At 38.0% G+C, this 64,308-nt stretch overlaps 1 protein-coding gene and 1 pseudogene across 1 annotated transcript; both read right to left on the bottom strand.

Annotated features, from left to right (window-relative positions):
* Positions 1–13,446: 13,446 nt before the first annotated feature.
* On the bottom strand, positions 13,447–14,764 carry LOC121268111 (probable LRR receptor-like serine/threonine-protein kinase At1g07650). Its single transcript, XM_041172239.1, has 2 exons — positions 14,206–14,764; positions 13,447–14,025 (listed from the first exon to the last, which is right to left on the bottom strand). The coding sequence occupies exons 1-2, from the start codon at positions 14,248–14,250 to the stop codon at positions 13,639–13,641; spliced, it is 432 nt and encodes a 143-aa protein (XP_041028173.1). The 5' UTR covers positions 14,251–14,764; the 3' UTR covers positions 13,447–13,638.
* A 186-nt stretch (positions 14,765–14,950) lies between these two features.
* On the bottom strand, positions 14,951–46,651 carry LOC121267098 (annotated as a pseudogene).
* Between the last annotated feature and the right edge of the window lie 17,657 nt (positions 46,652–64,308).

The following is a 64,308-nucleotide window of genomic DNA, read 5'->3' on the forward strand; positions in this document are numbered from 1 at the left end:
TATTTAGGAATTAAAATAGGTACTTCAGGTGTAAATATAAGGTATCTGTTCATTGGAGATTTATTTAAATTACATAGATTTTCTATAGGTGATGATTGATATGAGTTTGACACTGTTGTGAGGAAATTCAGAGAAACTAAGAAGTATAGGTAAGTGGTATTCCTATTCTAGATTTTGTATAAAAAATAAAATGAACTTAGGTCAATTTTGAAAATGTGCATGTTGCGTTATGAAAAGAAATGTTAAATGATCTCAGTTATTTACTCTGTATTGCTCATGAGATTCTGTATAAGAATAAAATATTTTCTGGCATGACTGGTGTAGACATGAGCTTATTTTTTGCATTCTATTAATGAACTCGGAAAAATATTAGCGAAGATGAAAATTGATAATTTTTGCATGTGACGTGAAGATATTCTGAATCTGTTTTGGGAAAATGTGAAATGATCTGAATTTGTTCAGTACTCTGTTTTGGAATGATTTGGCATATGAAAAACCTTTGGCTTGACATTCTGACTTTGATTTTGATTCTGTTTTGACTCTGATTTTGATTCTATTCTAACTCTGATTCTAATTCTGTTCTGACTTTGATTTTGATTCTGTTTTGCTCTGATTTGTGGCCCTGTCACGGGATACAATAGTGACCTCTGGCCCACCACTGGATATAATAGTGGTTTTCTGTTATGAGTGCTATTGCTTTGATATTCATGGTGATTTATGTTCTGCTTGGCTTTTTGCAAAATGCACAACCCTTCCATGGGGGTTAAACATGAAATTCTGTTCTGATATGATGTTTCAATTATGCTATGCCAAGAAAATTTTGAATAAAAATGTTTTCTGAAAGTTTCGCTCTTATATTTTTGGTAACATGTTTCGATTTTGCATTCTGAAAACAAGTTTTCTGATTCTGCATTCTGAGAGAAAATATTTTGTTTAGCATTTCAAAGTCTGATAAATGCTCATGTTTACATACTAGTATATGTTGTCTGCTTACTGAGTTGTTGATAACTTACCCCTTATCTCCAAATATTTTTCAGATGATTTTGGATATTTCAGCTGAGGATCAAGACTATGAAGTATTGGGTGAGATGACTTAAGAATAGTGGATTAAGAATAGAAAGCTTTCGATGAGTATTGGCGATTTTGAAGAATTGATTATATTGACAAATTAGTCTGAATCAAAATTTCTTTATAATATTGAGAATTTGGAACTTTTGGAAGTATATTAGCAGTGTTGGAATTGATTATCAGATAACATGAGTTAACTCTCCGGACCCTCGGGGACGGGGCGTTACAATTCTAGTATTTGTAGACAACTAAGTATATTGATATTGCATTTTTGTCATTTTCTATTTCAAATTTTTGGTTCACTATTAGGAAATATGAAGCAAGTGCTCACAATAAGTTGTAACATTACGTCTTGAGTATGGATCAGAAGGAATTATTTCTACAAGAAGCGATAATCCTACTAATGGAAACTTTCACAATAAAGAAACCTACGTACGATATTTTTACTGGAGAAATGATCTTAAAGCATTGGGTAGAGTCATTACCCATTTCGACAATGGACATCATTGATGCCACTTAATTTATTAGAAAACAAGAGATCAGATTATTCTGCCGTGGGGTTGATGTCTTCAGTTATTAGATTGGCTTTGGATTGTTGTGTGGAATTACCTGAACAAAGAGTTAATATGAAAGATGTGTCAGCCATACTCAACAAGATCAAGTTAAAGTCATTACGTGTAACGCCCCGACCCCGAGGGTCTGGAGAGTTAACTCATGTTACCTGATAATCAACTCCAACATTGTTAATATACTTTCAAAAGCTCCAAATCAAATGTAAACACTTCAAATTTAATTAACCACACATACTCGTATATAAAATCCTCAATATGGTAACCCCAAAATTTACCAACTTCTCTACATTTCACTTTAACTCACATTTCAACAATATAATTATAAAAAAATCAACAATACTCATCGTAAACTTTCTATTCTTAATCCACTATTCTTAAGTCATCTCAAACAATTCTTCATAGTCCTGATCCTCAGCTGAAATATCCAAAAAAATCATTTGAAAATATTGGAGATAAGAGGGGCTTGAGTTTTCAACAACTCAGTAAGCAGATAACATATACTAATATGCAAACATGAGCGTTTACAGAGTTCAGAATACAAAACAAAGCACTTTTTCTTTCCAGAATGCAGAGTCAGAACATGTTATCAAAAATATCAGAGTGAAAGTTCAAAAATATTCTTATTCAAGATTTCCTTGACACGGCATAACTGAAACATCATATCAGAACAGAATTCCATGTTTCACCCTCGTGGTAGGGTTGTGCAAACCCCCGAGGCCAATCGAGCAGAAACAGAATGCGAATCTTACCCTTATCATTCTCGAAGCCCCCAGTGTGCATATAGGAAAGACCACGTAGAAAATCACTTTGTTTCCAAAGTGGGTGCACCAAAAACAGAAAAGTTGGTACCAACCCAAATAGAGGCCACAGTTTTACACCCGTGGTAAGGTCAGAACAAAAACAAAATGTCATGCCAGAGGTTTGAGAAATCACATCTTATTATATCAGAGTACAGAACATTTTCAGAATAAAACAGAATCATTTCACAAAATATAATTTATGCACAAAATTTTATATTCGCTCTCTTTTGTACAGTTCAGAAACAAAATGTCAAAATAAGCTCATGTCTACACCAGTCACGACAAAAAATACTTTATTCTTAAAAAGAATTTCATGAGTCATGCAGAACAAATAACTAAGGTCATTTCAAATTTCTTTTCATAACAAAACATGTATATTTTTTCAAAAATCAACCTTAGCCCATTTTATTTATTTTTATGCAAAGTCTAACATAAGAACCAGGCTTACCTAGACTCCTTAGTCTTTAAAAAAAAATTCATCAACCAAGCCGAACAAATATTAATCGTCACCTATATAAATCACATAATTCCCGTAAATTTTCAATTAACCATGTGTTTCGATATTTAAATCTAAAATGCTAAAAGAATCTATTTTAAAACCTCAAAATCTAAAATTCTCATAATTCCTAAAATACCATCATTTTCTAAAACTATTAATATCCATTTAATCGAATTTTGTATCGAGCAAGAGATTTAATCGAACAAGTATTAAGACAATTACGGAACTAAATTAAAAAATAATATTTAAAAATATCTAAAGTACCAACGATGCATCATAAATTAATAAAATACTTTGACTACTTTAAAAATCTTATAAAATACGTCATGAAAAACTCCTATCTTAAAAATAGGTTTACTTCCTTTAGTTAACAATATTATTTACACAAAAATAATATTTTATGAGTCTTAAGACAAAACCCATTTAAACATAAATCCAAAAAGACCACTCATCTGAAAACATACACCGGTAATAGTACTCAAATATTTGGTTAACAATTTACATATATATATACACTTATCAAAAACAAAACAATTTACATATATATATATATATATATATATATATATATATATACACTCCTTAAGAGAAAAACTAGCAGTGAACGGAAACAAAACACAGAAATAACCGAAGTAGCGACGGCAGGGACTTACACCAGGAGAAGTTAGGGGCCGCGTGCGACGGCTGGGCTGGAAGTACCGTGGTGGCATGGCTGTCGAGCTGGGGAGGGCGTAAGGTGGCGGAGCTGCCTACACTGGGCGGCAAAAGCGAGAGAGTCAGAGAGAGATGAGAGCGAGGGAGAGCGAGAGAGGCAGAGCGAGAGATGGAGTGCGGTGGCGACTGGGTTGCGTGCGGTGGCTTCCGTCGTGTAGTAAGGCTGAAAGGTGAGGGGCACAGGGAGAGTGAGAGGCCTGTGGAGAGGAGCTTAGTGGAGGACTTGAGCAAGAATTTGCTCTGTTTTTGGATGGATAAAACAGAGTATGGGGCTTGGGCTTTGGTGTTGCTCATTTACGATGGAGAGAGGGGTTACGGTGCAACTTGGTGGTCTGATTCAGGCTTTGTTTCGGGCTGTGGCTGGGGGCCGGATGGCTTTTCCACGGTGGTCCCGTGGCTGACACTAGGATGAGGGGAACAAAGCACGCAATGCTTGAAAGGTGGTGGTCGGTGTCCGTGAAGCAGTGCTGGTTTTGGTTGGCCACAGAGCAGCAACGTGGAAAAGGAGGCTTGAATGGAGGTTTGCAGCAACACTATGGCTTGGTTGACAAAGTTTACCTATGTATATATATGGTGAAGGGAAAAACCCTAGGGAGGAAAGACGTGCATGTGACTAGTGGAAAGAACTAAACGCCATTTTCACTTTTTTTTTTTTAAACAACTACGCACTGTCTCTCCGTTTACAACAAACGAGCGTGGGCCCTGGGGTGATCGGGTAGAGCCCATTTTAAATATTTGGGTCCACATTTTGGATAATATGAAAATCATAAAAGAAATGGATTTTGGACATCGACTCATCCTTAAAGAAAATGTACTTTTCCTATAAATTTTACGATTGAAGATCCACTTGTTCCATTAATAGATTTTAAACCAAATTATCAAATCTATTGAAAATTTTATATTCCACCAAAAATATCTTAGGTCCGAACTCTCTTCCACAAAATTTTACTCTCAATCCCAAATGGGATTTCCGTAACTATAAACCCAAGAATTTTGTAAAGTGGGCTTGGCTGGCCCAGGTGTTACATTACGAGACATAGAAGTATGCTAACGTGATTAGTGAGTGTCAAGTTTGTTTACATGCATCTCTTTCATGCTTGTCCACTTCTTAATGATAAAACAACAAAAAAGGAGACATGATGTATTAAGTCATAGCTTTGTTATTATACCAACCCTCTTCTGTTCTAAATATTCTTCACCATATTTCAATTATTTCAATAACTACATAGATAGATATATAATATATTAGCCACCTCATTGTGGCGCCCACGACCCCCATGTAAGGAGACACGGGAGTCGAGACGCCGGGATGATGACAACAAGGTCACACATCCCAACGTTAGTGCCCAGTGTGTGTACATGCAACAGTGTACAGAAACAACGCAGCAGATAATTAATTCAACTAAGTACCAGAATTGTTAATACAATTTAAAGAATCAGTGAAAAGGTTTAAAAATTATACAGTCATCCAAAAATAAATATTTTACAAGTCTCAAACCAAAACGAGTGATCCCAGATCACTCCTAGGGCGGAGCCGACTCCTCAGGCTCACCCTCATCCTCCTCTGCATCAAAATCTGCGTTACCACAAAATGGTACCGCAGGTAAGTATAACCCAAATAACCACGAGATAAAAATACATTAATGCTACCAACATGCATGCATATGATGAGATATGCATTAAATCCAAAAATATTATTTTCCCTGAAAATATATATTTTCCACACATGCCAAAATCTCATTTGGCCTAAAAAGAATACTCCGTCATTTTTTCAGAAAATGACCCAAATCAATAAAATCTCATTTTTCCAGAAAATGAATCACATAAAAACCTTTTAATCACACACGCTATTTTCCTAGAAAACAGCTCATTATTCCATTAACCAATGCACCATGATCTCCCCTAGCGATCATCCGCACGTCTTAGCTTCGTAGCGATGCTCAGTTCCGCGCCCAGCGCGTTTGTGGCCAAGCATCCACTATGCAACAAGCGATGCCCAGTTCCGCGCCCAGCGCGTACGAGGGCAAGCATCATCTAGCCCCACCAGCAGAGGGGCCACGGAGTCGGCACGAGACCATCTCGTCCGATCCCCTTGTCGCCCAGCGACAACCCAGGGGACGTCACTCAGTATATTCTGCTTCCGAGTGACCAGAGGAGCTCCACCGAGATAATACCCCATCTTGGCTTGGGGTCGTGATACACATGCACCCAAAATCCTTTAACACATGAAAACCCAGTTTTCATAAAACACATGAACATGAATGCATGTACATGAAAACCCAGTTTCCTTTACAAACACGATCATGCGTGCAATATGCCATGTACATGAACAACACCACAACAACCATCAATTTACAATACCAACCAAACACACAACTCCGTCCATAATCCATCCGACCCCCGAACTCCTCGGACTCAGTCCGGCATGTCCAACCAGATCACAATAATATGAGTTAGTGCAAAAATACATTTAAATCACGATAGTTATTTGGAAAAATACTTACAGTGCTATATAATAATTTCCGAAGGATCATGGAACTGCAAAAGGTGGCGACACAGCAACGTAACAGTGTAAAATACACTGGGGCCGTGGGTCTCAAATACCCACTTTTGAATGGGGACAAACTAAGACCCGAAATTGATAGGGTAGGGCCTAGAGAGGTCGGTGAAGCAAATGGTGGTGGTGGTTTGCCGTGGGTGGCGGCGCAAAGGGTGGTTTTAGGCCAAAAATACCCAAATCAAAAATGGAGTTGGATGTGCTTCATCGGTGACGGATCGGAGCCGGGGTTGGGTCCATTGGGTTGCCAAGTGGTCGGGGATGAAGTGTTGAAGAGATGGTGGCCGGAGGTGGCGCGACGGCGGCGCGCGAAGGAAGAGAAGGCCGCGGCTGGGTGTGGTGCGTGGAGGCTAACGGCGGCGATGGAGGAGCTGGAAATGGAGGGGGGTGGTCGCCGGCCGGTGGGGAAGCTGATGAGAGGGGCGGTGTCACGCACGGCGGCGCGACGGCGGTGGGTTGGGTGGAAGGAGAAGCGCACGGGAGAGAGGGAGGGGGGTGAGTCGCGCGCGGGGGGTGGTGGGAAAGCTGGGGGAAGGAAAAGAAAAAAAAGAAAGGAAAGAAAAGAAAAAGGGAGGAAGAAAAATGAAGGGAAAGAAATGAGGTCCAATCCCCACATCTTGGGTCACAAAAAAATGATCCAATGAAAATGATTTTAAAACAGCATCCCAATTAAAATAATTTAAACGCAATGATACAATGAAAATAAAATAATTAAATCTCACAATCAATTAATTTAAAAAGAAGAACAATTTAAATGTACAACAATAAATAAATATTAAGAAAACATAACAATTTAATTTTTACAATTTAAAGATCATAAAATAAACCATTTAAAATATCTGATAATTTTAAAACAAGAGAATAAATTTTTGAACAAATAAAAATAATCCTTCAGTGAAAATACATTAAAATATGGGGTGTTACATTCTCCCCCCTTAAAAAAAATTTCGTCCTCGAAATTGGCAAGGTCAAACATAAGGCTAAGACATGAATAAGATTCAACTAGGAGCAAACTTAAGAACATACCGCCAGAATCAATCGAACAGATACGGGTACTGCTCTCTCATGTCAGTTTCTCTCTCCCAAGAGAAATCTTGAGCCATCGGATCGCCCTACGACACCTTCACCAAAGGTATTGTCTTAGACCTTATCCTTTGCTCTTTCCAATCCACAATCTGAGTCGGGCAACTTCATAAGAAAGATTAGGCCGAAGTTCAATGCGTTCAGAGTTGACAAAACGCGGCTCTAGCTGTCCAAAACTCTTATTCAAAGATGACACATGGAATACATCATGGACATCCCCAAAATAATCCGGCAGGGCAACTCTATAAGCAACTAGCCCGACTTTCTCTATAATCTGTAAAGGGCCAACATACCTCGGACTAAGCTTTCCCTTCTTGCCAAAGCGCTTAACCCCCATCATCGGAGAGACTTTAGGGTAAACCCAATCGCCTATCTCAAATGATAAGTCTCTTCTCCTTGTATCTGCATAACTCTTTTGGCAACTTTGGGCTTCCGCCGTTTTAGTCCTTATAAACTGAACTTGGTCATTCATTTCTTGAATTATCTCAGGCCCAATCAATTTACTTTCGCCAACTTCATCCCAATGCAACGGTGATCTACATTTCCTCCCATACAAAGCTTCATACAGGGCCATCTGAATGGAGGAATGAAAACTGTTATTGTAAGCAAACTCAATTAGCGGCAGGTGATTCTCCCAACTCCCATGAAATCCCATGACACAGGCACGCAACATATCCTCAAGAGTCTGGATAGTACGCTCTGATTGACCGTCTGTCTGTGGGTGATATGCAGTACTAAACTTCAACTTAGTGCCTAAAGCTGCCTGCAAACTCTTCCAAAAATGGGACGTGAACCGTGGGTCCCGATCTGACACGATAATCTTGGGCACTCCGTGCAAACGCACTATCTCCTTAACATACAACCGAGTCAACTTACCCAAAGAGTCAGTGTTATTGATAGGCAAGAAATGGGCACTTTTGGTCAACCGATCAACTATCACCCAAACTAAGTTCTTTCCACTAGGAGTCCTCGGCAAACCCACAACAAAATCTATAGAAATATCATCCCACTTCCACTCAGGAATAGGGAGAGGTTGAAGCCTACCAGCAGGTCTTTGATGCTCAGCCTTAACTTTACGGCACGTGGCACATTTCTCAAAAAAATATGGCGATATCCAACATACTCGTATTAGTCCTCCAGGCACATCGCGACCAGTATTCCTAGATGACTATACTAACCAAAATCTTATTTTCCACAAGAACCTTCATACAATGTCCACAAAATTCCAATGATCAATAGCTCCATACAATAATCCATGCTAACCTCAATCAGCTCCTATGCTTCAACTTCTAAACCTCCATTGAATTTTACATTTGGTAACCTAATGGCCACTTCCAAGGTTAACCATCAATAACAAATTGCACAACCAAAAGATTATTCTCCAACTACAAGCATCATCTAAAATTTCAAGTCACCACTAATTCCTCAAGATCAACACAAAATCCGAACTCCTAACTACAGCCACAAATATCAGGGTTCTGCTGCACACTCTGATAATTCGCCACATGCATAAAATTTATGTCCTCATAAAAACTAGCACCATCGAATACAAGGTAGCTCCATACCTACTAACCAGAAAACTCTAACCACCTTTTGGTAGAAAATACTCTTTTCCCCAAAACCAGGAGTTATCACTCATATTCCTCAATTAACTCCTGCTGCCTTGATCAAAATCAATATTCCACAAAATACATCCATGATCATAGACAGAAAACCAACCTCAGCATCCCAAATTGAAAAATAAGCAACCTCAACCCAAAATATATCCGTCTCATCTACGATAAGGAACATATCTTAAAAAGATTCGATTCCAACCCGACCGACCAAAAAGAGCACCTATAAACTTCTATCCAATAATCTAAACCCAAAAGCTCATCACCGACATTCAGAATAACATCTTTTCTAGTGGTGACTAAACTCATTACGAACCATCATTGACTTCACCAAAACATTAACAAAACCTCCTTGGTAACTCGCCCAGCTACTTCTACTCCTATAAGCTAGTATTAGCACGACTAGCTCATTCAATAACACATCACTATTAAACCTCAAGGCAAGCCCTACTGCTCAAATTATCAATCCACCAAAAGCCAATGCAAATCACCCAAGGATTCTAATACTTGATTAACTCACGTACTTGATCATATTTTTCATCGCTAAAGCCTAAACTTCAACTTCCAAGATCTTATCATACACCAAACATGACGACCCATCAATCTCTCTTCAAGTTAAATAACAATGTCCTTAATTCAACCAACTGAATGCTCAATCTCCAAAGAAAGTATAACCTCAAAATTTAAATTCCTAGGTAACCTCAAGTCACAATTAATTCCTATAGATAATCACAATAATTATTGTCAACCGTCATTCCATTGAGTAATCTGTTACAACTATACACTCCAATTGACTCACCAAAAACTCCAAACCAAAATCTCTTGAATTTAATACTATTGTATTTATTCATCTTCAACACCTACCCAAGACACTTTTTCCAAGCCAAAAATGAGACAAGAACCCCTGTACTCTCCGAAATGCATACACACTCACCACTACTACGCATTGATCTCATGCGCACTTAGCCAGAACCAATAATCCTTCAAACATGCAAGTAATCTGTCACTACAATTTCCATCATCTGGGCTTATATCCTCGAAATCAACAAGAATCATTTCCTACGTCCGCACCATCTATTATTCCTTAAAATTGATATGGATTAAATCATCAACCTGTCACTAACCTCGAGCTAAAAACAATCATTATCTGAACGAGATCAACATCTCCAATCCTCGAAAAATACACAAACTAGATCATTACCTCCCATCTCCAAAGAAGTCCTCTCCTAAAAAAAATTCTCATATCAGTAACTCAACTCAGATCAATCCTAATTTAATGGTTACCAACTAATCAATTAATAGAATATACCAAGCTAGCGTACCAAGTCTACAAAACTAAGAACTCAAATCCTATTATAATTCAACCCTTCAACTCTGCAATTCTAAAATCTTAAACCAGATAAAAATCATTTCCCAAAATCTAAAGATCCATGACCTTAAATCTAAAACATTCACCTTATAAAACTTGTAAATTCTAAAACCCCAAATGTTATCAAACTGCTTATCAAAGTCGGCAAAATCGAAAACTTCTAATCTAACTAATCCTTCGAATGCTTGTTGAACCTATCACCTTAAATCCAATAAACTTATTTCTTAAAAACTATAAGGTCTCAAACCTTAGGTGACCTTCTCAAAAATCTAACCTTGAAATTCGTTGAACTTACAACCTCCTATGCTATAGCCTCATGACATATCCCCACGAAATATAAAACCTCAATTATCCTAAGCAATTTAAAACTATTCCTCACCTTAGCAGCAACTTGAGTTCCTACTCCAAAGAGTTCACCCAGATCATGCCATTCCCTTCAAGCCTCGATATTAAAACAAACCAGTTGCCAAGAGTTCAGGCCTACTACACTAAATGTTCAAGCCTAACAATGACATTCACAGTTGTACCATCTTCTTGCCATAGCACAACTCTTAACCCGCTTTTCAACTCCGAACAAAACAAAATATAATTAAATTCTATAATTAAATAATATACAACAAAATGAATAAAACCAACAATAAAATATCATAAGATAAAATCAATAAAACAAATGAAGTAGTGCACAATAAAATAATTAAAAAAAAGTAAATAAATAAAATAACCAGCCATAAAATAAAACAAATGATATAAAATAAACAAACAAGTAGTATACAATAAAATAAATAAAACCAACAAAATATAAAAACATAAATAAATTAAAACCATTAAAATAACATACTTCAAACCAAATAATTTCAAATCACAACTTTAAAACTTTCTAGTACTCCACCTATGGGAATGTGGTTTTACCCAGAGCCGAACTGCTCTGATACCACCTGTGGCGCCCACGACCCCCATGTAAGGAGACACGGGAGTCGAGAAGCCGGGATGATGACAACAAGGTCACACATCCTAACGTTAGTGCCAAGTGTGTGTACATGCAACAGTGTACAGAAACAACGCAGCGGATAATTAATTCAACTAAGTACCAGAATTGTTAATACAATTTAAAAATCAGTGAAAAGGTTTGAAAATTATACAGTCATCCAAAAATAAATATTTTACAAGTCTCAAACCAAAACGAGTGATCCCAGATCACTCCTCGGGCGGAGCTGACTCCTCAGGCTCACCCTCATCCTCCTCTGCATCAAAATTTGCGTTACCACAAAATGGTACCGTATGTAAGTATAACCCAAATAACCACGAGATAAAAATACATTAATGCTACCAACATGCATGCATATGATGAGATATGCATTAAATCCAAAAATACTATTTTCCCCGAAAATAGATATTTTCCACACACGGCAAAATCCCATTTGGCCCAAAAAGAATACACCGTCATTTTTTCAAAAAAGGACCCAAATCAATAAAATCTCATTTTCTCAGAAAATGAATCACATAAAAACCTTTTAATCACACACGCAATTTTCCCAGAAAACAGCTCATTATTCCATTAACCAATGCACTATGATCTCCCCTAGGGATCATCCGCACGTCCTGGCTTCGTAGCGATGCTCAGTTCCACGACCAGCGTGTACGTGGTCAAGCATCCTCTAGCCCCCACCAGCAGAGGGACCACGGAGTTGGCATGAGACCATATCGTCCGATCCCGTTGTCGCCCAGCGACAACCCAGGGGACGTCACTCAGTATATTCATCTCCCGAGTGACCAGAGGAGCTCCACCGAGATAATACCCCATCTCGGCTTGGGGTCGTGATACACACGCACCCAAAATCCTTTAACACATGAAAACTAGGTTTTCATGAAACACATGAACATGAATGCATGTACACGAAAACCCAGTTTCCTTTACAAACATGATCATGCGTGCAATATGCCATGTACATGAACAACACCACAACAACCATCAATTTACAATACCAACCAAACACACAACTCCGTCCATAATCCATCCGACCCCCGAACTCCTCGGACTCAGTCCGGCATGTCTAACTAGATCACAATAATATGGGTTAGTGCAAAAATACATTTAAATCACGATAGTTATTTGGAAAAATACTTACAGTGCTATATAATAATTTCCGAAGGGTTATGGAACTGCAAAAGGTGGCGACACAGCAATGTAACAATGTAAAATACACTGGGGCCGTGGGTCTCAAATACCCACTTTTGAATGGGGACAAACTAAGACCCGAAATTGATAGGGTAGGGCCTAGACAGGTCAGTGAAGCCAATGGTGGTGGTGGTTTGCAGTGGGTGGCGGCGCAAAGGGTGGTTTTAGGCCAAAAATACCCAAATCGAAAATGGAGTTGGATGTGCTTCACCGGTGACGGATCGGAGCCGGGGTTAGGTCCATTGGGTTGCCAAGAGGTCGGGGATGAAGTGGTGAAGAGATGGTGGCCGGAGGTGGCGCGACGGCGGCGCGCAAAGGAAGAGAAGGCCGCGGCTGGGTGTGATGCGTGGAGGCTAACGGCGGCGATGGAGGAGCTGGAAATAGAGGGGGGTGGTCGCCGGCCAGTGGGGAAGCTGATGGGAGGGGCGGTGTCGCGCACGGCGGCGCGACGGTGGTGGGTTGGGTGGAAGGAGAAGCGCACGGGAGAGAGGGAGGGGGTGAGTCGCGGCCGGGGGGGGGGGGAAGCTGGGGGAAGGAAAAGAAAAAAAATAGAGAGGAAAGAAAAGAAAAAGGGAAAAAGAAAAATGAAGGGAAAGAAATGAGGTCCAATCCCCACATCTTGGGTCACAAAAAAATGATCCAACTAAAATGATTTTAAAACAGCATCCCAATTAAAATAATTTAAACGTAATGATACAATGAAAATAAAATAATTAAATCTCACAATCAATTAATTTAAAAAGAAGAACAATTTAAATGTACAACAATAAATAAATATTAAGAAAACATAACAATTTAATTTTCACAATTTAAAGATCATAAAATAAACCATTTAAAATATCCGATAATTTTAAAACAAGAGAATAAATTTTTGAACAAATAAAAATAATCCTTCAGTGAAAATACACTAAAATACGGGGTGTTACACTCATACTCTCAAGAAAAGTAAAAGAAGTGATCATTGGCCATTGCCAGTAAAGTTATAACTTATGTGCTTCTCTTAATAACAAAATTATATATTATTTTCTTGATTCCACATAGCAAGCTAGCTGCACATATGTTTATCTTTATATTTTCAGTTATAATGAAATAGCAGATGTTCCTTAGCTCTGTGGATTGCTGAAGCAAATAGTCACTAATTTATTACAACTAACATTTTGTATGTGGGAGAAAATATTTTGCTACCATTACTGAGTATCAAGATAATATGGATCATAAAGATCTTGGGCAGACGTAGAAGAAGTTCCCCTCCATGTTGCACCTAACGAACGATTACGGCTCTCAGCACCAATTGAGTCCTTCGATTCATGCTGGATCTGATCGAACTGCTCTCTTAAAGCTTTAAACTTGAATTCGTTTCCATATACGCTTGGATCCATAATAACTTCATTAACAGCTGTTTGGCCTTCGAGCATGCTTACTACTGCAGACATTGTGGGTCTAAGAGCTGGAGATGGATTTGCACATAGTAAAGCTACTTTGATCATTCTAATTGCCTCCTCCTTGTTGAACTTGAAGCCTAACTTTGGATCCACCAGCTCCAATAAATCACCCTTTTGTTGCAGAACAAGAGCCTGAAATATGCACACATGAAATGATGGAAATTATATCTTAGCAAATCAATAGACGAGGATTATGACGTGGCCAATTGTACACAACATATTGTTTCAATCTTGTTTAGTTGGTTTTGAACCAATAGATCATCATCAAGATGACCAGTTTTGGTGCAAGACATGACAACTGATAAATCTTACCCAATCAAGAAGACAAACATAACTTTCATTTGGTCGAAATTTCATGTTGCTCTTCCCCACAACAATTTCCAACGAAACAACCCCAAAACTATAGACATCTGCTTTATATGTTAAATAACCCCATAATGCATTCTGGTGCCATGTATCCTCTGCATGAAAAAGATAATTGTATTATTATGATTAATATTTCATAGTATATATGAATTAGTTCTGATCTTAACAAAACCCAACATCTACAGAAAGGTAGTTACGAAATCACATTGTTTCTTTTTCTATTTAGAATGCAATTATGCAAACAGTAAGGCAGTGAGAATAGAGTGGAATATTCATTATATATATGAGAGAGACAAAACTTTGTTGTTGGTGGAATGCTAATAACTTTCACAAGTCGGGGCATCTGGCTGAATTTCAATTTGTTTGGGGGGGGGGGGGGGGTGGGGGGGATTTTGTTAGATTTCTAGAATTTCTTGTCCCCTTAAATGGTAATGACCACAACATAGGAAATTAGATATGATAATAGAACGTTTGAACACAAGCTTTTATTATTCAGTCATTCAAGTATACAACTCTCTCTCTCTTAAAAGAACCTTAGAAGATTGTTTGAATAAGTTTTAGGTCAAGCCTTCTCGCAATCAATCATGAATACGGATTGATAATTCCTATAGCTATAAATTTCTCTGCAAGCAAGCTTGTGTTGCAAATATAGACAACTAACACATTAAAGTCTCAACCAAATACAAAGTCCTAGAGTTTCTATAGCACTTTTCATATACAATAAGAACATCTCTAATATGTAGAACCTTTAAATGCATGGAGATCACCATTTGTTCCTGATTCTCTTCTAGTTAATCACTTGGGTGGAAAAAATAGGAATGCCATAATAGAACAAAAATATGCTGCAAATTGAAGGATAGAAGAAAAGATATAGCTTACATGGTTCCAGCAACTCAAAGTGCTGATATGGGTGTTTTCCTCTTCATCGAGCTTGGCCAAACCAAAGTCAGAAATCTTTGGGTTAGCTTCGAATCCAATAGCACATTTGTAGTTTTAATGTCTCTATGAACAATTCTCAGTGTTGATTCCTCATGCAAGAAAGCTAGGCCTCTTGCAATGCCAACACATATTTTTTGTCTTGTAGGCTAGTCCAATTTTAATTGGTATTGCTCTGGACCTGCATTTTTTTGTAGAAAGTAGAATGGGGGAGTTCATGATCAACTTGGTTCTTAACATAAAGCCATCTGCAGTGTTAGGTTCCTATCCTTATTTGACAGAAAATACTAAATAAAAACATTAAGCATACCAAACAAAGGACGAGCCAGACTATTGTTTTCCATGTATTCATATACCAAGAACAATTGATTTCCTTCAACACAAGCTCCATACAATCTAACAATATTCGGGTGTTGTAAACTAGATATCATGCCTATCTCATTCACAAATTCACGATTTCCTTGAGTTGATTTTGAAGAAAGTTTCTTAACTGCAATTATGGTACCATCTAATAATATACCCTGCATTTCAGACGAAAAAAATATGCACATTTAAGTATGCACTTGAGAATATACTGAGATATTTTTTTATAAAAAACCTAAATGCATGAAGAATTACGTTTTCGAATACCTTGTATACAGATCCAAAACCACCTTCCCCAATCATGTTTGAAGCATCAAAGTTGTTAGTGGCAGCTTTGATTTGCCTGTAAGTGAAAAAACCTGTTTGCAGATCTAATGTAACGTCCTAATGGAAAGCCCAAACCACATGATCTATACTTCAAAAGGACTAGTCAATGATACAATTGCAGCCCCATTCGAACCTTATAAAGAGCAAGAAATTATCCTTCCCAAGCAATATGGGATCCCAAACACCACCTACCCTTATCCATATCATATGGGGTATCACAATCTACCCTCCTTAAATTCTCGACTTCCTCGTCGGGCCTGTCCATTGTAAGTGGCATGGCTCAAGTCCCATATTTCTAGTTGGAATAGGCTGTAGGGCCTAGTGGGTTGTGAAGCCGGTCCGTGCTTGAGGGCCTAGCCCTTTCATTTTCGGTGGGCGAACGACGTCGTTTGGAGGGGTAAGCTTTTCTTTTTCCCTCCCCCAATTTCATTTCCTTCTCTTTCGGCATTGCAGTTACTCTGTTTAGTTCTTTTTTTTCTTTCTCCGCAACTCTCTCCGTCCCACGTTTCTTTCCTTTTTCCTTTCAGTTTCAACTTCATTTCTTGTTGTTGGCATTAGTTTGAGTTTCCGAATCCCATGCCCTAGACCTCCTCACGTGGATTTCTGTTGCTGCGTTGCTTCTGGTTTCCCGAGTGTTGCCGTCTGCTACACTCTGTTTTTCCTCCATTTTGCATTTTGGTTTCCGTCTGCAACTCACGGGCATCAATTCGCATCCCCTCCATTTTCGACTGGTAAGGGTTTCTTTCTCATCCAAGTTTCGGTTTCTCCTTCTGTAACCGTACGATTTCTGCTTCTTAGTTTTGGGTTTGGTTTATCTTCATTTTGTTGCAGTATCTGTTTTGGCTGTGAGATTGAGTAGCTTTTTGTGAGTTTTTCTGGTTGTTGCGTGGTGAGTATTTCGGGTTGGTGTTTTGTCCTAGGTTTGGATTATTTGAAGTTTCATTGTAGTGGAATTGTTGGACTGGTGGTTGAGAAAATATTTGGAAGTATTAGTTTATACTTTACGTTATGGAGTTGGCAATGGAAAGAAGAGTGCTTTGTGTAGTGTAAACTGGTTAAGTTGGCAAAATCTGCGTACTTCGCTCGAGCGGACTGTCGAGCGCGACTCGAGCGAACAGCCAAATGAACATTGGCTTGAGCGGAGTGTCGAGCGAGACTCGAGCGAACCTCTCTGACTTGCATTCGCTCGAGCGGAGTGTCGAGCAAGACTCGAGCGAACCTCTCTGACTTGCATTCGCTCGAGCGGTCTGTCGAGCGAACATGGCTCGAGCCAACTGTCGAGCCAACTTTCAACAAACACTTTTTCAGTTCCAAATCAGTCTCCACTTATAACCAGCATACTGAGTTTAGTATAGAATATTTTGGGTCGAAGTATGGGCTGTCCGGATTGTTATTTGGCTAGTTAAGTGTGATTAAACTCCTTGAATTATGGTTTAGAGTTTGAGTCTTGAGTTGTTTAAGACCAATTGTGTATTGTTGGACTTTAATATTTAGTTTATATTATCTTATGAATAGGTGGCGAGATGGATAGAGATCGTATTCAAGTCATAGATAATACGCTGCATGAGTCAGGTAAGCGGGGTTCCTATGCTAGGTTTTATACAAGTTAATAAGACTGAGGTTGATTTTCTGAAAACTTTGCATATTTTGTGTTGTGTTGGGAACTTGTGAAAATAAAGATCAACCTCGGTCACTCATCTGCATACTCATGAAATCTGTACGAAAAAGGAAAAATATGTTCTGGCATGCATTGTGTAGACATGAGCTAAATTCTGTCATGTAGTTTCTGAAATCTGAAAAATGAGCGATATTGAGAATATGAAAAGTTGTGCATTTATTTAGAAAGATGTTCTGACCTTTGTGTTCAGTGTGGGTAAACTGTCTGATTCTGTTTTGGTACTCTGTATTATTTTGATATAACATTTGAAAACCTTTGGCATGGTGTACTGGTTTTCGTATCTGACTCTGTCTCTGCTTTGCTCTGCTCTGCTCTGTTATGCTCTGCTCTGTTTGGGTTGGTACCAACTTCTCTGTCTCTGAGTGCACCCACTTTGGAAACAAAGTGGTTTTATTGTGGTCTTTCCTGTGTGCACACTCGGGGCTCCGAGAAGAATAAAGGAAAGATTTCACCTCTGTCTCTGCTTGGTTTGGCCACCGGGGTTAGCACAACCCTACCACTGGGGTGAAACATGGTCTCTGCTCTGTTTTGATTTGACGATGATACTCAGTTTATGTTATGCCAAAGTACCATGGGTTTTACTTGTTTTAAAACCATCGCTCTGTCATTTTGAAAATATGTTCTGTTCTGCATGATAACTCTGGAAAAAAAAAAATATATTGTTCTGCGTACTCTCCTTGATAAATGCTCGTGTTTGCACGCTAGCATATGATTTCTGCTTACTGAGTTGTTGATGACTCACCCCCTGTCATTATAATATTTTTCAGACGATGTGGTGAGTCCAAATGAGGACCTGGATTAGAATGTTGGTTGTGTCTAAGCTGAGCAGATGTTGGTAGAAGAAGGACTTCTGGTGTTCTTAGTTTTAATATCTTTGAGTGTTATTTATGTCTTGAGTTTAGTAAGATTTATGAAATATTTAGTTGGTTTGTTATGATTATCGGGAAGTTATGGACCCCTTTGATTTATTATTATTGCATTAAAGATTGTGAGGAGTTTGTAATGAGATTATTGAGAAGATTTGAGATTGATTTCATTTATGAAGTTTTTTGGAGTTTATACTTTGGATGTGTTGGGAGGTATGTTTATGAGTGACAAGTAGAAATTCTCCAAGCCACCCGGGTTTGGGGCGTTACATTTGGTATCAGAGACAGGTTAGAATTCTGCATACTATAAACCTAGGAGGTTTAGATTTCTGTGGGTGCATAGGATTGAATATTGTTGAAGTGGGAAGTCTTAGAATTCTCAGGCTTTGCGAATAACTATGAAGTGTGGTATTTCATAGGTCTATGAACTAAATTCATGTTGATTAAGGATTAGTTTAGTGGCGGAGCCTTCTTAAATACTCAGATGGAGTAAGATGTTAAATTTTGGAGAGATTGACTATTACTACCGTTGTGCGTTCCTCTTTTGTCTCTGTTATAGATATTCTTATATTTTTGAATTCTAATATATTTATACGTTTGGTTTTTACAAATACCACTAATTTTCTATGTTCTTATAAATTCTATTTTCGAAGCGATTTTTAAAAATTCTAGTTATTTTGTCAGGATGCCACCTCGTCGTAGAGAACGAAGCATGTCGGATCTGAATGCGATCGAGAACGAAAGGGAAGCAAACCCGAGTGCTTCCGACGTATTACGAGCAGCTGCACATCAGTTAATTGATGACCTTGTGCAGAATCCCACGGGTTGCCAGCGTAATTTCAATGAAGGGGTTGTACTGTTGAACAATTCAATCGTATGCACCCTCCTTTATTTGATGGGAGAGGCGATCCAACTTTGGCGGAGGATTGGATTCAGGACATTGAGGAGATTTTGCGAGTCCTAACTTGTACTGAAGAACAAAAAGTGGCATACGCCACATTCAAGCTTACTGGGGAAGCGAAGAGGTGGTGGATCTCTGAAAGATCTATCAGGGAAGCAGAGGGGACAGAGATAGTCAGTTGCCTGCACTTCAAGCAGATCTTTCTTGAGCACTTCTTCCCTAGCTCTTTCCGTGAGGACAAGGCTATGGAATTTGCCACCTTGTTTCAGGGGACAATGACGGTACATCAGTATGCTGCTAAGTTTACTGAGTTATCCCGTTTTGCTACTTATTTGATTCTCGATGAGGAAAAGAAGGCATGCAAATTTGAGCAAGGACTGAATGAGAAACTGTACTTGCGTGTGGTGGGTTTCCAGATTCGGAACTTCTCAGAATTGGTGGATAAAGCAACAATTTTTGAAAGAACCCTTCAAAGAAGCGCTGCAATGCATGAACAGAGAAAAAGGACTACTCCTACTGGGTACCAGTCTGGCATGGATCAGGGACCATGGAAAAAGAGGAATGAAGGTAGTAGTTCGGGAAAAAGGCTGGTTCAGAGTAATCAACAGCCCTACCAGTGTAGGACATGCAATCAAGTGCACTCCGGAGAGTGCAGAAAAGGGGCGAGATTGTGTTTTCGTTGTGGCAAAACAGGACACTACATCAGGGATTGCCCAATGCAAAATAGGAGCAACCAGACATTCATACCGCCACCTTAGAGGAATGATGTATCGGCCCGGGGCAGCAATCAACGTCCTACTGCGCCTGCTCGAGTCTTTGCACTAACACCTGGAGAAGTTGAGGGTAGGAATGACGTGATCACTGGTATGACTCTTTGGTTTTACTTTAAGGATTTATAGTTTCTATTATTTTCTTTTCTTTGATTGATCTGGTTAAGACTTTGAATATTCTTGGTTCATGGATGAGTTTGAATGTGATCACAGGTACTCTTTCTCTGTTTTCTAATAATGCTTTTGTGTTATTTGACTCGGGAGCGACACATTCTTTTGTTTCCACGGCGTACTCTAGATTTTACACTTTAGATACTGAAAGGTTGAGGAACAAGTTAGTGGTTGCGACCCCAACAGGAAATTCTGTAGTCTGTAGTGAGATTTTACCTGGATGCCCTCTTTCTATAAAGGGAAGACTGATGCCAGTAGATTTAATAGTTTTCCACATGGTTGGGTTTGATGTAATTTTGGGTATGGATTGGCTGGCTTCCTATCACGCCAGTATTGATTGTGCTAAAAAGGAAGTGGTATTCAGACCCCCTAATGAAGGTGAATTTCGGTTCACAGGGTCAAAAGTGAGGTTGACTCCACCCATCATTTCTGCCATTCAGGTTGGAAAACTATTGCATGATGGTTGTCAGGGATTCCTAGCCTGTGTGGTAGAAGCGCCAAAGGGGGAAGTGATGTTGGAACAGATACCTGTTGTGAGGGATTATCCAGAGGTCTTCCCTGAAGATTTATCTGGACTTCCACCCGAGCGGGAGGTAGAGTTTGCTATTGAGTTAGTTCCAGGCACGACACCCCTTTCGAAAGCACCTTATCGCATGGCACCATCTGAATTAGCGGAACTCAAAGAGCAGTTGCAAGATTTGTTAGATAAGGGTTTCATCAGGCCCAGTGTTTCACCTTGGGGAGCTCCAATTCTTTTTGTGAAGAAGAAGGATGGATCGATGAGAATGTGTATCGATTATAGGGAACTTAATCGGGTGACCATAAAGAATAAGTACCCGCTACCCCGTATAGAGGATTTGTTTGATCAGCTTCAGGGTGCTCAAGTATTTTCGAAGATTGATCTTCGATCAGGTTACCACCAGTTGAAGATCAGAGCTGAAGACGTGGCTAAGACGGCGTTCAGAACCCGTTATGGCCATTATGAGTTTTTGGTCATGCCTTTTGGCCTGACTAACGCCCCAGCCGTATTTATGGACTTGATGAACAGGGTGTTCCATGAGTTTTTGGATAAGTTTGTGGTTGTCTTTATTGATGATATACTGATATACTCCAAAAGCGAGACCGAGCATGAAGAACATTTGAAGTTGGTACTTGGGACACTCAGAGACAAGCAGCTGTTTGCTAAGTTGAAGAAGTGTGAATTTTGGCTTGATTCAATCACATTTCTGGGGCATGTAGTTTCAAAGGATGGTATTTCAGTGGACCCAGGAAAAGTGGAAGCCGTGGTTAATTGGTCGGCACCGAGGAATGTTCATGAGGTTAGAAGCTTTTTGGGATTGGCGGGGTATTACCGTCGATTCATTGATGGGTTTTCCAAGATAGCAGTCCCTCTCACTGCACTCACCAGGAAAAATAATAGGTTTGAATGGACAGCAAAGTGTGAAGAAAGCTTCCAAGAGTTGAAACAGAGATTAGTGTCAGCCCCGGTGTTAACAGTTCCCACAGCTAGAGGCGGATTTGTTGTCTATAGCGATGCTTCTAGGCTTGGTTTGGGGTGTGTACTGATGCAACATGGGAAGGTAATAGCTTATGCCTCACGCCAACTGAAAGTGTATGAGCAGAATCATCCCACCCATGATCTGGAACTCGCGGCAGTCATTTTTGCACTTAAGCTTTGGAGACATTACTTGTATGGAGAAAAGTGCGAAATTTTTACGGATCACAAGAGTTTGAAGTATTTCTTTACCCAAAAAGAATTAAACATGAGACAAAGGAGGTGGCTTGAGTTGATCAAGGATTATGATTGCACCATTAATTATCACCCAGGCAAAGCTAATGTTGTAGCCGACGCTCTAAGTAGGAAGTCAGTGGGACCAACAATTGCAGCTATTACCACTCAGCATAGGTTGCTGATGGATTTAGAAAGAGCCGGTATTGAAGTCTTTTCTAGTGATACAAGTGTTGTCATGGCCAGTTTAGTGGTTCAACCTGCTTTGATAGATAGAATCAAAGATGCTCAGAAAGTGGACTCAGAGTTGGTGAAGCTAAGGGAAGAGATCGGAAACGGGGACAAACCTGATTTTTGTATTTCCAAGGATGGAGTTTTGAGGTTTAGGAGTAGAGTATGCATACCTGCTGATGATGAACTAAAAAGGTTGATTCTTGAAGAGGCACACCGTTCTTTGTATACTGTTCACCCAGGGAGTACCAAGATGTATCGGGATTTGAGAGAGTCCTTTTGGTGGAATGGCATGAAAAGGGAAATTGCTAAATTCGTAGAACAATGCCTAACTTGCCAACAAGTGAAGGCGGAACATCAGAGACCTGCAGGATTATTACAGCCACTTCAGATTCCAGAGTGGAAATGGGAACATATCTCCATGGATTTTGTGACAGGTCTACCAAGGACCGTAAGCGGGCAAGATGCTATATGGGTGATCGTGGATCGCTTATTGAAGACCGCCCGTTTTGTGCCCATTAAAGTTTCTTATAAACTAGAGAAACTAGTTGAACTGTATGTGCGGGAGATAGTGAGGTTGCATGGAGTACCGGTATCCATTGTGTCGGATAGAGATCCTCGCTTTACCTCGAAGTTCTGGCGAAGCTTACAGGAGGCAATGGGTACTCAGCTAAGTTTCAGTACTACTTTTCATCCTCAGACAGATGGACAGTCAGAAAGAACTATTCAGATTTTAGAAGACATGTTGAGGGCATGCTCGATGGATTTCAAGGGATCTTGGATGCAACATATACCATTGGTTGAGTTTGCATATAATAATAGCTTCCAGGCTAGCATTGGGATGGCACCTTACGAGGTTTTGTATGGCAGGAGATGTAGGTCTCCATTGTATTGGGATGAAGTAGGTGAAAGGAAACTTCTAGGGCCAGAGATTATTCAGCAGACCACCGAAAAGATAGATATCATTCGGGCTAGAATGAAAGCAGCTCAAAGCCGACAGAAGAGCTATGCAGATAAACGCCGCCGTGAGTTAGAGTTTGCGATGGGAGATAAGGTATTCTTGAGAATTTCACCAATGAAAGGAGTTATGAGATTTGGAAAGAAAGGTAAGTTGAGTCCCAGATACATTGGGCCGTTTGAGATTCTTGATCGGTTTGGACCGGTGGCGTACAGGGTGGCTCTACCACCGGCGTTCTCGAGAGTGCATAATGTGTTCCATGTGTCCATGTTGAGAAAGTATATCCATGACCCCACTCACATCATAGATCATGAACCCTTGCAGATTCAAGAGGACATGACCTACACCGAGGAACCATTGCGGATTCTGGACAGGAAAGAGCAAGTGTTGCGGAATCGAACTATTTCTTTGGTTAAAGTATTGTGGAATAATCATGCTATCAATGAAGCATCTTGGGAATTCGAGGAAGAGATGCGAGTAAAGTACCCTCATTTGTTCGAAGGAAATTATTATAGCTTATAGCAAATTCCGAGGACGGAATTTTTGTAAGGGAGGGAGGATGTAAGGCCCAGTGGGTTGTGAAGCCGGTCCGTGCTTGAGGGCCAAGCCCTTTCATTTTCGGTGGGCGAACGACGTCGTTTGGAGGGGTAAGCTTTTCTTTTTCCCTCCCCCGATTTCTTTTCCTTCTCTTTCGGCATTGCAGTTACTCTGTTTAGTTCTTTTATTTCTTTCTCCGCAACTCTCTTTGTCCCACGTTTCTTTCCTTTTTCCTTTCAGTTTCAACTTCATTTCTTGTTGTTGGCATTAGTTTGAGTTTCTGAATCCCATGCCCTAGACCTCCTCACGTGGATTTCTGTTGCTGCGTTGCTTCTGGTTTCCCGAGTGTTGCCGTCTGCTACACTCTGTTTTTCCTCCATTTTGCATTTTGGTTTCCGTCTGCAACTCACGGGCATCAATTCGCATCCCCTCCATTTTCGACTGGTAAGGGTTTCTTTCTCATCCAAGTTTCAGTTTCTCCTTCTGTAACTGTGCGATTTCTACTTCTTAGTTTTGGGTTTGGTTTATCTTCATTTTGTTGCAGTATCTGTTTTGGCTGTGAGATTGAGTAGCTTTTTGTGAGTTTTTCTGTTTGTTACGTGGTGAGTATTTCGGGTTGGTGTTTTGTCCTAGGTTTGGATTATTTGAAGTTTCATTGTAGTGGAATTGTTGGACTGGTGGTTGAGAAAATATTTGGAAGTATTAGTTTATACTTTATGTTATGGAGTTGGGAATGGAAAGAAGAGTGCTTTGTGTAGTGTAAACTGGTTAAGTTGGCAAAATCTTCGTACTTCGCTCGAGTGGACTGTCGAGCGCGACTCGAGCGAACAGCCAAATGAACATTGGCTTGAGCGGAGTGTCGAGTGAGACTCGAGCGAACCTCTCTGACTTGCATTCGCTCGAGCGGAGTGTCGAGCGATACTCGAGCGAACCTCTCTGACGTGCATTCGCTCGAGCGGAGTGTCGAGCGAACCTCTCTGACTTGCATTCGCTCGAGCGGTCTGTCGAGCAAACTTGGCTCGAGCCAACTGTCGAGCCAACTTTCAGCAAACACTTTTTCAGTTCCAAATCAGTCTCCACTTATAACCAGCATACTGAGTTTAGTATAGAATATTTTGGGTCGAAGTGTGGGCTGTCCGGATTGTTATTTGGCTAGTTAAGTGTGATTAAACTCGTTGAATTATGGTTTAGAGTTTGAGTCTTGAGTTGTTTAAGACCAATTGTGTATTGTTGGACTTTAATATTTAGTTTATATTATCTTATGAATAGGTGCCGAGACGGATAGAGATCGTATTCAAGTCATAGATAATACGCTGCAGGAGTCAGGTAAGCAGGGTTCCTATGCTAGGTTTTATACAAGTTAATAAGACTGAGGTTGATTTTCTGAAAACTTTGCATATTTTGTGTTGTGTTGGGAACTTGTGAAAATAAAGATCAACCTCGGTCACTCATCTGCATACTCATGAAATCTGTACGAAAGAGGAAAAAAATGTTCTGGCATGCATTGTGTAGACATGAGCTAAATTCTGTCTTGTGGTTTCTGAAATCTGAAAAATGAGCGATATTGAGAATATGAAAAGTTGTGCATTTATTTAGAAAGATGTTATGAATTTTGTGTTCAGTGTGGGTAAACTGTCTGATTCTGTTTTGGTACTCTGTATTATTTTGATATAACATTTGAAAACCTTTGGCATGGTGTACTGGTTTTCGTATCTGACTCTGTCTCTGCTTTGCTCTGCTCTGCTCTGTTATGCTTTACTCTGTTTGGGTTGGTACCAACTTCTCTGTCTCTGAGTGCACCACTTTGGAAACAAAGTGGTTTTATTGTGGTCTTTCCTGTGTGCACACTCGGGGCTCCGAGAAGAATAAAGGAAAGATTTCACCTCTGTTTCTGCCTGGTTTGGCCACCGGGGTTAGCACAACCCTACCACGGAGTTGAAACATGGTCTCTACTCTGTTTGATGCTCTGCTTTGATTTGACGATGATACGCAGTTTATGTTATGCCAAAGTACCATGGGTTTTACTTGTTTTAAAACCATCGCTCTGTCATTTTGAAAATATGTTATGTTCTGCATGATAACTCTGGAAAAAAAAAATATTTTGTTCTGCATACTCTCCTTGATAAATGCTCATGTTTGCACGCTAGCATATGATTTCTGCTTACTGAGTTGTTGATGACTCACCCCCTATCATTATAATATTTTTCAGACGATATGGTGAGTCCAAATGAGGACCTGGATTAGAATGCTAGTTGTGTCTAAGCTGAGTAGATGTTGGTAGAAGAAGGACTTCTGGTGTTCTTAGTTTTAATATCTTTGAGTGTTATTTATGTCTTGAGTTTAGTAAGATTTATGAAATATTTAGTTGGTTTGTTATGATATTTAGTAAGATTTATGGACCCCTTTGATTTATTATTATTGCATTAAAGATTGTGTGGAGTTTGTAATGAGATTATTGAGAAGATTTGAGATTGATTTCATTTATGAAGTTTTTTGGAGTTTATACTTTGGATGTGTTGGGAGGTAAGTTTATGAGTGACAAGTAGAAATTCTCCAAGCCACCCGGGTTTGGGGCGTTACATAGGCTCTGATACCATTTGTAACGTCCCAATAGAAGGCCCAAACCACATGACCTATACTCCAAAAGGACTAGTCAATGATACAATTGGAGCCCCATTCGAACCTTATAAAAAGAAAAACTTCTACTTCCTAAGCAATGTGAGATCCCATACACCACCTACCCTTATCCATATCATATGGGGTATCACATCTAATCCTCTCAAGTCTGCGAAAGGAATGAAAAAGGTGAGGCTAGTGATAAAATTGTATCTTATAAATGAGTGTAATGATATTTCATTTCTAAAATATTTTGTGCCTCCTGACTATCCGCCCTCATTTACACACTTCATCCGTCCTCATTGATCGGGCGGACAAATTTGTCACACTCCACATATCCGCCCAGCATCAATATCAAAACCCAAAAAGTTCAAAAGTCTCCAAAATTCAAACAAGAAAATCAACACCCAAAAACTCAGGGTCTCTGTTTGCTTGAAACAGAGGCCTTTCTATGTTCTTCTCTTCAAGATTAGTTCGGTTCTAATCAAATCAAGGCAAAAAATCTGTTACATCTTACATGTTGTTCCACACAAAATAAAATAAACAATTCAACTTTTCAAATCCAAAACAAAAATAATGTTAAAAAAATATATTTTAAAAAATATTTTATTCAACTTTTAATTCTAATCTCAACTCATCTCATCTGCGAAAACAAACGTGGCATTAACTATTATAAATTAATGGTGGTAGCCCACTCCAATTCACGAGAACTATTATTCATCATATCCTTTACTTATCTTCAAATTATTTGATATCATATGAGGAGATGATGGGAGGATGATAGTTACAAGAATTGTGAATAATATTTTTTACTCAAATTTATGAAGAAAACTTCATATATATATATACATACATACATTCTAGCTGCTTAACCTAGCAATCGTATAGCTGCTTTGCATGGTGTGTACTACGAATTGATGAGCACTTTTCATGTGGGGAAAAATGTTCCATAACAAAACCTAGGAATTGCAAGAATGAATACATGAGCCCTTGCAAAATCGCTGTACAAGTTCGTCTTGTAATGTCCCAATGGAAGGCCCAAACCATATGATCTATACTCTAAAATGACTAGTCAATAATACAATTGGAGCCTCAGTGGAACCTTATAAAGAGTAAGAACTTCTCCTTCCCAAGCAATGTGGGGATCTCATACACCACCTACCCTTATCTATATCGTATGCGGTATCACAATCTACCCCCCTTAAATTCCCGACGTCCTCGTTGGGCCTGTCCATTGTAGGTGGCACGGCTCAAGTCCTACATTTCTGGTTGAGATAGGCTCTGGTACCATTTGTAACGCCCCAATGGAAGGCCCAAACCATATAGCCTATACTCCAAAATAACTAGTCAATGATACAATTGGAGCCTCATTAGAACCTTATAAAGAGCAAGAACTTCTCCTTTCCAAGCAATGTAGGATCCCATACGCCACCTACCCTCATCCATATCATATGGGGTATCACACGTCTCAACTCAATTAATGCAAATTTACATTAGTTGAAGAAGAAAACAAAGTAATAAAAAACCTATCTAGTTTCTATCTAACAAGCACGTATGACTATTGATTACCTTTATCCCTCCATATCCTGCTTTGTAACACCCCATATTTTAGTGTATTTTTAATTGAAAGATTATTATTATTAATTTAAAAATTTATTCTCTTGTTCTAAATTTGGTTGGATTTTTAGTGGGTTTATTTTTATGATTTTTAATTTTGTGAAAATTATTCTGAAATGATTTCTTATAGTTGATTATTGTAATACATTTAAATTGTTTTTCATATTAAATTAGCTTATTATTGGGTTTAATTATTTATTTTTCATTTTAATCACAACGTTTAAATTATTTTATTTCACTTGCTATTTTAAAATCGTTTCCGTTGGATCATTTTTGTGACCCAAGATGTGAGAATTGGACCTCATTTCTTTCCCTACATTTTCTCTTTCCTCTTTTCTTTTTCTTCCTTTTTCTTCTTTTTTTTCCTTCTTTTCTTTCTTTTCTTTTCTTTTTCCTGGCCTCTTCCCGCGCGGCACGTCTCTCCCTCAACTCTCTCCGTCCGTTCCTTCATCCTCCTAGCCCGCTGCCGTGCGCTGGCGGTGATCGACACCGGCCGGCTCTCCGTCCTCCCCAGCCACCGGCGACCACCACCCTGTAATCTCGGCCCCAACCGCGCCGCCGTTAGCTCCCACGAGCATCACCAAGCCGCGGCACTCCTTGCGCCGCTGCGCCGCCGTCGCGCCACCTCCGTCCACCATCTTCTCACCACATCATCCTCGACCTCCTAGCAACCCAATGGACCCAACTCCACCTCCGATCTATCACCGGTGAAGCCCCACCATCAATATTTCCGTTTTGGATATTTTTTTCACTCCAACCACCCTTTGCGCCACCACCCATGGCCAACCACCACCACCACTAGCTTCACCGACATCCCTAGGCCCTACCCTATCAATCTCGGGTCATCGTTTGCACCCGTTCAAAAGTGGGTCTTTGAGACCCTCGGCCACAGTGCATTTGGCACTGTTTTGTTGCTGCGTGTCGCTTCGTACAACTCCGTGATCTTTCAAAAATTATATTATAGCATTGTAAGTATTTTTCCCAAATAACTTTTGAGATTTAAATGTATTTCTGCGCTAATTCATATTTACTGTGAATTTGTTGGTTGTGCCGGACTGAGTCCGAGGAGTAAGGGGGGATCGGTTGGATTGGATGATGGAGTTGTTAGTGTGAGACTGGTTTATGCTATGAAATTTGTTGGCTGTTTCGGGTTTAAATATTGGTGTTTTGAGTTGGACGTTGGTCATGGTGAATATTGGTGATTTTTAGGAAGTGGTGATATATCTTGGGATTATGAGGGTTTTAAGTTTTGAGATATTAAAATAGGTTATTTTAGAAGTTTAGGATTAAATGTCGAAATCTGTGATTGATTGAAAACTTACGGAAATTATGTTATTATTTTTTTATAGGTGACGATTTATATTCGACTCGACCTTTTTGAGGAAAATTCTGATAAGCTAAGTTGTTCAGGTAAGCGGGGTTCCTATGCTAGGCCTTACACGAATTATTGTGGTGAAATGAGAACTTGGGAGAAAAAAACAAAAACCAACCTCGGTCGTTTATTTACATACTCATGAAATCTGTACGAAAAAGAGAAAAAAATGTTCTGACATGCATTGTGTAGACATGAGCTAAATTCTGTCATGTGATTTCTGAAATATGAAAAATGAGCGATATTGAGAATATGAAAAGTTGTGCATTTATTTGAAAAGATATTCTGGCTTTTGTGTTCAGTGTGTGTAAACTGTCTGATTCTGTTTTGATACTCTGTATTATTTTGATATAACATTTGAAAACCTTTGGCATGGTGTACTGGTTTTCGTATCTGACTCTGTCTCTGGTTTGCTCGGCTCTGCTCTGTTATGCTCTGCTCTGTTTGGGTTGGTACCAACTTCTCTGTCTCTAAGTGCACCTACTTTGAAAATAAAGTGGTTTTATTGTGGTCTTTCCTGTGTGCACACTCGGGGCTCCGAGAAGAATAAAGGAAAGATTTCACCTCTGTCTCTGCCTGGTTTGGCCACCGGAGTTAGCACAACCCTACCACGGGGGTGAAACGTGGTCTCTGCTCTGTTTTGATCTGATGATGATACTCAGTTTATGTTATGCCAAAGTATTATGGGTTTTACGTGTCTTAAAACCATCGCTCTGTTACTTTTGAAAATATGTTCTGCTCTGCATGATAACTCTGGAAAATGTTTTGTTCTGCATGCTATACTTTGTAAATGCTCATGTTTGCACGCTAGCATATGTCTTCTGCTTACTGAGTTGTTGATAACTCACCCCCTATCTTCATAATATTTTTCAGATGATGTGGAGAGTCCAATTGAGGACTTGGATTAGATTGGTGTGAATGATTAAGCTGGGAGAAGATGTTAGAAGAATGAATTCTGATGTCCTTTAGTTTTAATGTCTTTTCGATTTATTTATATTTTGGGCTTGGGTTTTAGTAAGACTTATGAAAGTATTAGTTTGGTTTGTTACGACTACCGAGAGATTTTGGACGCCTTAGTTTATTTTGCTGCAGTAATGACTTTGTAGAGTTTTCAATGTGGTTTTTTTTAGACTACATGAGATTGAGTTTTGCTAATAAAGTTTTGGAGTTTTATTTTAGTTGTGTTGGGAAACATGTTCTTAAGTGACAGGTAGTAATTCTCCGGGCCAACCGGGTTTGGGGCGTCACATGTTTCCTATGCAGCCTTTCCAGCAAAGAATGCCTAAAATGAGTAATAGCGCCAACACTAAAGCTCCAGTCACAATGAATATTGTGGTTTCGCCATTATCAGGGGGATTATCTGCAGAATTGAACAAATGGGCCAGCCGATGATCCACTCTATCAACTATGAATTTATTTATTAATCTTTAGTTTTGTCATTAATTTAATTAGCAGTGTACGAGGAGCAAGTAGTTAGACAGTAAAATTAAGATTGTCGTCATGAGATATATATATATATATATATATATATATATTACACCCTCGGGAATTATTACCATTTTCTATAGAGATAGCCGATATGAGAGGACCATATGTTCCTCTTGTTGGGGCATCTGTTGTCCCTTTGCCAGCCCAATGAAAGCGTATGTGTAAGACTTTGTTACTCACAACTGCTTTAACTTTCTTAACTAAAGCTTTGTCGACCCCTCCTGTAGTATTTTCGATATCAAAATCCTTCAACTCCAGTTTATCCTGAAACAATTAATTAAACTCGATAAATCTAGGACGTTATATATATATAAATGTATGTACGTATAATGTGTGTGTGTGCGCATGCCAGCAAAACAAATATATTGATTTAAATTTATTACCTGTATATAAACATCAAATATACGTCTTCCAAGACTTCGAAAAGAACTGTTTCCTCTTATTATTATCTCTGCAAAGTGTAGTGTGATGGTATAATTTCCATTTGCCAAGCAACGCGCATAATATGTGAGAGAGAGAGGAGAGAGGCGTGCGCTTGTGTATAATTCAGGGCTGTTCATTCTGTGTATTGACGTATTATTTGCTATGTATGCCATCGAGTTGCTCATCATGTTAACATCCCAGAAGTTTCCGGTGGAACTGATTTACCAGTTCTGATCTCCGGTGGGATAAAAGTATCCCACAACTGCAGGTTGGTCCTGATCTGCTTCGTATTTAATGTTTCCAATACTGACTTCGTTTCCACCGCAATTTATATGCACTGAATAACAGTCTACACATAAACAACATCCTTTTAATTTAGGAATTAAGGATATATAGAACCAAACATCATATATTCACCGTTAGATACAAGGTCTTAGAGGGTGTACAAGCTGCATGCAAACCCTTTTATAAAAAAAGTAAAGCCCAAACCCGGAATTAGAAAATGATATGTGCAAGTTCAGGACATGTCTATAACTGGCATTACTCTAAAGAGGAAAGCGTGATTGGATTTAAGTATAGGTCTAATCAAAATCTGATTGTAAGATAATATAGTTACCTTTTGAGCAACGAGGGTACTTTGGGCACTCGCCAACTGATCTATATTTGGGTTACACGGTACAAGAAATTAGGAGCGTGAGCTCATGAAAAATTATAATGGAAACGGGAAAAAGTTTGGCAAAATCATAGTAAAATTAGAAAATCAGGATGGTTAATATTATTGTAATTTAGTTGGCAAGTTTAATTAGAAGCTTACGAGTCCTGTCCAGAGAAGCATTCAAACAAATTTCTGATGAAACAAGAAACTATAGCTTGTTAGTTTAGAAAACCTAGAAATCTCTAAAAATCATAAGTACAAAGTATGCAGTACTGATTAAAAATGGCAAAATTTTCCTCACAGCGTTTCTCGACAAGATGGAATAGAACTCTCTGAGAAGTTATTGTAAGAAAGATCTAGTTCACTGCAAATGGGCGCAAGTAGTTTCCATTAATAGCCTTTTTGAGATAAAAATTCTTAAAGTTTAAGAAATAAAGTCATGCAACTTGGAAGTAGAATTTAAGATGAATTTGTGTACCGGTGATGATCACTTCGTTTGATCCAGTCAGGAAGTGTCCCGTTGAGTAAGTTTCTTGTCAGAAACCTGTTCAAATAGCAAGATAATCTTACGTACTCTGGTTAAACGCAGTGAATTGATCAGGATCGAAATCTATATAGCACTGAATTTTCCATGCATGCAGTTACCAATAATTCAATATCAAGATTTATAATCATTACCAAATGAAAAAAACTCATGGAATTTTTTTTTTTATTTATTTATGAAAATAAACGTAAAATGGGATGCACAAATTAAACAGGGTGGACTACTTATAATATGCCTTTGCATGCTCCATCCCATGAATTAATATATATACATGATGATTTTATAGTTATTTCAACTGCAAGATCATCAACAGATAGATGGAAGGCTATGGTAGTTATAGATAGATCATAAGGGTCTGTTTGGTTGGAGTAAAGAAAATATCTATTCATCATTATTTTATCATCCCATAATATGATATTAGAGGATAGGTTCACAAGTAAAATATAATAAATAATCTCCAATCATCTAATACCATATCATGGAATGATGAGAGGATAATGAAAATTAAGATGATGAGTAGCATTACTATAGAGTAAAATCTCTAGTTTGCATCTTTTCTTACGTGCATGGCATAGAACAAAACTTCTCCGAAATATATAGCTACATATATGTGTCCCTTTGTGTGTTTAATTCGACTTAGTACGTACTTGTTCATTATTTATTTAAATTTTTCCGAAATATAGCTAGATTTAGGGGATGTTTTGTAATATTTTTCATCTCATCATTTCTCATTTCATCTAATCTCATTCTCAAATCTTATTCAAACACAAACACTTTCAAAATATAATATTAAAAAATTATATTTTAAAAATATTTTAACTTTATAATAGTTTTATTTAACTTTTTCTCTCATTTTTTCAAAATCCCTTATAACATCATAATTTAAATTATTTTACTACTATTCACAAAGCATTCAACTATTATTCACAAATTTTTCATCTCATCACATTCCCCAAGTATCCCGGCCTTGGTATTATGAATCAAGACATACATGTGTTGCAACATTGTTTCTCGATCATCAATATCAAACTCTGGAACATTTCCTTCCAAGCTATGGAAGCTCAGATCTCTGGAGGGATATAAAGATAAAGTTTAATTGTAGTAATAAAAGAAGAATAAAATTGCATAGAGATTAATTTGGTAAACCTTATAAGCGCACATAAATGTCAAACTTTTAAAGCTAGAATCACGAAGACAAAATGTACATACAAGGAAAATGGACTTTTCTTTCCTATGAAAAAAATATTGCTGAGACAGCATCTTAACAATATTGCTGAGGGAAAAAATTAAAAAATTAAAAAATAAAGCAGGGTATGTGGCTGCTGAATATATATATATATATATATATATATATGTATGTATATTTTAAAAAAATAAAGACACAATATATCCAGGTAGCTGAAAATATAACTTCAAGTACGTACAGCTAATGAGGAAAGGAAAATATATCGAGAAGTTCCTGGAATTAATATAAGAAAAAATCTACACAGACTTTTACAATTCACACAACCTCCACACATCACGCTTTTTTTAATTTTAATTTTTATCAAATATTTAATATATGAATAATAAATAGAAGAATTGAATTAGTTTAAAAAGTATAAACTCAAAAAAAAAAAAAAATTTAAAAATATTAAAAAATTTTAAAAAACGTATTGTGTGAAGGTTTGGGAGGTTGTGTAACATTGCTCTTAATATAAAGCTAGCAATTGGCACAGGTCATGGGTTGCCGATGAAATCAGAAATTGTAGAGTGAATTAAAATGTAAAGCCTCGAATTCGTCTAGTGTCCTTGTGCTATTTTCAGAAGTACATGACCTTATAACGTTTCAGAGATCTCAAATCCAGTAAGGAATGCAGAGAGAAATCTTTATTCAAGAGTAAAACAACAATCCTAATAACAAGAAAAAATGTAGAACCATAAAAAATCTAATTAGCACATATATTTCAATATGCCAATAAATACTCCCCCCAAAAAAAAAAAAAAAAAAGAAAAAACAGAGAGACGGAAGAACTTATGCAGAGTTTCGAGTTGTGGCATTGATTCTGATAATATGTATGGTGGAATTTGTCCCGAGAGATTGCAGCTCCTTAACTGTAACATCCCGTATTTTAGTGTATTTTTATTGAATGATTATTTTTATTTTATTCAAAATTATTCTCTTGTTTTAAAATTATTGGATTTTAATTGGATTTTTTTTTAGGATTTTTTTTATTGGTGAAAATTAATTTTTATGTGCTTTCTTAATATTTATTTATTGTTGTGCATTTAAATTGTTTTTTATATTTAATTAATTATTGTGGGATTTAATTATTTCAATTTGACTTTACCATTACGTTTAAATTATTTTATTTAACTTGAGGTTTTGAAATCGTTTCAATTGGATTATTTTTGTGACCCAAGTTATGAGGATTAGACCTCATTTCTTTCTCTGCATTTTCTCTTTCCTCTTTTCTTTTTCTTCATTTTTCTTTTTCTTCTTTCTTTTCTTTTTCTTTTCCTGGTTTCCTTCCCGTGCGCGCGTCCAGCTCCCTCTCTCTCTCTCCGTCCGTTCTTCTCCTCCCCAGCCCACCGCCGTGCGCCGGCAGTGGCCTGCACCGCCCAGCCCAGCAGTTCCCCCACCGGCCGGCAACCACCCCCCATCAATTCCAACCTCCCTTGAGTCGCCGTGAGCCTCTACGCACGGCTAGAAGCCGCGGCACTCTTTCCGCCGCTGCGCCGCCGTCGCACTACCATTGGCCACCATCTACTTACCACATCATCCTCGACCTCTTGGCAACCCATTGGACCCAACCCCAGCTCCGATCCGCCACTGGTGAAGCTCCACCATCTACATTTCCAATTTTGGTATTTTGGTCTTCTACCGTCCATTGCGCCACCACCCACGGCAAACCACCACTACCACTAGCTTCACCGACCTTCCTAGGCCCTACTCTATCAAATTTGAGTCTTCGTTTGTCACCGTTGAAAAGTGGGTATCTGTGACCCACGGCCACAGTGTATTTTACACTGTTCGACAGCTATTTTTCCACTTCGAGCGCACCTGTGATCCTCGGAAAATTATTACATAGCATTGTAAGTATTTCTCCAAAGAACTTTCGTAATTTAAATGTATTTTTACACTAACCCATTTCACTATATTTTTGGCATGCCGGACTGAGTCCGAGGAGTTCGGGGGTCTGATGGATTTGTGATTGGAGTTGTTTGGTTTATTTGGTTTGGTTGTTGATGAGTTGTTTTGATTGGATTTGTTGGGATTGGTTCTGGATGGATGTTGGATCAGTGTTGGTGCATGTTCATATCATTATTTCATGCATGATCATGTTTGTAAAGAAAACTGGGTTTTCGTGTATTGCATTCATGTTCATGTGTTTATGAAAACTGAGTTTTCATGTGAGAATGGATTTTGGGTGCGTGTGTATCACGACCCCAAGCCGAGATGGGGTATTAACTCGGTGGAGCTCCTCTGGTTACTCGGGAGAGGAATATACTGAGTAACGTCCCCTGGATTGTCGCCGGGTGACAATGGGATCGGACGAGATGGTCTCGTGCCGACTCCGTGGTCCTTCTGCTGGCGGAGACTAGAGGATGTCTAGCCACGTACTCACTAGGCGCGGAATTGAGCACCGCTACGAAGCCAGGACGTGCGGATGGTCCATAGGGGAGGCCATGGTGCATATGGAATTAATGCACTATTTTCTGGGAAAATAGTCCGAGTTGGATTTCTGGGTAAATCATTTTTTGGGAAAATGTTTTACGGATATTTTGGGCCAAAATGGGATTTTGGCGTGTGTTGAAATAATTATTTTCGGGGAAAATAATGTGTTGAGAAAAATGCATATTTCATCATGTGCATGCATGTTAGTTGCATTTAATGCATTTTATATTACGTTGTTATTTTGGGTCATACTTACCTGCGATACCATTTTGTGGTAACGCAGATTTTGATGCAGATGAGGAGGATGAGGGCGAGCCTGAGGAGACGGCTCCACCCGAGGAGTGATCTGGGATCACTCGTTTGTTTATTTGAAAACTATTGTAATATATTTTTATGGATGACTGTATAACTGCTATTTAAATTTTTACTGATGTTTGATTGTAAATAAATTCTGGTACTTAGTTGACTATCCGCTACGTTATTTTATTTGTACACTGTTGCATGTACACACACTGGCACTTCGTTGGGATGTGTGACCGTGTTGTCACTATCCTTGTGCCTCAATCCCTGTGTATTTATATAAGGGGGATTGGGGGCGCCACATTAACATCCTGCAACGTTGAAGAACATCATCTAAGCATAAATGCTATAACTTTGTATTGCTTCAGCTCTTAAAATTTTATGGTATAAGATGACTTACAATCTATTCATGTTTGTCATGCTTCTTAAGTTCGGAAATATAGAACCCTCACCAAGGAAGTCACTAATTCTTCTGCACAAAATTGCATCATCCACGACTGTTATTGTCTTAACCAATAAATCTTATTAATTTGAATACATAGGAAGCTGATATCATGCATATAGATTTTACAACTGAAGAACTCTTAGACCATAGAACTTACAGCTCAGTTAAATCACTCAAGACGGAAATGTTTGGAGGAATAGGCCCCACGAGACCACTAGTTCCTGCAAACTCTACTCGTACCAGTTCTTTTGTTGAAGATTTCTCAAACCCTTATTTTCTCCATCATGGAGAAAGTCCTGGATCTGTTTTGGTTTCTCAACCTCTGAATGGTAAGAACTATTATACTTGGAGTCGGTCGATGGTAATGGCCCTCAATGCCAAGAACAAGACGTGTTTTATTGATGGAACCTTTTCTTGTCCTGCAAATAGATTTAATCCGCTTTATGTTCAATGGTTTAGATGCAATAATATGGTTCTTTCTTGGATTTTAAATTCTCTTACGCAAGAGATTGCTGCAAGTGTTATAAGTTCTTCCATTGATGTAGAAGTCTGGAACAATTTAAAGACTAGGTTTACGCAAGGTAATGGCCCGAGTCTTTTTCAACTTAAGAAGGATCTTTCGTCCTTAATTCAAGATCAAAATTCTGTTAGTTTGTATTACACAAACTCAAAGCGTTATGGGATGAATTTTCCAATGTTAAGTCCATTCCTAGTTGTATTTGTCAGCCAAGTTGTTCATGTGGAGCTTTGAAGACAATCATTGATCAACATAATAATGAATATGTTGTCCAATTTTTAATGGGCCTTAACGATTCTTTTACACACATTCGGGGTCAAATTCTCTTAATGGATCCAATTCCATCCATTGACAGAGTTTTATCTCTTACTCTTCAAGAAGAAAAACAAAGGAAAGTTGTTGGATCTTCAATCTTGTCTGAATCTGCGGCTTTGTTTAGCAAGAATGTGGCCCCTGCATCGACTTCCTCAACTAATGTCAAGAATTTTCAAAAATCAAGATCAGGACCAGTTTGCACTCATTGTGGTCTCACTGGACATACGGTTGACAGGTGCTATAAACTGCATGGATATCCTCCAGGGTATCGACAGAATGCAAGGCCAAGAAAATCCTCTGTTAATCAAGTTTCAGCATCTTCGAATAACTTTGATGAAGCATCTAATGGTCCAAATTTCACTCCTCAATTCCCCTTTACTCAAGAACAATGTAATCAACTTCTTTCATTTCTTCAAAACTCTTCACAACAACCGACAGCAATGAATGTTGTAGCAAATCCATTGAGTCTATCAGGTATAGTTAACTCATCTGATCATGTTCTCCAAAAGTCAAATTCTTGGATAGTTGATAGTGGTGCTATTGATCATATGGTCAGTTCCCTTTCGCATTTTACTACAATAATCTCTGTTGCACATACTTCAGTAAAATTGCCTAATGGTATTTGTGTTCCAGTAACACACATTGGAACAGTCAAATTATCAGAATCATTGATTCTTGATAATGTTTTGTATATCCCTTCTTTTTCTTTTAATCTCATATCAGTCAAAAAGCTTACTGAAAAATCGTGTTGTTTTGTTTTTCTTGTTGATTTCTGTTTCATACAGGACCAACACTCATGAAAGAGGATTGGAGTGGCTAAACAAGTGGCTGGGTTGTATTTGTTTCAACCATCTGATATACATTCTGCTGCTAATTCTAGTAAAATTTCTATTTTCAATTCTACTGTAAACAGATCTTCCTTTGATCTATGACATTTTAGGTTAGGCCATCCTTCCTTAAAAAGGATCCAAATAATTCACAAATTGTTTCCTAATGTTACTACTCCTTCCACTTTTGATTGTAATACTTGTTGATTGGCAAAACATAAAAGATTGCCATTTAATACCAGTGATTCTATCAGCAATAAAATTTTTGATTTGATTCATGTTGACATTTTGGGTCCCTTTGCTGTTGAATCTATCACTGGTTTCAGATACTTCCTTCCAATTGTTGATGATTGCTCACGATGTACTTGGGTATATCTAATGAAAAATAAATCTGACACTCAATTCCTTATTCAGTCATTTTTTAATCTCATTGAGACTCAATTTGATATTCATATCAAAGTTATTAGAACTGATAGGGGAAATGAGTTTCATATGTCAAATTTCTATGCTTCTAAAGGAGTAGTTCATCAACAAACTTGTAGAGCTACATCTCAACAAAATGGTGTAGTTGAACGTAAGCACTAACATCTACTCAATGTGGTACGAGCCCTACGATTTCATGCCAATCTACCTCTCAATTTCTGGAGTGAGTGCATTTTAATAGCAACTCATTTGATCAATAGAACTCCATCACCTCTATTATCATATAAAACACCATATGAAGTTCTATTTTCTAAGCCACCAAATTACTCAAATCTTAGAGTGTTCGGTTGTCTATGTTTTGCATCAACTCTATCTCATAATCGCTCAAAGTTTGCACCTAGAGCTCATCCTTGTGTGTTCATTGGATATCCATATGGAACGAAAGGGTATAAACTCTATGATTTGGAAACCAATGTCATTTTTCTGTCCAGAGATGTTATATTTCGAGAATCTACTTTTCATTCAAAACAGGTTATGATCTTTCTACAAAATCAATCGTTCTACTTGTACCACAAACAGATAATACAACTTTTGATTATCCTCAAACTCAGCCTCCTTCCCATTCAATTCCAGAAAATTCTGAGTCAATTTCTATTTCAATTCCAGTACTTTCTTCATCAAATCCTGAGGTTCCATCACAATCTTCAACTAGAAAGTCTTCTAGAATGCATAAGCCGCCATCTTATCTTGCAGATTATCATTGTAGCCTAGCCAAAATTGCAGAAGCCACTTCATCATCTAACTCGAGTGCAGGTTCATCCTCAGGTATTCCATATCCACTTTCTTCTTTTTATAACATATTCAAATCTGTCTACCTCACATAGAGCTTTCACACTTGCTATATCCTCACATAAAGAACCCAATTCCTTTAGAGAAGCCATTCAACACAGTCAGTAGTGTGATGCCATGGCTGCTGAAATCAAAACTTTAGAAGATAATAAAAACTTGGACTCTCACTCATTTACCACCTAATAAACATGCTATTAGATGTAAATGGGTTTATAAGGTGAAATACAATTCTAATGGATCTGTTGAAAGGTATAAGGACAGATTAGTTGCTAAGGGCTATACACAGCAAGAGGGATTGGATTATATGGAGACTTTTTCACGAGTTGCAAAGCTGGTTACTGTCAGGGTACTCTTAGCTATAGCCGCATCTAAAAACTGGTCATTGCACCAATTAGATGTCAACAATGCATTTTTGCATGGAGACTTAGAAGAAGAAGTTTATATGTCTCTTCCTCGGGGTTTTTATTGTAATCAAAATAGTGTTGCAGCCAAGGGAGAGTTCATGCCCACTGTCAAGTCAGATTCTGCTAATCAGCTTGTATGCAAGCTCAACAAATCTTTATATGGCCTAAAACAGGCATCAAGGCAGTGGTTTTCTAAGTTTTCTACTGCTCTGTTAAAACATGGTTTTATTCAATCTACAGTTGATCCAACTTTGTTTACAAGATAGAAAAACAATTCCTTCATTGCTTTATTAGTGTATGTCGATGATATCATCATTGCTAGCAATGATGATTCAGCAGTAAGTGACTTAAAGGAATTTCTTCATTCTCAGTTCAAGCTCAAAGATCTTGGAGCTTTGAAGTACTTTCATGGTCTTGAAATTGCAAGATCAAAGAAAGGGATAGTTGTTTCACAGAGGAAGTATGCTTTAGAAATACTATCAAATTAAGGGTACCTAGCATCTAAACCTGCTTCATTTCTGATGGATCAAAATCTTAGACTCTAAAAAATAGAAGGAACACCTCTTGAAGATCCACTCTGTTACAGAAGGTTGGTGGGTAGACTTGTTTATCTGACAATAACGAGACCAGATTTGTCATTGGCAGTTCAAATCTTAAGCCAGTATGTAGCAGTACCTACTGATGTTCATTTGGCAGCAGCTCATCGAGTGTTGAGATACATCAAAGACAATCCTGGCCAAGGGATACTTTTCTCTTCATCAAGTGACTTGCAACTCAAGGCTTTTTGTGATGCAGTCTGCGCTGCTTGTAGAGACACCAGGAAGCCAATTGCTGGTTTTTGTATTTTCTTTGGACAATCACTTGTTTCATGGAAATCCAAGAAACAGAACATGGTGTCTAGATCCACAGCAGAAGCTGAATATCGCGCAATGGCAACTACTATGTGTGAAATAACATGGCTGCAACACTTGCTCAAAGACCTGTCTATTTCTCAAACCAAACCAGCTTTACTTTTCTGTGATAATGAGTTTGCTGTCCACATATCTGCCAACCCTGTTTTTCACGAACGAACCAAGCATATTGACATAGATTGTCACATTGTTCAGAAAAAACGCTTAGCATGAACCATCAAGACCTTGCATGTTTCATCTATTCATCAAATAGCAGATATACTAACTAAACCTCTTGGTTTTAACTCCTTTTCTAGTATTCTCTCCAAGATGGGTGTCATTGACATTTACACTCCATCTTGAGGGGGAGTATTAAGTTATTAAGCCACGTGTAGGTTTAGTAGTTAGCTAGTTTGTATATAAATAGAATTAGACGGATTGTAACAGACGGATTTCATTTTTTCATTCAATACAATTTTGGAATATTTCTTTCCTTTCTTTTCTTTCTTGCATATTCTGAGACTTGGATCTCTCTATAATTAATAAGAGCATAATCCTCTTTTGTTAGAGTTCATTAGAATAATCTACCAGAAGACATGATTTAAATGATATTATTTCGAAGAAGAAAATACATACAATTTCTGAAGCTTTTTCCAACTATGGAAAAAATCAGGTATTCTTCCCGTGAAGTTGTTACTGCTAATCCTACTGCATTTGGTCAACGCAGAAACAAGATTAATGGGTAACATAGAAACATGAATTTTTCCAAAAATAAAACATGTAAAATTAGTATCAGAATACAAATGGCTTACAACCACTCACAGTTCAGTTAAGTTTGTGAGATAAGTGAGATCGACCGGCAACTCTCCAGTGAGGAAGTTGGCATTGAGAATACTGCAGCTGTAACGCCCCGTCCCCGAGGGTCCGGAGAGTTAACTCATGTCACCTAAAATCAACTCCAATTATGCGTTTAAAATAAACCAGAGTCTCCATAACATATTAAGCTATTTGTTCAACACAAATATCCATATTCCTACGTAAGGGCACATCAATGGTGTCTCGTCGTTATACATAACTTTTCCACAAAACTAGAAATATTCATTACTCAACATACCAAAGTCACATAAAATATCAATACTACCAAAAAGTCATTCTCCAAAAGTCATTGCACCCTAAGGCACTTAGTCTTCTATGATCCACAAACTTGCAAATACTCCCTATTCCTGATTCTCAGCTGTAGCATCAAAATTATCTGAAACATATTATGAAGATAGGGGTAAGTTATCAACAACTCAGTAAGCAGAGAACATATACTAGTATGTAAACATGAGCCTTTTCAGAAAGTTCAGTATGCAGAAACAAAGACATTTTATTTTTATATGCAGATCTCATAAAAACATGTTATCAGAAAATCAGATCGACTTTTCAATCTTTTCATACTCAAAATCAACAATTCATATTTAAGAATCCATTTCATATTCAAAAACACTTTGGCATAACATAACATAACTGAATATTTTCATCTTATCATATCATATCATATACCATGTTTAACCCCCGTGGTAGGGTTGTGCTATCCCTGGTGGCCAAACCAGGCAGTATCATGTGGTGAACTTCCCCTTTTTCAATCTCGGAGCCCCGAGTGTGCACACAGGAAAGAACACGTAAAAAGACCACTTTGTTTCCAAAATGGGTGCACTCATATCATATCATGGTGGTACCAACCATATCACGTGAACAGTATCATCATATCAGAACCATATTCAGAACAGATAATTATGCCCAAGTTTTATCATATCCATATCATATCAAAACACGTGCGAAAAATATTCATATTATTTCTATTTGATCAAAAACAAATCCAAATCATTTCATATCACATGCATAAAATTTCAATGGTATCATATTCACTCTTTTGCATATTTCAGAAACATGTCAAATATTGCTCATGTCTACACATTTCATGTCAAAAAAAAAAAACATTTCTTTTTTTTCTTTCATACGTATCTCATGAGGGAATGCAAAACATATACTAAGGTTGTTTTTCACTTTTTCTTTTTAAAACAACATGCACATTTTTACAAACCAACCTCAGTTCATTTCTTTTTATGCAAATCTAGCATAGGAACCCCGCTTACCTGGATTTCTTAGCTTTTCGAAAATTTCCTCAACAATGCAGAACAAAATTAATCGTCACCTATAAGATAATCACGTAAATTTCCATAAATTTTTAATCAATCTCGTATTTCGATATTCAAGCCTACAACTTCTAAAATAATCCATTTTTAATTCCTCAAACTCAAACTTCTCATTATTCTCAAAAATACCCACATCACTTTCTAAACTCATCAATATCTAACTTCGACTAAACATTTAATTCCAACTTATTTACGAAAGAGATCTTACTATAATTTATAACACAAAGTAACATAACTATAACAAAATCATTATAATTAGAAACTCATACTTTTGTTTAAATAATAATAAAACAAAGATATTCTTTTAAAAGGATATTTTAAAAGAATATTTTAAAATATTCTTTTTAAGTGTTCCTTATCAGTCTACTTACAAACCATTCCAATAAAATATTAGCCCTTTAAAAATATCCATTTAACAAAATAAATCCACGCGTCTACGCCTAAATAAAACATACTTTACAACCCCTGCAATATACTCATGATTTCAAATCTGAAGTACATAACATAATTTACGTTAACATAATTTACGTATACATCCGCATATATATATATATATATATATTTACACCAGAAAAGTAATTTACGTGTACATCCGCATATATATATATATATGTACACAGAAAAGTAAACTTCACACAGTGCGGCTGAAGCACTTACGGAGAGGTAGGGGAGCACGGCGGCGTGGAGCTGAGGCTGGCTACGGCGGACGAGGGTGGCGCCTGGTCACTAGCTGCGAGGGCAAGAGAAAGAAAAGAGAGAGAGACACACGGTGAGAGGACGAGGGAGAGAACAAAAAGCAAGGACCACCACTGGAAGTGGTGCGAGCTCACCGTGGGATGAAGTAGTGTGCGGCGGACCTGGGTGAAGGAATGTCCTCGCCGGCAGTTTCTGTGGGGGCACGGCACGGTGTAGCTCCCGATGGAGCGTGACTGCAGCGGCTTGGATGGTGGCTGAAATGCTCTGTTTTTTATATCTAAAACAGGGGAAACCGAAATCTGCAATGGAGGTTACGGCACGTTGGGCAGCAGCTTCGGTGGCTGGGCAGTGGACAAGGTGGTGATTTTCAGAGTGGCTGAAGAACATGAAGAGGTAGTAGCGGCACTGAAGTTAGGTCAAGGATGCTCAACACAAATATATATATGCTATAAGAAGTAAGGAAATAAAACCTAGAGGAAAAGTGAGGAACGGACCTGCATGGAAATGGAAATGAGAATGTGAGCTTAAACGACGTAAGACGTGACCCCGTGCGACAATTTATGGAGCCGTAAACCACGTGTATGAGTGTTAGTGGCTGGGTCTCACAGCAGCCACCAAATGGGAGTTCAGACCAATTCAAGATAGTGGTATTTGTATATATAAATCACAGAAGATTCATAAATGAATCATCGAACAAGAGGATAGATGAAAATACTGACAGATTCTCCAAGTTAACCAACTTTCCAAGTTCAGGGGGAACAGTTCCAGAAAACTGATTGTTCTCTACGTTCCTGAAAATATAATTAATTAGTCTTCGTCAAATTGAAAGCCGGGAAAAAAAAAAAAAAGAAAAGAAATCAGTCAATTTTCCCAAATAAAAGAGCATACAAATATCTAAGAGTGGTAATTTTTCCCAGGTAGCTCGGAATTCTTCCAGATAACTTGTTTACAGAAGTGGACCTGTACAGTAGCCAATATTTTAATTCAACTAGAATGAGCCATTGAGAAGTGAATTGAGAAGTGAGTGATTATGTCATATAATGTGTTATATTAAACCCCAATAAAATACACGTACAGATGTTCCAACATCTTTAGAGAAGTCCATTCGGATGGAATTGTACCAGTCAGATAGTTTCGAGACAAATCACTGAAACCAAGAGGAAAGTGTGCATGCAATGAGATTTGAACTTTTTAAATCTTTTTGTTTATTCAGATAGTAGCAATAAGTACTACTAATTATTAATTTGTTGGTTACTCTACTTACATCATCGTTATGTGAGGCAGCTTTACCAGGGATGTTGGAAGCACACCAGAAAGATCCTGCCCTTCAAGATATCTGTATGACAAGGATAGTTAAGGCAAAGGATTAATGTAATTCGTTTACTCATAAGTTTATCAGGATGTTTCGGATAATATTCTCCTAGAATATAAGGAAAAACCTTGAGGCGTGCTGCATTAATGTTCAACAACATTGTTTTTTATAAACTTACGGACTCAACAAAATAGATAGGCAATTGCAAGATGCCAAGATGAAAGAAGAAACAGTTCTATTGTGCTCTAACTTATAACTAATAGCATTTGCATGCAGCTCATGATCTGTAGACTGTATAGAATCATAGATAACGAATTGAATACCAGGTGCCACAACGGAAATATCAATGATCAATTAACGAACTGTTCTCAAATTAAGAAACTTTATGAGATCATATATCAGATATTCCAGGGTGCAGGTTCTTTATTGGACTTTGAAAGTCATTTTTCAATAACTCACAAACTTTGAAAAGATCGATTCAGACGGTACAGGTCACCTGCGACATCATAATCCATTGTTTCATTCTATGAATTATATATTAAGGCACTATAAGAAAAACGGACTTTTATGACTAGTTAATTTCAGCGAAATGACTATTTGCAACTAATTTTAGTTGCGAATAGTCTTTTGATTACAATAAATTAGTCACAAAAGTCCATTTTTCTTGTAGTGAAGAAGGTGATGCCATTTGTTTCGAAGATCATTAGCAATTTTTTTATTCCAAAGTTTAGAGACGTTTTAAGTATAATATAAGCAATTTATACTTTTGTATTAAGAAAGTTTAATTTATCCAAAAAATTTCACTATCAAGATACAAGGATCATCAAGGTAATGCGCCGGCAGATTATTTGGCTCGACTTGCGTCGGATGATGATGCTATAATGTCTTCATAGAGTAATTGGGAATTGGTTCCTCCTCTCTTGAGAGGTTTTCTATGAATCGATAAAACTGGTCTCCCTTACATAAGATAGAACTTATTGTCTCCAGTGGGATGTGGTTTTGCATTGTTAATGTCTTTGATTTTTAATTGTGTTGTTTTGTTTTTAGTTGGATGTAATCACGATTTTCTTTCTTTATAAGTAAGGTCTTTTGAATAAATTCGGGGACGGAGCACTAATATATGTGATCCGAACTCTTATTAAAAAAAATAATAAAAAAAAATAAAAAAATGAAGGGATCATCAATGAAAGATAGGTTTCGTACAGTCCAACAACGTGATATACAGCACCAGGGTATGCACAATTGCATTCTACAGAATTTTTGTACGTTCGTGTTTGGTCCAACTCCAGATGATCAGGTGGTGTTTTCCAACCTGTGTCATTACCGCATGGGTCTGCATAGAAACTGGAGCCCCCTTCCCCAGCTCTTCGGCTATTTTTTTAAGGGCTTCAACTGCAAAAATACACCAAATTCGTTATGGAAGAATGACAGAGAAACGTCTCTTTTATGGGTCATGCTACAGCCCCCGCTTGCTCCCGCTAGATGTAGTATTATTTTACATGTGTTTTATTTAAATTATATTTTATATAGATCTTTTAATATTTTTAAATATTTTTAAAAAATAAAATAAATTTAAAACATCATTAAGAAAACACTTTCTTAATCAGAAAGTAAAAAAAAAATATTAAAAAATACTTTCTTAATCACGAAGTAAAATAAAAAATTGTCAAAAAATATTTTTTATAATTTTTTATTTTACCTTGTGATTAAAAAATATTTTTTAATAATATTATAATATTTTTTATTTTTTTAAAATATTTAAAATTATTAAAAAATTTATATAAAAAAAAAAAAAACTTAAAAAAATACATAAAAATAAAATGCTAGACCCTAGCGGCTGCTAGCGGGAGATCCAGCATTTTTCCTCTTTTATATATAACTTTATCTAAATTTGCTGTCAAAATATTTTTCCTTTTCATTTTGACTTTATTTTGAATGTTTTGATTACGAAAGGATTTTTCAAAAATTTTCATACAATTTCATCTTATATTCGACATTACATCGAATCATTTGGTAAAATATCTCCAGCAGGATTGGTTTGTTTCTATTGTATTCCTCCACGATATTATGCTATTGTTGAAGAAGAATTCTTTCCGTTCTCTTATATATTATTGTAGCCAGTACTGCATGGTAAATACTGGTAGATCGAGCTCTAAACTTGTAAAAGGGTCTCTCATTGAACGTTTCCTATCTCTTATAAACACCTCTGTCGCGTGGTCGCGAAGCACTGCAGATCTATCGGAGAGAAAGAATTCGTTTGGATGAGAGAAGCTAGGTTTAAGTATGTATGTGGAGATATATAGCACCAGACTCTTCCCCTTGGTGACTGCATGAAGGGTACCCGCCTTAGCACGAACACTGCCGTGGGCCGTACCCGTAGCAACCTCTTCATCAAGTACGTACTCATGACAGAGGCATGTCAAGAAGCCCAGCACCAGCAGAAAATCTAGTAGAGCTAGCTAGCTGATGTACCAGCCTTATACACTAACAATGGCATTAGCAAGCTTACCCAGGACCTCCCCAATGATGATCATGGAGTCCCAAATGCATGCATGAGATTACCTTCTTGCAAACACCTTTCCGAGTAATTGGTTGTGTTTATGTTTTGCTTCCGAGAGCATGGACGAAGGTTCATGTTTCTTGGTTATCGTTTTGGCATCAAAGGATGTTATAAGATCATGTTTGGACTAGATGCCCAAGTGTTTCTTGTTGGCGTGAATTGTTGGAATACGGCTCCTCCCATTAGTCAATATTTAAAAGCCTTGACCTACTAATTAGTAAGGCTGATTTACGGTGGCGGATTTTTTAATGAGGTATATTACTCCACATAATGGAATGAACCACAAAGAGGTAATAAGAATGCAATTTGACATGGTATTAGAGCCCCAGGCCGATCCTGGGACTCCTACGATCCTGCACTTCTAGTCTTCGTTTTTTATCCGTCCCCTTCAAATATGGCAGACGATGTCGGTATTGTCACCAACTACGGTGAAACCCCACCAAACACAGATTCCATTCTCACCACCTTCACCAAAACAATGACTGAGGCTTGATCCAAAGCCCAAATCTCAGCCCCGACCACCGAACACTCTACCGCCCCTATCGGTATCAAGTTGGATGGCTCCAACTATGCCATTTGGTCCGAGGTTGTCGAGATGTACATCTCCGACAAAGACAAACTGGGCTACATCAATGGCGATTTCCCTCCACCTACTCCAACCGAACCAACCTTTCGAAAACAGCGCACAAACAATGCCATCGTCAAAGGGTGGTTGATCAATTCTATGGAACCGACCCTCATTGGCAATTTCATCCGATTCCTCACTGAAAAATCGGTTTGAGATGCCATTGCTACAACATATTTTGACAGCAGTGACACCTCGCAAGTCTACGAACTCCGGCGACGTGTGTCCTGCCTACAGCAGGTCAGCAGTCCTCTTGAGAAATTTTACACTGAACTACAAGGCCTTTGGCGTGAAATTGACTTCTGCCGATCGAATCCAATGAGTGCGCCACCGACATCCTCCACTACAATAATCTTGTCCAAGAGGATTGTGTGTACACCTTCTTGGACGGGCTTGACGATCGCCTCGACAATATCCACGGTGACGTGCTCTAGATGCAGCCCTTCCCTTCCATCAAGTAGGCCTACGCTCATGTTCATAGGGAGGCTCTTCGACAGGCGGTCATGACCACCGGCAACCCAGACCCAAGTCTCCGGTATAGTTCTAGCCACCAAAAGTCTAAAACTTGGTCCAGTTGCGTCCTCCTCTGTTGGGTCCTCTCTGCATCATGGAAAACCTGTTGCTGTCTCCAAGTCTCGCACGGTCACTGATGGGTCAGCATGCTCTCATTGCATGTCTTGAAAACACACATGTGAGAAATGCTTCAAACTACAAGGGTACCCCGACTGGTGGCACTATCTTTAGGCCTAGAAAAAATAGGATATTGCAGGCACCGATGGAAGCACAGGTAAGGCAACTGTGGTGGCCACCAAACCCCAGCTGACCTTGATTCCACCAGCCGTGTCTTCCCACGATATAGGCCCTCCCTCCGATTTAGGTAACTTTGGTTCTGCACTTGTTACCTCTTCCCTGGACAGTGATCATGGTTCCTGGCTACTCAACTCCGGGGCTACTGATCACATGACATTTGATGCCACTGATTTTACCCAGACATCTCCACCACGACGAACTAGTGTTGCAAATTCTAATGGGTCCTCTCTCCGGTCACAAGTGCGGGCTCTGTGCTTCTCTCTCCTTCCTTACATTATCTCATACATTACTTGTGCCGTCACTTTCGCATAAATTACTTTCTGTCAATTAAGTTACTACAGAATTAAATTGTGTTGTGCTTATTTATCCTTCCTTTTGTCTTCTTCAGGATATTCTCACTAAAAAGATAATTGGGTGTGGTACTAAGAGGGGGGAATTATACTACATGGAAGATTTCAGCGTGGGGCCTGCTCATCACATACAGGGAGATGGCAGGGAATGACAGCTTTGGTTCTGGCATCGTTGTTTGGGGCATCCTTCATATGGTTACTTGAAACGGAAAATGCTACTCTTATCGCTCATTTCTGTCGCTCTATTCTACCGCTGTGATTTTTTTTTAAATATTTTTTTACTTAGTGATTAAGAAAATGTTTTTTTAATAATATTGTATTTTTTTATTTTTTTAAAAAATATTTAAAAATGTTAAAAAATACATTTAAGAAAAAAAAAATTTACCTAGCTGTAGCTCCCGCTCCCGGGAGCTGGAGCGGTAGACGTAGCACGTCGCACTTGAAACACCTATTTCTTGATCTTTGTTCCCATGTAGTACTTTTTGACTTTAAATATGATACGTGCATTTTAGCCAAAAGTGTAACACCTGGACCCAATCAATCTCATGTTTTTTTTGTTATTTATTTATTTTGTTTTAGTTTAATTATTTTATTTTTTTCCACACGTTAACTTCCTCGCATGTTTTATTTTTTTTCAGTCTATTTTCTTTTTCTCCCTTAAGTCTTCCTCTCATCCACTCCATGCACACACACGACTCAACCTTTCATCCGCACACACGTCTCCCTCATTTCTCTAGGGTTTTCACCTCACATATATATAGACACACATATGTTATTCCATGCTATTAGAAACTACCCAAACACTTGCCGCCGCACCACCTTAGAATCGCAAGCCCCAGCCTCCATCCCCTCGATTTCATGCACTCCCATACCGAGAGTCATCTCACGAAAGCCCAGCCCTCCGTCGTCCATATTGCCGCCACCAGTGCACCCCCTCGTAAGCCTCTGATCAACCAACCCATCTCCACCGTGCACTGACCAAAATTCATGCTGCCCCCCATGCGAGATCGACGCAACCCGTGCTTACACGAAGCCCGCACCGTGCATTGCCGCGCCGCCCCCAGCACCTCCACATAGTTGTCGTCCAGTTCATGCACCCCTCGTAAGCATCCGCCAAGACCAACCACCAGAATTGCATGCCACAGCCACAGGAAACAACAACCCACCGCTTACACCAAGTCAACATCCTCTGTTTTATCTCCCAAAAACAGAGCACTTTGTTTCAGCCATCGTGAGTTCATCTTTACCACCTAGCCGCCGACGTTGCCACTGTCCATCTCCCAGCTCTTTGCACAACTCTTTCCTGCACGTTCGACGTTGCCGGGACAGCCATCTTCATCTCCGCACCTTACGCAGCTCCTCCATCGCTGTGAGTTTCCATTCCCTCGTTCTCCGTCTCTCCCTCACTATCTGTTTCCCTCACCGTATTGCTCTCTCTCTCTCTCTTAGTCCTCCGCCGAGTTCACCACCTCCCATCACATACTGCACCGTCGCACGTTACCTTCTCGGTGAGTCCCTGCCGCCTCTGCATTTTCTATTATTCTTGTGTATGTTTATCGTTTGTTTTATTCATAAGGTGTATATATATATATATATATATATGTACGTATATATATAAGTAAAGTTTTAACTTGGGTACTTACTAGTTTTAACCTAATATATATATATATATATAAGGAGAGTTTCCGGTTTTAGTCTACTGTTTTCAGGTGAGAAGTTTTTTTTGTTGAGTTTATATTTAAATGGGATTTTGCTTTAAGTTTCAATAAATATTATATTGTATTTTGATAATATTGTTAGTTAAAGGAAGTAAACCTATTTTCCTTAAGAGATGAGTTTTTCATGACTTATTTTATGGAATTTCTAGTAACCAATGGATTCTTTTTATTTATAAAATATTGTTGGTATTTTAGATATTTTGAATATTAATTTTTATTGATTTCTATAATTATCATAATACTTATTCGATAAATTTTCTTCTCCAGTATGAATTCGATTAAGTGGATATTGATGGTCTTAGAAAATGATGGTATTTTAAGGTTATGAGGATTTTTAGGTATTGAATGATCAAAATAGGTTATTTTAGAAACTTAGGATTAAATATCGAAATGTGTGATCCATTGAAAATTTACGAGAATTACGTGATTATTTTATAAGTGACGATTAATTATTGTTCGACATTTTGAGGAAAATTCTGAAAAAGCTAAGAAGTTCAGGTAAGCGGGATTCCTATGCTAGGGTTTACACGAATTATTGTGACTGAGGTTGACTTTCTGAAAACTTTGCATGTTTTGTGATGAAATAAGAACTTGGGAAAACCCAACCTCGGTTGCTTATTTGCACTACTCATGAAATCTGTATGAAAAATGGAAAAATATTTTCTGACATGCATTGGGTAGACATGAGCTAAATTTTATCATCCTGTCTCTGAAATATGAAAAAGAGCAATATTGAGAATCTGAAAACTTGTGCATTGATTAAGAAAGATGTTCCGACTTTTGTTTTCAGTAAGAATGATCTGATTATGTTTTGGTACTCTGTTTTGTTTTGATATGGCATCTGAAAACTTTTGGCATGGTGTACTGATTTTATATCTGACTCTATCTCTGCTATGTTCTGCTCTGTTTTGCTTAGCTCTGCTCTATTTGGGTTGGTACCAACTTCTCTGTCTCTGAGTGCACCCACTTTAGAAACAAAGTGGTTTTATTGTGATCTTTCCTGTGTGCACACTCGGGGCTCCGAGAAGAATAAGGAAAAAATTTCACCTCTGTCTTTGCCCGGTTTGGCCACCGGGGATAGCACAACCCTACCACGGGAGTGAAACATGGTCTTTGCTCTATAACATGCTCTGTTTTGTTGTGATGATGATGCTCAAGTTATGTTATGCCAAAGTACTTTGGGTTTTACTTGTCTTAAAACCATCATTATGTTACTTTTGAAAAACATGTTTTGTTCTACATGATAACTCTGGAAAATATTTTGCTCTGCATATTGTACTCTGTAAATGCTCATGTTTGCACACTAGTATATGTCCTCTGCTTACTGAGTTGTTGATAACTCACCCCTTATCTCCACAACATTTTTCTGATATTTTGGATACTTCAGCGGAGGTTCAAGAATAGGAAGTATGGGTAAGGCTTTGTGAGCATAGTCTATTATATACAAAGAGGGTATTTGATATTGGAGAATTTTATGGAATAGTTTCGTTTTGTTCTGTTGACTTAGTACTTTGGGAAGTTGACTTTTATTTTAAGATTTCTTCATAATCTTAGTTATTTATTTTGGAGTAGATGGTTTAAAACAATAAGGTATATGAGTAAATGAGGAATTGGAGTTTACATTTGTACAATTAGATATGATTTGAAGTGTTAAGAGGTAACTCTCCGACCCATCTGGGACAGGGACGTTAGAAAAAGTCACCGTACTTCTTACCCGTTGAGCATAAATAAAAGTACTATTCCATTTGCTTTAGTTCATTCTGATGTGTGGGGTCCTTCCTTTATTTCTACTAGCTTTGGTGTTCGTTGGTTTGTTATCTTTGTTGATGATTGTTCATTGGTTTCAGCCAAGCTACGGGTTCTCCACTCCGATAATGGTGGTGAATATGTCAATCAGAACTTCAGTGCCTATTTTGAACAACATGGCCTTATCCATGAGACCAGATGCCCGCAAACCCTTCAGCAAAATGACGTAGCTGAGTGAAAGATTATATTCTTGAAACTTCACGTGCTTTACTCCATGGGGCCTACATACCTAACCAGTACTAGCATGATGCAATTGCTACCACAGTGCATTTACTCAACCGAATGCCTCCAAAATCTTGAATTTTAAGACTCCGCTCCAGGTTTTGGCATCTCATGTTCCTCTACCCAGAGTCTTAATGCTTCCCCCCCCCCCCCGGAGTATTTGGCTGTGTAGCTTATGTGCACCTCCCAACACACGAAACTTGATCCTTGCGCCCTCATATTTATTTTCTTGGGCTATGCCATACACCAAAAGGGATACCGTTGCTACGATTTCTCTACCCAACGTACCTATGTGACTATGGATGTCACCTTTTCAGAGTCTGGCACTTTTTTTCCCCCGACCACCAATTCTTCTCTTCAAGGGGAGATCCAAGATGAAGCGCACAATTGGTCGCGCTTTGATTGGCCAAAAAGGAGATCCAAGATGAAGCACACAATTCCTTTTATATATATAAGAAAAGTAAAAGAAAATCGTCAAATATGCTAGCTACTTGGATGGATCATGTGGTAGAGGTTGAGGAGACGATGTGGTACTTCGTTGACTATTTCTCTCTCAATCTTAAATCAAGCAAAAATTTAAAAGTATATTTTTCCTTGTAAACTCAAATGAACATTATAAGAAAAATGAGCATTTATGACGTATTATTTGCAATAAGAATGATTATTTACGAAAAAAAAAGACTCATTTTAACAAGAAATAGTCATTTTTATAGGAAATAATTGACCACAAATAAGCAATTTTCTTATAGTGTAATAATCAAACGACCCATGCGTATATATTGCAAATCCAAATTTAGTACTTCAATGCACAATATCCCAATATTAATATTCGATCTACATCTACCGCTAAGATTTAAATACAGCTCATGGTCCCATATGCATGCTTTCATGGAGAAATCATGCATATCCTTTCCGAATTGAATTGGTAATTAACGTCATTGCATCGAACAATTATGACCGACAGATAACCATCTTCATCAAGATGCTACAAATAACCACCTTCATAAATGCACAATTGGGACACCGGGAATTAATATTCTTGTTTGCATGTATGCATGCATGTTTACTGATACATAGAAGACCAGCTAGCTTGACTTTACAAAGGTTGACGATCAACTTCATTTTGTGAAAATTTATTTATATTTGATGTCATTGTCTCGATCAAGTTCTAATCCCACAATAAATATTCACTTCGAGATGTTGTTGATCATTTCAATAACACTACAACAATTACTTGCTTTTGCTACGTTTTTTTCCTCGGCGATGGTCATCAGTCGGTAAAAAATTTGATATAGCTTTCATTTCTATTCTTCGTGTCAACTTACAAGATCGTAGTCAATCTGCATTCTTTTGCGGCGATAATTGGGCGCAACAAACAGGTTGGCAGCAAATAACGTCTGAATATGTGACTGTGACTTTGTAAAGAATTGCCTTTTTTTTTTTTTTGCTACGAGTAAGTCTCGCCACAATTGTCTCCTTTGGCCCTTCATGTGATGCTGTCCATTATAACTGTGGCAAAAAGTTTATTGCGGCGAAAGAATTTTGCCACCCAACAGCTTGTGAGCAACAAATCGTGTGTTTTGGTCGACTTAACTAATCTAGCACGAGGTCCGGATTTTGTTGCAGCCGGTGTTAGTCGCCGCTAAAGCCTCCCGCTAGAAATGATTTTGCACAAAGAATTGTATCATCGACCTACAAATCGCCATTTTAACTTATTCTATATATAATGTACTGTTGTTTGACGGACTTGTACGCGCATTTTGGCATGGTTTTGAGCTTGGGTGCCCCGATTCTCTCTAGATCTCTTCTTGAACAAATTGTTGCCACCGCTACTGTCACAGCAATCCTGCTGCCGTGCTGTCGCGTCGTCACCGGTAAACTCCTCGTCTGTCTCTCATTTTTCCACTGTCGACTTTCCTCATCTATTCCTCTCTCCCTCCCTTTATCTCACTAATTAGTGCTGCCCTATCCTCTCTTTGCGTCAGCTTCCTCTGTGAAATAGCTCCACCGTGTCGTCGTACCAGCCCAGCATTTCAAAGCACCGGCCATCTCCTGTAGTAAGCTCTCTTCTTCATCTACGCAAAATGTACTTTGTGTAGGGTAGAAAATAGCATATATATAGCAACAAATAGGTATGGACTAAATACTGTGATGAAGTCAAATTGGACTACAATTGAACAATACTAATTGATATCTTTTTTAGTCTCTACGAAATTAGACTCAAGGTATAGACCGAATTGTTCCATTTCAGTTGTTGTCCAATATATATGTACCTACATGTACTAGAGAAGAAATTCAATATATAAAAATTGACCCAAATTATAAAGTACCTGGTAGTTTCGAATAAGAGGTTTTGTTACCATGAAAAAAATTGGGATGCAAATATTGAGATTTTTAGGATGTTTACTATCAATGTGTAGAAAATCTGAATGATAGTGCCATTAATTTATGGTAAATTGATTGTCTTGAAAAATAATGCTAGTTTAGAATTCTAAATACATGCTATATTTTTTACAAGCCCTGGAAATTTACATTATAATGGTAAAACTAAAAGCACTTAGGACATTCTTCCTTTTCAAGAAAATGTTGACATGCATTGGAAAACATTGTTTCTGAGGCGAGGCCAAATACGCGAACTTTGGTTTTGTCAGAACAAAATTCTTAAAGTAATTTTTTATTTCTTATCATAACAACCTTTCATAAATAAAAGTCCTCAAAATAACTTGTTGAAGTCATTTTATACTAATTTTGTTTTTTTGCAAAGAAGGAATGATCTCAGTGTTTTACGAATTATTGTTATAATGAGTTTTCTCATTGGCCGAAAATATAATAAATATGCCAATTTCTAGAGCCCTTCTTGTAAATTTCTTCCCGTTTCCTAAAGCAACTAAGTTGACAGCGGAGTATTTTTTATAGCATTTTCCAAAAGAAAGATATTGTGTTTCCGTTGTTGTTTAATCTTCCTTTTTATAGTTGTTGAATGGGTTAAAGTTAGCTGTATTGCTTTATCCTCTATTAGATATATATAGTTATTAAAATGTTGAACTTTGCCATGTGCGTAAATTCAAAGCTGTTGGACATAATAGGATGTCACTTTGAAAATCAATTTAAGGTGAATAGCATATTTGAGTCTACTACTTAATCCTCTATTATATATATATATATATATATATATAGTTATAAAGTATTAATCTACTCTAAGAACAAACTCTAACTTTCTTGGAGTCTACTGCCAAAAGTAGAAAATTATGGACCATAAGCAAAATTTTCTCCTTACAATTGCTTATACCACCAAAACAACGAACTGAAAAATATTAAATATCCAAAACAGAAAATATTCTCTATATTGCCAGAAATTTATGGTTCTTTGCGCAATGTCATGTTGTTCCTTGTACAAATAGTTTTCTGTATAATTAAGAGCTTTATGGTTGCAGGTCAACTAAGTAGGAAATAATCCATACTTATGTTTCCACTAGCATGCTGGAATCGTATTGAATATGTCGGTCTACTTTAATAGAAAAAACATAGTAAATCATGGGGTGGTAATGTTGTCTTTGAGTTATTATGATTTTGCAAGACGTCACATTGTATATATGCATTTAAAGAATTCTTGTTTGTGGTATTCAAACAAGATATGTACTCACGTTTATATACTGTTAATATAATAGCAGGATATCAATGACCTTTGAAACATTTTATTATATATGTTTGTGGCATGCCAAAGTCATATATGACATTACAAAAGAAATTGCCTTCCATGCATAACATCGAAAGAAATTGCTTTACAACAATTTGGTGTTGTTATACATTTTTCACATGCTTTCAAGTTATATAATTAAACTGTATTTTTTCTTTTTTCGGCCAATTATTCTCTGTTTCCCTATTTAACAATACATGCAGTTTTCATGTGTGCAAACTGCAGTAGTGCACAATTCTACTACGACCAAACTTCATGCATAAATTAAAGTCAACAAGAACGTAAATGAATTTCTTGGCCAAATGTGCATACAACATTCCCCAATTATTGAGTAATAGCAATGTTTTTCATGTAGAATGCATATGATACCCACATTTTTGGAATGTATATATAACTTTGCTTGTCAAAGACAGTTAGCATTTATCTTACGCTTATGTAGTTTTCTGAACGGGTGCTTGATACCATTTTTATATTTTTAAGGTGTCAAATAGCAGTAGTTTCCCTCTGAATTACTTAATTATTTCATTGTTTAAGGTTTCATTGATGACCTATTATAACATAAGGATCAAATGAACAAGAATTGGATGCATGTGCCAAACAGGTTTACGTCACCTGAATATAGTGAAGGGATTAATAAACTCCTCACTATGGCAAAATCCCATGCACCTGCAAGTAGTACCTTTAGATGTCCATGTTGGAGATGCCATAATAACCTATTCCTACCTATCAATGAACTCGAAGATCATCTCTTCATGATAGGTATTGATCCAAGTTATACACGTTGGATATTTCATGGGGAGGGTGAAAGCCGATATATAATTCGGCAGACAGTGATGAAGATACATATAATGAAAGTCGTAATTTTGTTGATGATATAGATGAGATGATAGAGGACACGCGGGCTGCAACATTCATGGACCATGAATTTGGGGAACATGAATATGGTACTACTTCCCCACCAACCGTGAGTGAAGGGAAATCCAAAACTTTTGACCAATTGTTTGAGGATGCAAGACGTCTACTTTATCCAAGTTGCGAGAAGTTCTCTAAGCTCTCATTTATCGTCAAGCTGCTTCATATAAAAACTATTGGTGGATGGACTATCAAGTCATTTAATAGGGTTTTACATTTGTTAAAGGTAGCGTTTCCAAATATTGAAATACCTAACTCATACCACGAGGCCTGACACTTAGAGCGTGGTTTGGGTTTTAGTTATATGAAGATACATGCCTGCTCAAATGACTGCATGCTATTTTGGAAACATGATGCAGACAAAGAAGCTTGTTCTAAATGCAAAGAGTCGAGGTGGGTGTCAACAAGTGGGAAAAGAGGAAGATTTCCCAAAAGGTTTTGTGCCACTTTCCTCTGATCTCAAGGCTACAAAGGCTATTTATGTCAAAGAATATAGCAAAAAAGATGAAATGGCATAAAGAACAACGAGTTGATGACCATAATACTTTAAGACATCCAGCTGATTCTAAGATGTGGAGACAATTTGCTGAAGACTACGGTTGGTTTGCACAAGATGCTCGCAATGTCAAACTGGGGCTAGCTAGTGATGGGTTCAACCTATACAATAATATGGCTAAAGCTTATAGCATATGGCCAATGACACTCGTGCCATACAACTTTCCCTCTCGGTTATGCATGAAAGATCCATACTTAATACTATCCTTGCTCATTCCTTGTAATGCCCCAATGGAAGGTCTAAACCACATGACCTATACTCCAAAAGAACTAGTAAATGATACAATTGGAGCCCCATTAGAACCTTATAAAGAGCAAAAACTTCTCATTCCCAAGCAATGTGGGATCTCATACACCACCCACCCTTATCCATATCATATGGGGTATCACAATCTACCCCCTTAAATTCTCGATGTCCTTATCGGGCCTATCCATTGTAGGTGGCATGGCTCAAGTTCCACATTTCTGGTTGAGATAGGCTTTGATACCATTTGTAACGCCCCAATAGAAGGTCCAAACCACATGACCTATACTCCAAAAGGACTAGTCAATGATACAATTGGAGCCTCATTGAAACCTTATAAAGACCAAGAACTTCTCATTCCCAAGCAATGTGAGATCCCATACACCACCCACCCTTATCTGTATCATATGGGGTATCACATTCCTGGACCAAAGGCACCAGTAAATGACATCAATGTTTATTTACAACCTTTAGTCAATGAACCAAAAGAGTTATGGGAGGACGGTGTCGATACCTACGATGCCTCAACGTCGGGACAGTTTCGCTTACATGCTGCACTAATGTGAACTATTAATGATTTTCCTGCATATGCCAATCTTTCAGGGTGGAGCACAAAGAGAAAGTTGGCTTGCCCATTATGCAACGAGAATACAGATTCCATGTGGTTGAAAGATGGAAAAAAAAAATTGTTACATGGGCCATCGTCACTTCTTGCCATATGGTCACACTTGGAGAAAGAAAAAGGCTACATTCAATGGAAGTGACGATCATCGATTGCCTCCTCCAGAACTCAATGGACATGATGTACTCCATCAACTACTGCAAGTTTGTAATTTTGAATTTGGCAAAGGTTCGAGAAAGAGAAAACGCATACCAGATGAATTTAATTGGACTAAAAAAAGTATATTCTTCCAATTACCATACTGGTCGACGTTGCCTTTACAACATAATCTCGATGTCATGCACATTGAAAAAAACATTTGCAAGAATGTGTTAGGGACATTGATGGATATTGAAAGAAAAACCAAAGACACTGTTAATGCACGTAAGGACTTGATGGAGCTTAGTTTAGAAAAGAATTACATCTACCACCTTCAGCTAGTGGGTACTCCATGTTGCTTGGGTCGTACACATTAGACAAACATCAAAGGAGAGGTTTCTGAGAATGGCTTGCAGCTGTTAAATTTCTAGATGGTTTTGCCTCAAACAATTCTAAATGTGTTTTAGTTAGTGATGGAAAGATATCAGGAATGAAAAGTCATGATTGCCACGTGTTCATGTAAAGATTACTTCCAGTTGCAATTGGTGGGTTTTTGCAACTTGATATACGACTTGCATTGACCGAGTTTAGTTCCTTCTTCAAGGCTTTGTGCGTACGGATGTTGACTTTGAAAGTATTGAAGCAACTACAAGCCGACATTGCAATCATCCTTTGCATGCTTGAAATGATTTTCCCACCTACATTCTTTGATATAATAGTACACCTCGCCAATCATTTACCTCGCGAGGCTTTTCTTGCTGGGCCAGTTCAGTATAGGTGGATGTATCCTATTGAACATTAGTTTGGAAAATTCAAGCGCTATGTCAGAAACAAGGCTTACCCGAAAGGCTCAATTGCTGAAGCTTATGTTCATATTGAATGATTGACCTTTTGTTCCTTGTATATCCATGATATTGAGACCATATATAATCGGGAGAAACGAAACAAGGATATAGATAAGGACACAGAATCTGGTCACTTCTCTTTTTTTTCACAAAAAATACGTCCGTGCGGCTCCCCTACCTCCATTCAATTGGAGTCGGGTCTACTTGCAAAGGCAAGGTGGTATGTACTAAATAATTGTATAGAGATCAGTCAGTACCTAGAGTAAATCTTTCGTTTTTTCCATTACATACAAATTGTAAATATTGTTGAACCTAAACATTTATTAACACTAGTTGACTTTTACTTTTTTATGGATTTCTGGTGAGTATTATGTAAAGATGAAAGAAATTTTCCTAGAAACAGCAGACCATAGCCATCAAAGGGAATTTCATTATTGGTTTCACACACGAGTAAGTTCCGTAGCGAAACCTCTGTGCACATGTAATTAGTTATAATAACTATGGTAACTATAGTAATTCTAAACTTTTCCATACACGTGTTGAAGAGATTCAAGAGTTGCATTCATCAAATCCTGATGGTGTCTCTGATGACATATATGCACTAGCTTGTGGGCCAAACCCATGTGTTGGGTCATTTTCTGCTTGCATCATGAATGGTACCAGATTTCACACAGTGTCTCGTGGTCAACATCGTCGCACCCAAAATAGTGGGGTAGTTGTTAAAGGGGAACACCAATCTAAGTCTGTCGATTTCTACGAAGTATTGATTGACATGTTGCAATTACTGGGTTGGCATTATGTATATTTGTTTAGATGTGACTGGTTTGATGTCAGTGATGCAAAGAGAGGAATACTTCTTAGGGACCACATAAATAGTGTCAACACTTGTCGAAAATGGTATAAGGATGAGCCATTTACCGTAGCCTATCAGGCAACCTAAATGTTTTACTTTCAAAACAATAGTAAACGTGGTAATTGGTCCGTCGTGCAAAGGGTGACCAGTAGAAACATGTACGATGTTCCAATTATACCAACGAAACATGATGATGAGGATGATTTGCAGAATCTAAATTTTGCTGCTTTTCAAGAGAACAAATCATCACATGTGGTTCTAGAACTTGAAAACGATGATAATGGCATTAGTTCTCCATTGCATAGGACTGATGTAGAACCAATCGATGTTGCTGCTGATACACCTTTCCAGGACGCGATATCCCTTCCCAATGATGAAGACTTCATTGATGACAAGTTAGATGAAAACGAAGATTATCAAAGTGGTAGTAGTGAAGATCTTATGACGGATAGTGGGACTTTGTCTGACGATGGTACACATTGATGGTACAAGTTTACCCACCATTTGTTTCTTATTTATTATATTCATTTAACATCCTACTTATGAGTTATATATGATGTAATTGAATTTCTTACTTAACCAAATTTTGACCTGCATATTCACAAGGGGATTGAGGCTACCTGTGGTGTTGGAATAGCTCAAACGTGCAAAAGTGGTATCTCTCATAGCATTGCCATTTCTACAAGTTTTATTCTTTTTTTTCAAACTGGTTATATTATTTATTTACCACATTATATAGTAGGGTGCATACATTCATTTTATCAAAACTTAACAGGCGTGTGTATGTCAGTTTAGTGACTTAATGAGGACTTACATAGACAGTTAAGTAAAGACATGAATTGTGCATTTCAGAATAAATTCCTTCGAATAAGTAGTTAGAACATCACCTACGGCTTCCCATGGCTGCTGTAAATTCAAATGCTGTAATATTAAGGGCCCTCTATGAAAGCAATAGGATTTGTCTCATTACCAAAACTAATTTCCTGTTTTATATTGCATTTGTTAATTGGTATTTAACATGGTCAGGCCATTCAATGTTTTAGTGAATGAGTTTTAACTAACTCGAATAGTAAACTTGATATCTTCTTGGCGTATGTGTTGCAGTGGAGATGATGGATATTTTTTTTAGCTAAGACCAAGATCCTTGAGCTCAAACATGCCTTGTAAATCAAAAGAAGCCTATGGATGAGCAGCATGATGTGGATGATGGTAGAAAGGACTAAAGAACTGATTTGTTTTTGGGTTTGGTATTGGTTTTGTAGAAAACACTATTAAAAGATCAGACTGGTAGTAGTTGGAAAGACATGATGTTTTAGAACTTGTTTTCAACCTAAAGACTTGAGTGGCTGAAGATGAGAAAATGTATTCTTTTTGAAGTTATTTCATTTTATTTGTAGCTTCTTAATTTGGGTTGAAGTATAAGTTAAGATTTTGAAGATGTGTATGATGATTTAGAAGTTTATATTGGCAGCTTTCATTTTATTTGTTATGGTTTAATGGGGTTGAAGTGCACGGCTTGAGAGGTTGAATATGAGATAATGTATTATGAATTGAAGTTATTCGCAGCTTTCATTTTATTTGGTAGCTTCTTAATTTGGATTGAAGTGTAAGTTAAGATATTGAAGATGAGATTATGTATGATGATGTTAAAGTTTATATTGGCAACTTTAATTTGATTTGTTGTGGTTTAATGGGATTTCATCACTTGCTTGAGATCAGGTTGAAGATGAGATATTGTATTACGAATTGAAGTTATTCGCAGCATCTGAATATTTGAAAGCTTCTTTATAAACAGACACTTGCTAGCTAGGTCCAATATATCTTGATATTATATATAATAATGTATATAATGAGCAGATGTGCCATGGGGTTATTTTTGGCTTTCCGATCCAGCTATATATATAGCATGTATATATATATATACATACATATATATATATATACATATATATATATATATACCTTGTAATCTCATGAGTTTAAAAGTTGTTTGTCTCTTTTTAGAGTGCTTTCTTAGCTGCAGATAATTACTTTAAGTTGTCTGTCTCTTCTGGCTTCTTTTAAGTTGTTGTTGTAAGGCCCAGTGGGTTGTGAAGCCGGTCCGTGCTTGAGGGCCTAGCCCTTTCATTTTTCGGTGGGCGAACGACGTCGTTTGGAGGGGTAAGCTTTTCTTTTTCCCTCCCCCGATTTATTTTCCTTCTCTTTCGGCATTGCAGTTACTCTGTTTAGTTCTTTCTTTTCTTTCTCCGCAACTCTCTCCATCCCACGTTTCTTTCCTTTTTCCTTTCAGTTTCAACTTCATTTCTTGTTGTTGGCATTAGTTTGAGTTTCCGAATCCCATGCCCTAGACCTCCTCACGTGGATTTCTGTTGCTGCGTTGCTACTGGTTTCCCGAGTGTTGCCGTCTGCTACACTCTGTTTTCCTTCCATTTTCGACTGGTAAGGGTTTCTTTCTCATCCAAGTTTCGGTTTCTCCTTCTGTAACCGTGCGATTTCTGCTTCTTAGTTTTGGGTTTGGTTTATCTTCATTTTGATGCAGTATCTGTTTTGGCTGTGAGATTGAGTAGCTTTTTATGAGTTTTTCTGGTTGTTGCGTGGTGAGTATTTCGGGTTGGTGTTTTGTCCTAGGTTTGGATTATTTGAAGTTTCATTGTAGTGGAATTGTTGGACTGGTGGTTGAGAAAATATTTGGAAGTATTAGTTTATACTTTATGTTATGGAGTTTGGAATGGAAAGAAGAGTGTTTTGTGTAGTGTAAACTGGTTATGTTGGCAAAATCTGCGTACTTCGCTCGAGCGGACTGTCGAGCGTGTTTCGAGCGAACAGCCAAATCAGCATTGGCTTGAGCGGACTGTCGAGCGAACCTCTCTGACTTGCATTAGCTCGAGCGGAGTGTCGAGCGAGACTCGAGCAAACCTCTCTGTCTTGCATTAGCTCGAGCGGAGTGTCGAGCGAGACTCGAGCGAACCTCTCTGACTTGCCTTCGCTCGAGCGGTCTGTCGAGCGAACTTGGCTCGAGCCAACTGTCAAGCCAACTTTCAGCAAACATTTTTTTTAGTTCCAAATCAGTCTCCAC

The sequence above is a fragment of the Juglans microcarpa x Juglans regia genome, chromosome 5S, assembly GCF_004785595.1.
Source record: "Juglans microcarpa x Juglans regia isolate MS1-56 chromosome 5S, Jm3101_v1.0, whole genome shotgun sequence".
NCBI classification, from domain to species: Eukaryota; Viridiplantae; Streptophyta; class Magnoliopsida; order Fagales; family Juglandaceae; genus Juglans; species Juglans microcarpa x Juglans regia.

Coding starts and splice junctions, on each gene's coding strand:
- LOC121268111 (XM_041172239.1), bottom strand. CDS start 14,250: ATGAAATTTCGACCAAATGAAAGTTATGTTTGTCTTCTTGATTGG. Junction 14,026..14,205: donor ATGTTTGTCTTCTTGATTGG/GTAAGATTTATC, acceptor TGCATATTTCAG/GCTCTTGTTCTGCAACAAAA.